This window comes from Elephas maximus, chromosome 24 (genome assembly GCF_024166365.1).
Source record: "Elephas maximus indicus isolate mEleMax1 chromosome 24, mEleMax1 primary haplotype, whole genome shotgun sequence".
NCBI lineage: Eukaryota > Metazoa > Chordata > Mammalia > Proboscidea > Elephantidae > Elephas > Elephas maximus.
Genome location: NC_064842.1, coordinates 56,926,641 through 56,998,729, shown reverse-complemented (window position 1 = coordinate 56,998,729; position 72,089 = coordinate 56,926,641).

The following is a 72,089-nucleotide window of genomic DNA, read 5'->3' as shown; positions in this document are numbered from 1 at the left end:
GGATATCCAGTTATGCTAGCACCATTTGTTAAAAAGACTGCCTTTTCCCCCATTTAACAGTTTTGGAGCGTTGTCAAATATCAACTGCTCATGGATTGTGTCTGGATTCTCAATTCTGTTCCACTGGTCTATGTATCTGTTGTTGTACCAGTCCCAGGCTATTTTGACTACTGTGTCAGTATAATAAGTTCTAAAATCAGGTAAAGTAAGGCCTCCCACCTTGTTCTTCTTTTTGAGTAATGTCTTATTTATCCAGGGCCTCTTTCCCTTCCATATGAAGTTGGTGATTTGTTTATCTCATTATAGAATGTCATTGGGATTTGGGTCAGAATTGCATTAAATATATAGATCGCTTTTGGTAGAATAGACATTTTTATACTGTTAAGTCTTCCTATTCACGAGCAAGGTATGTTTTTCCACTTACGTAAGTCTCTTTTGCTTTCTTGCAGAAGTGTACTTTAGTTTGCTTTGCATAAGTCTTTTACATCTCTGGTAAGATTTATTCCTAAGTATTTTATTTTCTTGGGGGCTACTGTAAATGGCATTGATTTGGTGATTTTCTCTTCGATGTTCTTTTTGTTGGTGTAGAGGAATCCAACTGAATATTGTATGTTTATCTTGTATCCCAATACTCTGCTAAACCCTTGTATTAGATTCAGTAGTTTTCTGGAGGATTCCTTAGGGTTTTCTGTGTATAAGGTCATGTCATCTGCAATTAGAGATACTTTTACTTCTTCCTTGCCATTCTGGATACCCTTTATTTTTTTATCTAGCCTAATTGCTCTGTCTAGGACCTACACCACAATGTTGAATAAGAGCGGTGATAAAGGACATCCTTTCCTGGTGCCCCAAATCAATGGGAATGCTTTCAGACTCTTTCCATTTAGGATGATGTTGGTTGTTTGCTTTGTGTAAATGCCCTTTATTATGCTGAGGAATTTTGCTTCTATTCCTATTTTGTTGAGAGTTTTTATTTATCATGAATCGGTGTTGAACTTTGTCAAATGCCTTTTCTGCATCAGTTGATAAAACACATGATTCTTATCTTTTGTTTTATTTATGTGGTGGATTACATTAATAGTTTTTGTAATCTTGAACCATCCCTGCATAACTGGTGTGAATCCCACTTGGTCATGGTGAATTATTTTTTTGATATGTTGTTGAATTCTATTGGCTAGAATTTTGTTGAGGATTTTTGCATCTATGTTCATGAGGGATATAGGTCTATAATTTTCTTTTCTTGTGGTGTCTTTACCTGGTTTTGGTATCAGGGATATGGTGGCTTCATAGAATGAGTTTGGTAGTATTCCATCCTTTTCTATGCTCTGAAATACCGTTAATAGTAGTGGTGTTAACTTTTCTCTGAAAGTTTAGTACAACTCTGCAGTGAAGACCTCTGGACCAGGGCTTTTTTTTTTTTTGTCGGGAGTTTTTTGATTACCTTTTCAATCTCTTCTTTTGTTATGGGTCTATTTAGTTGTTCTACCTCTGTTTGTGTTAGTTTAGGTAGGTAGTGTGTTTCTAGGAATTCATCCATTTCTTCTTGGTTTTCAAATTTGTTAGAGTACAATTTTTCACAGTAATCTGATATGATTCGTTTAATTTCAGTTGAGTCTGTTGTAATAGAGCCCATCTCATTTCTTATTCAGGTTATTTGCTTCCTCTCCTGTTTTTCTTTTGTCAGTTTGGCCAGTGGTTTATCAATTTTGTTCATTTTTTACAAAAAAACACCTTTTGATCTTGTTAATTCTTTCAACTGTTTTTCTGTTTTCTATTTCATTTAGTTCAGCTCTAATTTTTATTATTTGCTTTCTTCTGGTGCCTGTGTGTTTCTTTTGTTTCTCTCTATTTGTTCAAGTTGTAGGGATAATTCTTTGATTTTGGCCCTTTCTTCTTTTTGGATGTGTGCATTTATTCATATAAATTGGCCTCTGAGCACCACTTTTGCTGTGTCCCAAAGGTTCTGATAGGGAGTGTTTACATTCTCATTGGATTCTCTGAATTTCTTTATTCCATCCTTAATATCTTCTATAATCCAGTCTTTTTTGAGCAGGGTATTGTTCACTTTCCAAGTGTTTGATTTCTTTTCCCTGCTTTTCCTGTTACTGATGTCCACTTTTATGGCCTTATGGTCAGAAAAGATGCTTTGTAATATTTCAATGTTTTGGATTCTGCTCAGGCTTGCTTTATGACCTAATATGTGGTCTATTCTAGAGAATGTTCCACGTGCACTAGAAAAGAAAGCATACTTGGTTGCTGTTGGGTGGAGTGTTCTGTACATGTCTAGAGGTCAAGTTGTTTGATTGTGGCATTTAGATCTTCTGTGTCTTTATTGAGCTTCTTTCTGGATGTCCTGTCTTTCACCAAAAATGGTGAGTTGAAGTCTTCTATTATTGTGGAGCTGCCTATCTCATTTTTCATTGCTTGTAGAGTTTGTTTTATGTATCTTGCAGCCCTGTCATTGGGTGCATAAATCTTTAATATGGTTATATTGTCCCTTTAATCATTATATAGTGCCCTTCCTTATTCTTTCTGAAGGATTTAACTTTAAAGTCTATTTCTTCAGAAATTAATATTGCCACTCCTGCTCTTTTTTGATTGGTGTTTGCTTGATATATTTTTTTCTATCCTTTGAGTTTTAGTTTGTTTGTGTCTCTAAGTCTAAGGTGTGTCTTTTGTAGGCAGCATATAGACGGATCTTATTTTTTAATCCATTCTGCCACTCTCTGTCTCTTTATTGGTGTGTTTAGTCCATTGACATTCTGGGTAATTATGGATAGGTATGAACTCTCATTTTGATGTCTTTTTTTTTTTACGTGTTGTTGACAGTTTCTTTTACCCACTTAATTTTATGTGCTGAGTAGATTATCTTTATATATTGTCTTTTGCTCATATTTGTTGTTGTCGATTTTGTTTCTGCTGAGTTTGTATTTTTCCCTTGTATTTTATTTTGATGAGTAGGATAGTTTGTCTCCTTTGAGGTTACCTTATTATTTACCCTTACTTTTCGAAATTTAAACCTAACTTTTATTTCTTTGTATGGCCGTATCTTCTTCTCCATATGGAAGGTGTATGATTGCATTTCTTAGTCTCTTGTTATTTTTCTAATGCTGTCTTCTTTTATATAATAACATCACTGTTAACCTGTTTTGAGCTTTTTTTTTATAATCTTGCTTTGTTTTTTTGGATATCCTTGTCTGGGTTGACTTCTGGTTGCTCTGCCCAGTATTGTAGTCTAGGGTTGATACCTGATATTATTGATTTTCTAACCAAAAAACTCCCTTTACTATTTCTCGTAGTTTTGGTTTGGTTTTTACGAATTCTCTCAACTTGTGTTTATCTGGAAATGTCTTAATTTCACCTTCATATTTAAGAGACAGTTTTGCTGGATATGTGATTCTTGGCAGGCAATTTTTTTCCTTCTATTTTTTAAATATGTCATCCCATTGCCTTCTTGCCTGCATGGTTTCTGTGGAGTAGTCCCAGCTTAGTCTTATCGGCTCTCCTTTGTAGGTGACTTTTTATTTATCCTTAGCTGCTCTTAAAATTCTCTTTATCTTTGGCTTTGGCAAGTTTGATTATAATATGCCTTGGTGGCTTTCTTTTCAGATCTACCTTATGCAGAGTTCGATGAGCATCTTGGATAGATATCTTTTCATCTTTCACGATATCAGGGAAGTTTTCTGCTAACAAATCTTCAACAATTCTCTCTGTATTTTTTGTTATCCCTCCTTGTTCTGGTACTCCAATCACTCATAGGTTATTTCTCTTGATAGAGTCCCACATGATTCTTAAGATTTCTTCATTTTTTTTAATTCTTTTATCTGATTTTTCTTCAAATACATTAGTGCCAAGTGATTTATCTTCAAGTTCAGAAATTCTAGCTTCTACTTGCTCAGTTCTGCTCTTCTGACTTTCTACTGAGTTGTCTAATTCTGTAATTTTATTGTTAATCTTCTGAATTTCTGATTGCTGTCTGCCTATGGATTTTTCCAGCTATTAAACTTTTCATTCTGTTCCTGAATAATCTTTCTAACTTTTTCAATTGCTTTATCTGTGTGTTCCTTGGCTTGTTGTGCATATTGCTTCATTTCCTTCCTGATGTCTTGAAGGGTTCTGTATATTAAACTTTTGTAGTCTGCCTCTGGTAATTCCAGGATTCTTTGTTTCAAGAGCTTGTTGAGGTGATCATGGTCTGCTTCTTTATGTGACTTGTTACTGACTGCAGTCTCCAAGTCATCTATAAGTTATTGTATTATTTTATGGTTACTTACTCCGTTGTAGCTGCTTCCTTTGTTTTGGTATACGCCTCTGGGTTGCTTGAGTGAGCTAGCTTGATTATTTTTGCCTTTGGAGCTCTGATGTCCTGTCCCCAGCTGGCTAGAGCTGTTATCAGGCATATCAGTCTAGGAGTCCATTCAGTTTTCTTGTACGAATTCAGCTCAGGTTTCCAGGTAGCTGATCATCAAGTGTGTGGTACAAGCTCTGTCCTACAGTCTTAGAGGGGCAGGGGTGATTGCGTATGTACCAGTATCTGATTGCACCAGAGGTTCATGCTCTGAACAAGGCAGGGGGCTGAGAACTGACCCCCAGTGTCTCTGAGGAAAACACATCCCTGCTTCCTAGAGCGTGCAGGTGGGTGGGTTCTGCAGATGGACTATGGGCACCCAAAGTTTTTGGTTGTAAGGACTGGGAGGTACCAGTTATCTTTGGATCCCTGTCACGGGTGTCTGGGTGACCTGAGTGGAGCTACCAGTCCCTGATGTGGGTAGGTGAAGACCTTGTTTAATAGGCAAAGCAATGTCAAACATCAAACACCCAACTCTCCACCACACGGCTGAAATGGTTGGAGTTTGCCAACAATGGCCTATTCTCCCGAAATAGGCCCACACAGGTCCATGCAGAAGGGAAAGGTGCTCAAGGTTCATGGATGGTTTATGCCTGGACAGGAGCCGCTTCTGTCCTGAGCTCCCCCAGTTAATGGACTAGCAAATTATCTTTTCCCCCCAGCTGCAAATTTTTTCCTTCCCCAAGGCTGGGAGGATGGCTCTACGTGCTCAGCAGGGCTATCTCAGGCCCAAGGATTCAGCCACTGAAGAGTGCTTGGGGGTGGGGGGACGCGGTAAAATATACACAAGTACTTAGCTTTTGCCGAGAGCGCTGTTATTCTTAGATTCCGGAGGTGTGAGTAGGCTTTGCTGCTGGCTCCTTCTCCCTGACAAAACTGTGGCCGAACGCTAGTACCAGCCCACCACTGACACTGCTTCGGGAATGGTGCCTGAGGGCTCCCTGTGACTCAGGTCCGGTAACTCCTCTCCACTTCTGAACAGTCTCTTCCTCCCCCTGCCCCTCAGTTCGTTGTCTAAGCTTGCCTTTGATACTCAGGGCTCCCTGCTTGTCACAAATATACTCCTTTCACTTGTTTTTTCAGGTCTTTGTTGTAAAGAGGGCTTGCCAGAAGCGTCTGTCTATTTCGCCATCTTGGCTATGCCTCCTCTGTATTTTCGTTCTTGTAGACTTGTTTTAATTTTCTTCAGCTCAACTTGAACTTGCATATGAGCAATTGATAATCTGTTCAGCATTTGGGCCCTAGCCTTATTCTGACATGATACTGAGCTTTTTCACCGTCTGTTTCCACAAATGTAGTTGATTTGATCCCTGCATTTTCCCTCAGTGAGGTCCACATATATAGTTGCCATTTATGTTGATGAAAAAAGGTATTTGCAATGAAGAAGTCATTGGTATTGCAAAATTCTATTACGTGATCTCTGTCAGTGTTTCTATCACCAAGGCTATATTTTTCAATTACTATTCCTTCTTCTTTGTTTCCAACTTTCACATTCCAATCGCCAGTAATTATCAATGCATCTCGATTGCATGTTTGATAAATTTGGGATTACAGAAGTAGCTGAAAATCTTCAGTTCCCTCATCTTTGGCATTAATGTTTTCTGAGTAAATTTGAATAATACTCATATTAAGTGGTCTTTCTTGTAGGTATATGGATATTATCCTATCACTGAGAGCATTGTACTTCAGGATACATCTTGAAATTTTTTTTTTTTTTTTACAATGTATGCAACACAATTTACTCTTCAACTTTTTCTTTCCCAGCATAGTAGATCATATGATTGTCTGATTCAAAATGGCCAATATCAGTTCATTCCAGCTCACTAATGCCTAGGATATCAATCTTTATGGGTTTCATTTCATTTTTGATGACTTTCAATTTTCCTAGAGTCATACTATGTATATTTCATGTTATGATTATTAGTGGATATTTGCAACTGTTTCTTCTAATTTTGAATTGTGTCACATTTGCAGATGAAGGTCCCAAAAGCTTTACTCCATCCACATCATTGAGGTTGACTTTACTTGGAGGAGGCTGGTCTTCCTCAGTCCTATTTTTTGTGCCTTCCCACCTGAGGGGCTCATCTTCTGGCACCATATCAGAGAGTGCTCTGCTGCTATTAGTAAGGCTTTCACTGGCCAACGTTTTTCAGAAGTGGACCACCAGGTCTTTCTTCCTAGCCTGTCTTTAGTATGGACACTCCACTGAAACTTGTCCACCATAGGTGACCCTGCTGGTGTTTTAAATACTGGTGACATAGCTTCCAGTATCACAGCAACATGCTAGCCACCAGTGTATGACGAACTGACATGTGACGGTCTCTCTGTCTATATGTATATATATACACACGCACTATGGAGAACGTGGTGGCATAATGGTTAAGAGCTATGATTGCTAACCAAAATATCAGCAGTTTGAATTCACCAGGTGCTCCTTGGAAACTCTATGAGGCAGTTTTACTCTGTCCTAGAGGGTCGTTATGAGCCGGGATCAACTTGATGGCAATGTTTTTTCTTTTTTTTTTTTAATATACAAGACTATATATATATATATGTATATATACATGCTTCACTGGTTGTGCTTTTCTAAAGAACCCAGCCTAAGACAATGTCTAATAGGCATTTTAAACTTAATGTGTCTAAAACCCTTGTGATTGCCCAAGAGTCTGCTCCCTTTGACTTATTCTGCATATTACTTAAGCACAATTCTATCGTGTCTTTACTTGAGCCAAAAGCCTTAGCTATAACTTTGACTCTTCTCCTTTTCTCAATACCGTACCTAATCCATCATTTAGTCTGCAAAGGGCTCTTCTTTGAAGGGACAGCCCTTTATCAGGCTGGCCAGGAACCGTCTGCTTTTATTTCTCTTACAACTTGATTCTTGCCTTAGTTGTGAGTTGCAAAGAAGAGGATGACCCTGGAAATAATGGAGGTAGGCTGCTATTGTAGTTATTATTATTTTTTTTAACATATCTTTAGGAATTTGGACTGTGATCTCTAAATGAATTAAATCTATTAAAAGACTTTAAGCAGCAAGATAATTTAGGACATTATAAGATTTTTTCTTCTTTTACTGCTCTACCTTCAAAATATGTCCAGAATCCAACCACTTATCATCTCTACTACTCCTTCCCTGACCAAGATGCTGCTAGCTCTCAAGTGAAGTTTTACAATATTCTTACAATTGCATTCTCTGCTTCTCTCCTTAACACCTTTCCATTCTATTCTAAATATAGCAGTCTGAGTGATCCTTTACAAATACGTCAGTTCCTATCACTTCACTGCTCACAAACCTCCTCATATGACTTCTTACTCAGAATGAAAGTCAACATTCTCCCAAATCCCTGCATGATATACATGGCCTGACCCCCTTTCCTCTCAGACTGCACACACACTAGCCTAGTCCCTGGTCTCCTTGCTTCCTGTAGAATGCTCATATCTCAGGTGGTTTCTTCTTTTACCTCTTTCAAATCTTTGCATGGTTGCCATTTTCTCAGCTTCGTCCTCTATGACCTCCCTATTTGAAATTGCTTCTAGTCCCCACCCCAACACTGCCTAAATATTTTCCTGCTTTCATTTTCTCTGTAACACTTATGACCCTTAGTCTTACCAGGTTGTGAAGTCCATTAAGGCAAGGAGTTTTGCCAGTTTTGCTAACTACTCTATTTTCAATACTAGAATAGTGCTTGCCACAAACTAGATGTTGTGTTTAAATAAGTATTTGTTAAATATATAAGAAAATTAATAAATAAAGTCATAACCAGGTAACATTCTAATAGAAACCAAGAGAGAATTGATTATCCTTCTGATTTGGATACTGCTGTTTCTGAGAGATATTTCTTTTGATTGAAATAGTAGACACTAAGCATTTAATTCATCCACTGCACTGCTCATTGATAGTGTCATTTTTACATTTTGGAGTGTATGTTCCTTTTAAGTAAATGAAATATTGAAATAAGAATGATACCATAAATTGGTAAATGGTTAGAGATTTACAAGGCATAATTTATTAAGGTAGTAGTAGAAATAAATCTAGCCAAACATTTCCTTTCTCTTATCTCTACAAATACTTATTTTAAATCAAATGTTATACTGGGGAATTTACATTGTCTGTGCCCCCAGCTTCCATGTGTTTTATTTAATGTAAACATACATGCCATGATTCATTTCAGTTAAAGCCATCAGATATTGATTTTACTTTACTTCATCAATGATTTTTAAGAATAAACCTGATCACAATACTGTATCTCTGGGAAAGCAAAATAATTATCTCCAAATATAAAAGAGTTAATTTGTCAATTTAATAACCATATAAAAATTTTAATTAACTCATTCTTTCCCAGAACAGAATAATATTTTAATTTGGACAGTTATAATTTCTGGTTCTAAAAGCAAGACAATAGAAAAGAGGAAGCTAGTTAAGTTTAGAAAAATGATTTGAATCATATACATATTTTTAAGCCACAATTTACTTATAATTTTCCTTTAATAATTTTATGTAGTGTATTAACCTTCAGAAAAAGAAAGCAACAAAAATACGACTATGAATGCCTACTGTGTTTCGGCATTTTATATTCGTTGTATCCAACTCTTGAGAAGAACAATATGTTGGCCAAATATTACCTATTTTACCCATGAAGAAATTGGTGCTCAGAAAATTTAAATAATTTCCCTTATACCATACAATTAATAATTGATAGCCTTCAATTATGTTTCAATTCAAGGAAATACAACTCCTCAGGACTACTTTTTTTATTAAGAAACTGTCTCCATGATCTGCCAAAATGAATACCTGTTGACATTTTGTAGCAGAACATATTTCCATTTTCTTAAGAGAACACTGGAAACTCTGGTGGCATAGTGATTAAGTGCTACTGTTGCTAACCAAAGGGTTGGCAGTTTGAATCCACCAGGTGCTTCTTGGAAACTCTGTGGGGCATTTCTCCTCTGTCCTACAGGGTTGCTATGAGTTGGAATCAACTCAATGGCAATAGGTTTGAGTTTTTTTTTTTTTTTAAGAGAACACTGTAAATAAATTGATCCATATGATTGAGGACCTTAAATTTAACTTATGCTTAAAAATTAGCAAAATGTCATTTTTTACATGGAAAAGGTAAATATTTATCCAGGAAAACAAGCTTATGTTTTAATTTGTCTTCAATACTTATAAATACCTAATCAGAAATCAGATCCACCTGTGGTGATTTAGCATTAAAAATTAGAACCATTCATGTTCTGGAAGGACCATTATTATATTCTATTACTCAGTTATTGTAAACATATATCTATTTTCTAATTGCTTATTCAGTATGCAACAGATATTTGAAGATACACTGCCAAATATACTTTGTAATTTTAATTTAACTATTGATGGATTTTGCCTTTCTAATTAAATTTGCCAGCTATTTTTAATGGTTTAGCACCAGTGGAGAACTTGCTTTGTTTGCAAGACACAACAATATTTTCATATGAAATTATCCAGTACAATATGAAAGAGAGAAGGAAGAGAAAGAGTGCTCTAAATATCATGGATAGGCTGAAATATTGAGGGCATTTTATAAAGTTGAGTTCCTGCTGTAAAAATAAATCTTGAAAAGAAGCTATAAATATTTGCTATGTAAGTATGTCAGCTTTATCACATATATTTTCAAGATTATATGTCATGAAATTTAAGGAGTTCAATGTGGTATTGGGTATAAAGTGGATTATATAAGGAACTATATAAGGAAACTATCTGTAAGCAATGTTCATTGTTAAAAGGTAAAGTAGTAATAAAACACACAATATTAAAAACAACTTTAAAGTTCTAATTACTGAAATCGTAAACCTATCCAATTTTCCTTTTCCTTCCCCCTAACCAGCATTTGTCTTCAGCTATTTTTTTCAGTTATCTCCTTTTCTTCATGAAAAAATTCTCCATTTTTCTCAGTATTATTTTCATTATTTATTACGTAACATTTTCTACCTATTATCATCCCAATGATCACTATTCAATCTGGTGTAGGTCTTTTGATGGTTGTTTACCAGCTCAATTACTCTTTTACCTCCTTCAAATGGAGATATTTGGATTTTTCTGTATGTGCCCCTGAGGCATTTAATTGAGTAATTTTTCTGCAATCAAATTTACTTCCTTTTTTGTCCAATCAATTTTTATATGTAGTCTAACAATTTGGGGCTTCAACTCATTTCCAATTTATTTTCTTATCCTAGGTTTACATAAGCCTAGTTTTCATTAGGAAACCCAGGTGCCGTAGTGCTTAAGTGCTCTGGTTGCTAACAAAAAGTTTGGCATTTCAAATCCACTGGGCACTCCTTGGAAACTCTATGGGGCACTTCTGCTTTACCCTATAGGGTCGCTATGAGTCAGAATCAACTTGATGGTAGTGAGTTTGGTTTTGGCTAGGAGTTTTCACTTAATTCTTTCCTTGGCCCTACAAATACTTTGCTACACCAAATAGCAATCGTGGGAAGATTAAATTAATGTATTATTTAAAATTAATGTATTATTCTCTCTTTGTTCTCAAGATAAATGATATTTTCTCATGTTCCACATATTCCCAGTAACTGAAAGGATGCCCAGAAACCATTTTTCAGCAAATTCTATATTTCACCTGCTTTGTGGCTATAATCACACCCCAGACAATATGGAATAAGTTTTTACAGACATCAGATTCCAGGGTCAATGATGTAACACTGCCTCTCTATCCTTCCCCTCTCACACAGGGGTAATATTATGCTGTTTCTTTATCTGTCCAATTCCAACCAGTTGCATCAAAAAAATCTCAAAAAGCAGTTACCGTTGAGTTGATCCAGATTCATGGCGGCCCCGTCTGTATCAGAGAAGAACTTTGTTTCACAGGGTTTTATATGGCTAATTCCCAGAAGTAGGTCACCAGGCCTTTCTTCTGAGGCACCTCTGCTGGACTCAAATCTCCAACTTTTTGGTTAGCAGGTGAATGTGTTCACCATTTGCACCCTAGAGACTCCAAGGAATGATAAATTCATTATTATTTTTTTTTTACCCATCATACACAGTAAATAAGAAAAGAGGAAGAAACCCACTGCCATAGAGTCAATTCCAACTCATAGCAACTCTACAGGACATACAGTAAGTAGAGGATAAATGATAAAGGCCACTGTACCATCTCCATTGCAATCAAGGCAGTTTCGACCCATAGTGATCCCACAGGACAGGGTAGAACTGCCGCGTACGGTATCCAAGGACTTAATCTTTATGGAAGCAGGTTGCCACACCTTTTTACTGTGGAGAACCTGGTGGGTTCAGATCATTGACCTTTTATTTAGCAGCTGAGCACTTCATCACTGCATAATCAGGGCTCCTTATAAAGGCCACAGTGTCTAGTAATTTTTTGCCATTATTTAAGATTGACCTTTTTTTTTTTTTCCTACAATCTAATTTCATGCCTTTGAGTTGTGGTGTTGGAGAAGCATATTGAATATACCATGGACTGCCAAAAGAATGAACGACTCTGTCTTGGAAGAAGTGCAACCAGAATGCTCCTTAGAAGCAAGGATGGCAAGACTGCATCTTACATACTTTGGACATGTTGTCAGGAGGGATGAGTCCCTGGAGAAGGACATCATGCTTGGCAAAGTACAAGGGTCAGCGTGAAAGAGGAAGACCCTCAACGAGGTGTGCTGACACAGTGGCTGCAACAATGAGCTCAAGCATAACAAAGATTGTAAGGATGGCACAGGACCAGGCAGTGTTTTGTTCTGTCGTGCAGTGCATGGGGTCGCTATGAGTCAGAACTGACTCAACGGCACCTAACAACAACAACAACAATTTCACAATGACTGGAATATCCAATAATCCACACTGGGTGAGGGTACAAGCCCACTCCTAGCATGGTTGGTGGGTACTGTTCTCCATTAGTGGCCTTTTTCAGTTCGTCCATTGGTTTAGAGTTGTGTTTATCGCCAGGCCTGTTTCCATTTGCAGCCCTTCTTCTGAAAGATAGCTCCATCTAGTGTCTCTTTTTGGATTAAGCAAGTTTTTTTTTTTTTTTTTAGTGTCTCTTTTTGGATTAAGTAAATTTTATCTCATGATGGCAAGGCTCCAGGAATATTATTTCATCCTGACTCGGAAACCCCGGACAAACTTCTGTCATCCCTGCAGTATGTTTGCCAAAGCAGAACCGATGCAAATCAAGCCACCACATATATTGTTGCCATTGCACATTGATGAAATTTGTATATTTTTGGAAAATAATCTCAACCCCAAAATATTGGGTGCTCTATGAGACTGCCAATTGGTACACTAAGCCCTCAAAACTTCCCACAGACTATCTTTGTGTGCCTCTGGAAGGGAGCTTTAATATCAGGCATCAATCATGAGTGAACCATATAGCCTGCTTTGCCTCAGTTGAGAGAGAATTCTAATGCTTGGAACACTGTGGTGTATATGGAAAGGGTACTATCATTGACATTATGGAGAGAAGAGAAACCTACTCATATACACATGAACTTCCCTTTGTTCGTTGTTGTTGTTGTTGTTAGGTGACGTCAATATGGCTCTGACTCAAAGTGACCGTATCTGCAATAGAATAAAACACTGCCCAGTCCCGCACCATCCTCACAATTGTTGCTATGTTTGAGCCCATTCTTGCAGCCATTGTGTCAATCCATCTCCTTGGGACCTTCCTACTTTTCGCTGACTCACTACTTTACCAAACGTGATGTCTTTCTCCAGAGGCTGATCCCTCCTGATAATATGTCCAAAGTATGTGAGACCAAGTCTCGTCATCCTTGCTTCTAATGAGCACCCTGGCTGTACTTCTTCCAAGACAGATTTGTTTGTTCTTCTGACAGTTCATGGTATACTAAACCTTCTTCACCAACACCATAATTCAAATGCATCAATTCTTCTTCGGTCTTTCTTATTCATCATCCAGGTTTAACACGAACATGAGGTGACCGAAAATACTGTGGCTTGGATCAGGCATGCCTTAGCCCTCAATATGACGTCTTTGCTTTTTAACACTTTAAAGAAGTCTTTTGCAGCAGGTTTGCCCAGTGCAATACATCCTTTGATTTCTTAACTGCTGCTTTCATGGGAGTTTAGATCCAAGTAAAATGAAATCCTTGACAACTTCAAAATTTTCTCCATTTATCATGATGTTGTTTATTGGTCCAGCTGTGAGGATTTTTGTTTTCCTTTTGTTGAGGTGTAACTCATACTGAAGGCTGTAGTCTTTGATCCTTATCAGTAAGTGCTTCAAGTCCTCTTCACTTGCAGTTAGCAAGGTTATGTCATCTGCATAATGGAGGTTGCTAATGAGTCTGCCACCAATCCTGATGACACATTCTTCATATAGTGAGGCTTCTCAGATTATTTGCTCAGAATAGAGATTAAGTATGGCAAAAGGATACAACCCCAATGCACACATTTCCTGATTTGTAAACCACTCAGTATCCCCTTGTTCCATTTGATCAAATTCCTCTTGGTCTATGTACAGTTTTCGCATGAACACAATTAAGCTTTTCTGAAATTCCAATTCTTTGCAATGTTATCCATAATTTATTATGATCCACACAGTTAAATGTCTTTGCATAGTCAATTGAACACAGGCAAATATCTTTTTGATAGTCTCTGTTTTCAGCTAACATCTATCTGACATCAGCAATGGTATCCTTAGTTCCATGTCTTTTTCTGAACCTGGCTTGAATTTCTGACTGTTCCCTGTTGATGTACTGCTGCAACCATTTTTGAATTATCTTCAGCAAAATTTTTCTTATTTGTGGTATTAATGATATTGTCTGCTAATTTCCACATTCGTTGGTTGATGTGTCTCAGGAATGGACACAAATATGGATCTTTTCCAGTCAATTGGCCAGGTAACTGTCTTCCAAATTTCTTGGCATGGACCAGTGAGCACTTCCAATGTATCATCTGTTTGCTGAAATATCTCAGTTGACATTTCATCAATTCCCGGAGCCTTGTTTTTCAACAATGCCTTCAGTGCTGCTTGAACTTCTTCCTTTAATACCATTGGTCCTTAATCATATGCTACCTCCTGAAATGAATGAACATTGACCAATTATTTTTGATACACTGACTCTGTTTATTCCTTCTATCTTCTTTTTATGCTTCCTGTGTCATTCAATGTTTTGTCCATAGAATCATTCAATATTGCAACTCGAGGCTTGGATTTTTTCTTCAGTTCCTTCAGCTTGAGAAATGCCAAGTGCGTTCTTCCCTTTTGGTTTCTTAACTCCAGATCTTTGAACTGTCTTCTTGAGCCTCCCTTTGAAATTTTCTTTTCAGCTCTTTTACTTTATCATTTCTTCCATTCATTTTAGGTACTCTATGTTCAAGAGCAAATTTCAGAGTTTCTTCTCACATCCATTTTGGTCTTTTTTGTTTTTCTTGTCTTTTCGATGATCTTTTACATCCTTCATTTATGATGCCCTTGATGCTACAACTTATCTTTTCTTCAGTCATTAATTATTCAACTTGTCAAATTTATTCTTGAGATGGTCTCTAAATTCAGGTAGGATGTACTCAAAGTTGTACTTTGTTTCATGGACTTGCATTAATTTTCTTCGGCTTCAACTTGAACTTGCATACAAGCAATTGATGGTCTGTTTGGCTGTCGGCCCTTGGCCTTGTTCTGATCAGTGATATTGAGCATCTTTTCACAGACATAGTCGATATGATTCCTGTGTATGCCATCTGGTGAGGTCCATAGTCACCGTTTATGTTGGTGAAAGAAGGTATTTGCAATGAAGAAGTCGTTGGTCTGCAAAATTCTATCATTCAATCTCCAGCATTGTTTCTATCACCAAGGCCATATTTTCCAACTACTGATCCCTCTTCTTTGTTTCCAACTTATGCTTTCCAATTACTATCAATGACCATTGCATCTTGATTGCATGTTTGATCAATTTCAAACTGCAGAATTTGATAAAAGGCATTAATTTCTTCATTTTTGGCCTTAGTGTTTGATGCATAGATTTGAGTATTAGTTGTATTAACTGGTCTCCCTTGTAGATGTATGTATATTATGCTATCACTGAGAGTGATATGTTCTTTGTGACGATGTATGCCACGCCATTCCTCTTCAATTTGCCATTCTCAACATAGTAGGCCATGTGGCTGTCCAAATCAAAATGGCCAATACCAATCCATTACAGCTCACTAATGCCTAGGATATCAATCTTCAATTTCCCATTTCATTTTTGAAAATTTCCAATTTTCTTAGATTCATACTTCATATAGTCCATGATCTGATTAGTAATGAATGTTTGCAGCTGTTTCTTTTATTTTGAGTTCTGCCACATCAGCAAAGGAAGATCACAAAAGCTTAACTCCATCATGTCGTTAAAATCAACACTACTTTGAGGAGGCAATTCTTCCCCAGTCATATTTTGAGTGCCTTCTAATCTGAGAGGTAGCTTATGATCAGGAACCAGTGATACTGAAGGAAGAAGTCCAAGCTGCTCTGAAGGCATCAGGGAAAAACAAGGTTCCAGGAACTGACAGAATATCAACTGAGATGTTTCAACAAATGGTTATAGTGCTGGAAGCAATCACTTGTCTGTGCCAGGAGATTTGGAAGACAGCTAGCTGGCCAACTGACTGGAAGAGATCCATATTTATGCCTATTCCTAAGAAAGGTGATCCAACCAAATGCAGAAATTATCGAACAGTATCATTAATATCACCTGCAAGTAAAATTTTGCAGATCGTTCAAAAGTGGCTGCAGCAGTATATCAACAGGGAACTGCCAGAAATTCAGTCTGGATTCAGAAGAGAAGGTGAAACCAGGGATATCATTGCTGATGTCAGATGAATCCTGGCTGGAAGCAGAGAATACTAGAAAGATGTTTACCTGTGTTTTATTGACTATGCAAAGACATTCAAATGTGTGGATCATAACAAATTATGGATAGCATTGCGAAGGATGGAAATTCCAGAACATTTAATTGTACCCATGAAGAACCTGTACATAGATCAAGAGGCAGTTGTTTGGACAGAACAAGGGGATACTGCATGGATTTAAGTCAGGAAAGGTGTGCGTCTGGGTTGTATCCTTTCACCATACCTGTTCAATCTGTATGCTGAGCAGATAATCCGAGTTCCTGGACTATAAGAAGAAGAATTGGGCATCAAGATTGGAGGAACCTTCATTAACAATCTGCATTATGCACATTACACAACCTTTCTTGCTGAAAGTGAAGAGGACTTGAAACACTTACTGCTGAAGATCAAAGACCACAGCCTTCAGTATGGACTACACCTCAGCAAAACAAAAATCCTCACAACTGGACCATTAAGCAACACCGTGATAGAGAAAAGATTGAAGTTGTCAAGGATTTGATTTAATTGGGTTGACAATCAACACCCATGGAAGCAGCAGTCAAGAAATCAAAAGAAGTATTGTGTTGGGCAAATCTGCTGCAAAAGACCTATTTAAAGTGTTGAAAAGCAAAGATGTCACTTTGAAGACTAAGGTGCACCTGACCCAAGCCATGGTATTTTCAATTGCCTTGTATGCCTGTGAAAGCTGGATAATAAATAAGGAAGACTGAAGAAGAATTGATGCCTTTGAATTGTGGTGTTGATTAAGAATATTGTATATACCATGGACTGCCAAAAGAATGAACAAATCTGTCTTGGAAGAAGTACAACCATAAAGCTCCTTAGATGCAAAGATGATGAGACTGCATCTTACATACTTTGGAAATGTAATCAGGAGGGATCAGTCCCTGGAGAAGAACATAATGCTTGGCAGAGTACAGGGTCAGCGAAGAAGAGGAAGACCTTCAATGAGGTGGATTGACACAGTGGCTTCACCAATGGGCTTAAGCATAAAAACGATTGTGAGCATGGTGAAGGACCAGGCAGTGTTTTGTCCTGTAGCACATATGGTCTCTATGATTCTGAACTGTTTCAAAGACATGTAACAACAATGCAGTGGGGGGGGGGGGGCATAATTCTGTATTTTTCAAAGTTTAAGTAATGTCCCTGGTTGCTCCAGCCCACAAAATTTCCAGGAATTTGAAAGATTTGGATGGATTTGAATTCTAGCTGTATTTATCGGTCCACCTCTACTTGACATATGAGTCATTCCAGTTCTTAACTCCTTTTCAGCTTCTTCCTCAGAGGAGGTATTTTTATGATATCATCAGTGTAGTGCTCTTAATTGCTATTCATTCCAAGCCCTGCCTTACTAGATTATGGCAATATGTCTGCTAATTCAAATATGCCTATGGCGATACAGTGAGTATGTGCTGATTTCATTTCTACAAGAATGCAAATTGTGCCTGCTGACCTCTGAAATTGAAATGGAAAAGAAGATGTTAGCCAGGTCTATAATGGTATACCAATGCCGTAGGCTGGTTGTACTTTATACACACTCTTTGCTACCTCACTGATAGTTGAAGCAACTGGAGGAACCACTTTGTTGAATCATTGATAGCCTAACAATGGTTATCAAAGTGCGGTCTGGAGATCTCATGGGGTCTTTGAGACACTTTCAGGGAGTCTCTGAGGTTGAAAATGTGTTAATAATATTGTCTTTTACTTGCCCTTTTAACTGTGTTGAAATCTGCGCTGATCATGCAAGAGCAATGGTAGCTAAAACTGTTAGTACCTTAGTATGAATTGAGGCAGTGACACCAAACTGAATTAGGAGACACATTTTTTCTACCACACAGTCATAGTAAAAATAAAAATAAAAATGTTCTCACTTAAAAATCTCTGTGCTAGATATAATTATGACGCCCCTTTCCCCAAAAAATAAAACAAAACTAAATAAAAGCCCCATCATAATCCCAGGAACCTGTGAATGTATTATGGTGCACAACAAGGGAAAAAATAAAGTTGCACATGGAGTTAAGGTTGTAAATCAACTCACCTTAACATAAAAACTATTATTCTGGATTATTCAAGTGGGGCCAATGTAATCACAAAGGCCATTACGTGGGGAGGAGAGAAGCAGAAGAGTCGATGTCAGATCGATGAGATGTGAGAATGACACTTCCGGCCCTTAATGGCTTTGAAGATGGAAGGCAACCATGGACCAAGGAATGCAGAAAGCCTCTAGAAACTGGAAAAGGCAAGAAAACAGTTTCTCCCTGAAAGGAATGCAGCCCTGCTGACACCTTAATTTTTAGAGTAGTAGTATCCATTTCAGACATGCAAGATGCAAAATGTGTGTTATTTTAAGTCACTAACTTTGTGGTAAATTGTTGCAGCAGCAATAGTGCACTAATACACCATCCTTGATAAAGGGATAAAAATTATTTGTATTATTAAATCTCAATCCTTTTGTAAATGTCTTTTTTAAAAAAAAAAAATATGTGTGACAAAGTGAGAATTATGCATACGGCACTTCTCTCGGATTCCAAAGAAGAACCCTACCTCGTTAAAAAGCCATTGTGCAATCCTTTGCATTGTGAGATAAAATAGTCACTTATTTATGGAACATTTTTACTTGAAAGAATTCTTGACAAACTTGGTTATTTAGAATTTGGTATTCAGAAAACACTTTCTTCAAAATGACCAAAGTGAGCTTGTCACTTCAAGGCAAGCAATTGATGGTATTCTATGCTTTCAAGTAAAATGTAGAATACTGGAAAATTTGTATTGGCATCATGAGCTTGATGGTTTTCCACTTCTTATAAAACTTTCCTGAAAATGGGATGTTTGGTACTGTGTAATGTGTCAAAATTTGAAAGCTCTGCCTAACTGAGTACCTTACCACACTCGTTGTGGTCAAGTTGATCCCTACTCCTAGCAACTTTGTTGGACAGAGTAGAACTACCCCATAAGGTTTCCAAGGAGAGGCTAGGGGATTCCAGCTGCCAACATTTTGGTTAGCTGTCATGCTCTTAACTATTTTTCCAAAGGGCCCGTATATGATTTTTCCAAATCATTCATGATTAAAGATCTATTAAAAGTATAAGATAGATCAATGGGTTTTAAAGAAAAGGACAATTTCGTGAATGTGGTTTCAGACTTTACATTGCAGCTCATTTTTAAGAAATCCTGCCTTGGTTGTTTTAAGTGTCAGAAAAGAAGGTCCACAATTTTCTGAAAAGCCTATTAAAATACACATACCTGTGTGATACAGAATTTTATTCTATAGCTCAATTGAAACAGTATATTACAATAGACTGCAGACTCAGGTGTGAGAATCAAGTTGCTTTCTATTAAGCCAGACATTAAAGATATTTACAAATATGTAAAATAATGCCACACTTCTATTGTTCCTGGAAATACTTATTTTTCTTTAAAAGTGTTATTTATGTGACTACATATTGGGGATGTTATTATTTTCATTGAATTAATAAATACTTAAAAATTATCAGTTTTAATTTCTATTATAATACTTATCAGTAAATATAACCCATATACACAAAAACTTTGGGGTTCTTCAGTAAGTTTACAAGAAAGAGTAAAATGGTCTGAAACCAATGCATTCAGGAACTCATTGGCCTTCAAGAATGTTCTTCTTCATATACTGACTGTTACGGACTAAATTGCATCCCCCCAAAATATGTTATAAATCCTAACCTTTGTCTATGGTTATAATCCAATTTGTGGATGGGTTGTGTTTTGTTAATGAGGTAGGTTTAGATTATATTAATGAGGACTAGGTTATCTTAATGAGGCAGGATTAGGGTGTATCTTGAGTCGATCTCTTTTGAATATTAAAGAGATTAAAGAAGCAAGGGAGAGAGTAGAGATGGGGGAAGAGAGATGGCAAGCCACATGAAGATCTCCCAGGAGTAGAAGCTCAAAGAAATGAGGACCTTCTTCCAAACTGACAGAGAGAAAAAGCCTTCCCCTTTTTTAGAGCCTGCACCCTGAATTCAGACTTCTAACGCAAACTGTGAGAAAATAAATTTCTGTTTGTTAAAGTCACTCACTTGTACTATTTCTGCTATAGCAGCACTTGATAACGAAGACACTGACCATATCAAATTATTGAAAAGGAAGTTGTCTATTTGTTGTTGGTTGCAGTCTACTTCCAAAGGAAGTTAGTAGTGGGGTGTGATAGATCACTTTTGTGTGGGGCCTTTTTAGCCACGGCCTTATAACTCTCACCAAAGTGATTGGGTGGAACTGTGTGATAGGGCAGTTATTGCATCTGCTATGTGCAAAAGTCTATTTTACTCAGTCTCTGGGTTTACTATGTAGTGTCCCTTATATAATAAGTAACATTTAAAGTTTTATTTTTTTATTCTATTTCATTTGTATGAAAGTTCATTTTGGAAATCATCAAATGCGAATATTTGTCTTTTGTGAATTCTGGATCACATCTCATAGGGTATTACTCTCAAAATTTGAGCAGTAATTAAAGTCAGTATGTTTATATTTAATGGTATTATGGTTTAAATTATATACACTTTAGCAAGGAATTGCCCTCTTCTGTCTGGGTAAATCCCCTCTTTGGACTCAAATTTTAGAGAGTTGCATGGGAAATGGTGAAGAAATAAATGACTGGCAGGGAATTCAGATAGTCTCAGGAAACACAGCTAGGTTCCATTCACACCCAATTTATTATTTTACTTGAAGTGTAAAATAAGAATACTACAATTGATCTGAAAGGCATTACTTTTTATTTGCATAATTATATACCTTTTTTTTACTATATTCTGTTATTTACTAAATATTAAAAATTAAATTTAAAATTGACAAACAATGTAAAACAGTGCTTTTTTGACCAAGCTAATTTTCAAGTTTTAAAAAGCAAAGATGTCACTTTGAAGACTAAGGCGTACCTGATCCAAGCCATGTTAATTTCAATCACCTCATATGCATGCAAAAGCTGGACAATGAATAAGGAAGACTGAAGAAGGATTGATGCATTTGAATTATGGTGTTGGCAAAGAATATTGACTATATCTTGACGTGCAAGAAGAATGAACAAATCTGTCTTGGAAGAAGCACAGCCAGAATGCTCCTTAGAAGCAAGGATGATGAGAGTTCATCTTAAGTACTTTGGACATGTTATCAGGAGGGACCAATTCCTGAAGAAGTACATCATGTTTGCTAAAGTAGGGGGTCAGCAAAAAAGAGAAAGAGGCTCAACAAAATGGATCGGCACAGTGGCTGCAACAATGAGCTCAAACATAGCAATGATTGTGAAGATGGCACAGGACCAGGCCATGTTTCATTCTGTTGTACATAGGGTCACTATGAATCAAAACCAACTTGACAGCATCTAACGACAAAATAGCTTACCTTTTGTGATACTTACAGTCAAGATTATTAGTCCTACTATGGAGGATAAATAGGTAGGTGATAAAAACAGGGTAAAACTATATTCCTTAAAGCCCATTTTTTAAATTTATTTTTGGATCTGAGCTATAACGTGTTATAAAAACTGTGCAATGTATTTGATGTGTTTTTTTTAATTATGCACACAAAACTTATTTTTAAAGTAAAATATGATACATTAAATTTTTCAAAATATGGCAAAGACAGCACTGTAACAGAAAGGTAGAGTGGATGAAGTCTATTGATTTTTACTCACCCACAGACAGACCTCTGTCCTTGAGTTTTCATTTATGTGCAAAGTAGAGGCATGCAACATTCGAGTTAAAAGTGATGCAACAACATGCAGAAGATGGGGAGACTGAAAAGGGCACTGTGCTTTTCACAGCAACACCGTGAGAAGGTGCACCTCACCTTGAGTAGGGAAATGACCGTTTGAGAAAATGAACTTAGGAAAATAAACTCCAATGGTTTTACTGTACAAATAATTTATAGAATTTTATCCTCATCAACATAAAAGATAATTTATTTTAAAATAAATTATCATGATTTAAAGTGCATGAGTGCAAAATGATTGATAATGCACCTTTCCTAATAGAGTGTCTAATTTTGCATCCAGCAGGTGAAATCATATTCTATAACCCTATAGAAAAAAAAATAGAGACGTGACTTATTGGATACTTCTGTTATTCCACTATCATAAAAAAAAAAAATAGATATAGTAAAACATGACATGAAGGATACTTTTATCTTCTCCTAGCAATACCAGCAATTCTTCTCATTTATCATTTTGATGATGAAGATTATTGAATAGCAACTGCCAAAAGTATCTGCCACCACCAATATCCCCTGATGCCAGAAATGCTTACTTTATTTATTCCCATCTTTTTCACAGTGCCGCTTTGGGCTATGTGCATCACAATCGTTTGGAGACTTGTTACAATGTATTTCCCTGAGCCACAGCCTGGACCTATGGATTAAATTATCTGGTGAAAGTGTTCTGGGGTCTATACTTAAAAACATTTCCTGGATGATTCTTTCATACAATCAAGTTTGATTAACCTTAATTTTTTGCTTAGGATTGATGTATTTGATTCCCATTCAAAATTCCAATACTCTTCAGAAGAAATAGGCATTCAACTATTTAGTTTTCAATTATTAATGCAATTACTTCTCAGATCTACATGAATTCATTTATTTAACTTTCTAACTGTTGTTTTTTTTAAAGGTATGGATGTCTGGATTAAGAAAATTTTGAGAAAGTAGTTACAAAAGTGAAGAAGATAACAAATGGAACTTAAGCTTTACCTAATTTGTATTTTTTTGATCTAAACTACATTCAAAAGAGTCAGGAATGAGTAATTTAAAACATCTCTCTATGTCAAAACCTCAGACTAGACACGTTAAAACATGTCAAAAAAAAAAGGAAAACAAAAAAAAAAAGAAGAAATAAACATTTTTATGAAATATTTTCTTTTTTATTCAGTTCAGTAATACAGCTTTTCCATTAATGCAGGGAGTGCTCTGCTGACTGCTAGTTTAGCCTGGAAATATGTATAATAGCTGACAATATTAAGTGATAAATATTTCACTTTTCAGAAACTGCATTAGGGTACTTGGCAATGTACATCATAAAATAGTGTTGCTTAAACTCATTTATGTTACATCCATCGTGCAGTTTGAGTTGCATTTACAGAGGAGCATTAGACTGTGTTGTGACTCTTATGTGCAAAGTCAATCACAGTTTTATTTGGTACTCATCTTGGGAATACTGGTTTGTAAGGATATGTTAGCATACTGAACAGACTTCATGGTTTCATTGGTATATCTGAACGTTTTCCCAGGGAGACTGGCTTTTACATTTCCTTCAAATATTGTTTTATTATTTTAATTTGGTTTGTTCATTGGCAAGTTCTTGGATATTTTTTCCTTTAGAATTTAAAGCTGACTTTTTATCCTATAAATATTTCCTGGATAAATTGAATTTTTAAATGTTCACTACTAAATACAAACAGGGACAAAATTTCGATTTCATGTTTCAAATATAAGAAAATATATTTTCTATAGCGGCATATCATAAGGATAGTTTGAGTAAATGCAAAGTTATTTCTCTTTACTGATAATTCAAAAATGCTTCACAGGCATAATCATTCAGAAATTATTTTCTAAAAGACCGAGATGGTGGAGTTCACCACTCAGGACACCTGGGACTTAGTGTTTATTTTACAATGGGATAATTTGATGACCTTGGCAAGCCTTATCACCTCCTCAGGGTTCATTTTTCTTACCTATAGAAAGATCAAAGTACATCATAAAAAATATCCATGTTTCTGGCTTTTAACTTCTAAGATCATGATCTCTAATTTATCAAAATATTATTGAAGAAGGATCATAATATTTTTAGTTTTCTCATAATGCTAGATCCCATGATATAAAAGTAAACACCTTTTATTTCCAGATCATAACAGGCAGCCTAATACGGTGGTTGACAGTGCAAACTCTGGAGCCAGAAGCCCTATGCTCAGATCTTGATTCTGCCATTACTGGTTGGGATGCCATATTGACCTCTATGTTCTTCACTTCAGATTTGCCATGTGTAAAATGAGGATACATGCCCCTTTAGTTATATCCACTAGTATCTATCTTGCAGAGTTGTTATGAGCCAACATCTTCACCAAATAATCGGAATAGTGCCTGGTGCATGGTAATTGCTATATTTGTGAAATAAATCAAAACATTAGTCACCAAAAAAATGGAATTTAATGTACAAAATAAACTCCATATTTAAAGGGGCATTTCATAAACAGAAAACCTTGGTGGTGTAGTGGTTCAGAGCTATGACTGCTAACCACAAAGTCAGCAGTTCAAATCCACCAGGCGCTCCTTGGAAACCCTATGGGGCAGTTCTACTCTGACCAATAGGGTCACTATGAGTCTGAATCGACTTGACAGCAGTTTTTTTTTTTTTTTTTTTTCTTAAACAATACCATGTGTCTTAGGCTGGGCTCTGTAGAGAAGCAAAACCAGTAAAGTGTATAAGTATATATATATATAGAGAGAGAGATTTATATCAAGGAAACAGCTCACATGATTGTAGAGGCTGGAACATTCCAAGTCCATGGATCAGGATAGAGATTTCTCCTGATTCACGTAGCCATAGGAGCTGGCAAACCCAGATCTGCCAGTTGGAGAACAGGGCTCTTGCTCAATGGCTGTGAAGATAGATGAATCCCAAGATCGACAGGCAAGACTGCAAGGTTTCTCCTGATTCACACAGCCACAGGGGCTGGAGAATCCAAGATAGGCAGATCAGAGAGCATGGCTCTTGCTCACAGGCTGTGAAGATCAACAGATCCCAAGACTGGCAGGTAAGCTGCTAGCTCAAGTCCCAAGAACCAGAGGTCAGATGAACAAGAGGTAGCTCCAGTAACCAGAATAAGCCAAAAACCTTGGCAAGGCAAGCAGGAAGGAAATAGGTGACAGAGGGTGGAAAGACGAATGCTGAGGGGGCGGTGAGCCACCACAGGTCTCACCCCAGCTGGCACCATTCAACAGATTCCATCATGGGGGTAATCACATGTCAAATTTCAACACGGAAGTGATCATAACATTATACAACTGCCGAACACTGAGAATCACAACTCAGCCAAGATGACACACAATCTTAACCATCATACTATGCCTCCACACCTTAGCACTGGGATTTAAATAATTTTTCTTTGATTAATGTTGGTTACTTGATAAGAAGGCAGACAGAATTTAAATTTATGTGAAATTAGGCATAGTAGCTCTACAAAAGGTGGGAGGCAATGGTAGGAAAGCTTTTCTGTAAGAAGTAATAGTTGTGCTGAACCATAAAGAAATAAGTAGAAGTTAGCCAGGTAAAAAACAACAAAGGGACCATCATGTGCAAAACTTAACTCACATGTATATTTGTGCATCTATTTTTATTAGTTCTTATAGTGTTCACTTTGAGCCAAACACAATGGGGCAACTTCACTGTAAGATGGATTCCAGCATCTGTGGAAGAAAATCAACCAGACTCCCACTGTAACCTAGTACGGTCAGACCTTGTCTACAACCACAAGGAGGGATGAGAACCAGTATCAGCACAAAGCTGGTTCCAATATGAAGAGGTTAGACATATCTTCACTCTCCAAATTTTCCACCTTTTCTGACACCAGCTGTCCCCCCTACAGCACTCTGCTAGGTTTGAAAATTCATTGCAAGGGCCACACAGAAGTCACAGACCATACTCACAATTATATGATTTATTAGGGAAGCAACAGGCTACACTTTGGAATCAGGTTCCAGTTGGAAGTAGAAAGATATAACTCAGGAGACAAGATATTTCTTCAGTCAGGATAGCTTCCAACCAAGACAGCTCTTAGCTTCTTCACAGCCATGCCTGCAGGCAGGAGGCTCTTCTCTTGGCTGTGCCCTGCTTGTGCAAGTGTTACAGCTTTTTAGCTCCACTGACAAGTGCTGGCAAGCACATCACTTTGCCAGCAAGCCTCCTGCCCAAAGCTGTTCAGGTCTTTCTCGCTCTGAGTGTGAGCAAGCCTACTGAATCTGCCTCAGGCCAGTCTCCTTGTTCCCACCATTCATAATTCTGCCACTGGGTTCTGCTGCAGTTGCCACCGTTTTTCACCTTCTCATGCTGTCTTCAGTGTTACAGCTCTCTCTCTCTCCCATGTTAGGGGGGTTCTCAGTTTAGGAACTCTGGGTCCTTGGTTCAAAGGATGTGCTCAACTCCAGGCTCTTCTTGATGGTACTGAGGTCCACCTAAACTTCTGTGCAACTGGTCCTATGCAAGCCTACTTCCTGTCAATTTCAAGTCATGGCCCTCCCACCATGCCATAAACTGATGAACCCCCTTGAAAGGTCACAGTTACTTAATTTGCATATTGATCAACCAATTCCCACAAGGTCACTTGATCCTATTGGCTGGTTTTACACACTGTATTTGGATAGAAGATTGATCAATCCCTGAAAGGTGAGCAAAATTGGCCAATCACAGGGTAGGCTCCAGTCCAACCAATTATTTTTGGCAGAATTATAAACACAGAGATAGAAAGTCCATATATAAGGAAAAACTCATTGCACCACACCTGTCATTAAGCATAAAAAAGCCATTACTATATCAGGTATGAAAGATCACCGAAGGAGTATTTTAAGTTGGGAGAGAAAGGGGCAAGGAAATTCAGATAGTTTTGGGGATTCTAGGAAAAGGGAGAAATTCTTCTTAAGTATTAGGGCCTGTCAGTTGGAAATTTTAGGTTTTCTCAGGAGGAATGAGAAGGCAGAGTTAGGGCCTACAGTCATCCGCAAGAGAGGATGAGGAGAAACAACTATGGGAGCCAGGGACTTGGGAAGTCCACTGTAGCATATTTTCCACCCTGCAGCACCTCTTACACATCTAATTGAAAGATGGGCTACGTAAAATAATCTATTGTTTCTATAATATATTATTTCAACCTTTTCATTAAATTAGACTATATGTTTACAGTTTGAAGACAGATGAACAGATTATTTTTTAACTCCTTCAGGAAAGACACATTGATGACTTTTTGGGAGAGGAAGCTTTTTATGCTACTTCCCACATTTCCATGGGGAGAATAAGACTTTGATTTTAGTCTCAAAAAAAGAATAGCTCCTTTTACCTTTTCACTTGTTCATTTCTGTTACCAAAAGAGTGATTCATCTAATTAGTGATATTGAAAAGAGTACAGAACAAGCATAGCTAAATCCTTCATTGGCGCTGGCTCTCTCACAGAAAGGAATTGACCAAATACATCGTTATGGCCATTCAAGTCTCCTACACTCAGTTGGTGTTCTGCTGTGGTAAAGGAATAGGCCTGAAATTGTCCAACTGCTGAGAGTTAAAAATGCAGGAGGCATAATTTTAACTTTGGATCTAAGCTGTGTTCTGCAGTCCTGTTATGTGAATTATAAGGCAGATATGTTGGTCCCTATTTAATATCTATGTCTACTTCTCAACAGTTGCAGAACCTACAGGGGAAGGGATTTTATGAGTGGGCTAACCACTCATTTATCATTTTTTTTTTTTTTAAGAAATATGGGTTTTTAAATGAAGGATCTTGAAGACTAGTGTTCCATGGAAAACACATTGAGAAAGAATGATGTAGTAGTCTGTGGATAAATTGTGTACAGATCATTGGCTTTCAAAACATGTGTCATAGAAGCCTGGTTGTCAATAGAAGGTTGGAAGCTTATTGGACTAGGTGATAAGATTCTGAATCAAAAGTCCATGATTAGTGGGAGGCAATTCAGGATAAGGAGATAAGCATGTATTTAGAGAATGCAGACAGGGTGTAAATTCCGTCTCCTGTCTTATTAGTTGAGAAGCTGTACCTTTCAAGTAAGTCATGTATAAAATGCAATAACAATGCATGTTTTGTAGAGTTGCTACAACAGTGCACACAGCAGCCACTCAATATTTGTTGCTGAATACATAAATGAATAAAATATAGGTGAACACAATGCCTGACAGAGTAAAAGCTGAATAAATGGTAGCTGTCATCATGCTATTTTTTAATTGATACCATCAATTAATTAATAAATGTCTGGTGGATTGCCATTGGATCATTTCTTGAATACATTATAGGCAAAACTTTACTGGTGACTTTTTAGAAAACATTGCTGGCAAAACCATTGCAGTCAACAGGAAGCTGGCAGAAGTTAGGAGGAGATGAATATATTAATGACAGAATTAAGGTTTAAAATGCAATCAGAGTCTGGGATGAAGAAATCAGAAATAACTGGATGAAATATATAGAAATTTGTAAAAAGCACTTGGTCCCCATAATGTAGTAATAGTAAATATAAAATTATTGAATTGTCTGGTTAAATATAAATATGAGTAAATGTAGCTATATAACTACTCTATATTACATTAAAAAAATGGAGTTTATTAACTGAACTAATCTTCAAAAATAGCTTAATGAATTTCCTAAAGTTTTCTGTGTTACCCAGACTGTATCTGTGTATAACATTAAAGAGGAATACTAAAAACTGGGAGGACATTCAAAGGAGACAGCCCAGGTAAAAGAATACAGAATCACTACGTGAAGACTGATTAAAATACATGGGTCTGTTTATTACGGAGGAAGGATGATTAGTGATTGTGATAAGTATCTTCTAAATTCTTCAAGAATTGTTAAATGGAAGAAGGGAAAACTCACTTTGTGTAAAAGCAGAAGTTAAAATAAGCACTATCAGGTGAATCTCAAGAGAAAATCAGATTCAGGTCAGCATTTTAAAGCTTATTAGCTTTTTAAAAATTGAACAGGTTCCCTCCTCCTGTAAGGTACGAAAGGCTGTAGTCTGGGAATCATGCACTGAATGGAATGGAGTCAAAGGTGTCTGCTCAGTCATCTTTAAATCCCTAAGAGCATTTCTATGACTTTATTTCTATTGTCTTAACGTTGGAGAATACCAATAAAATTTTTAAAATTCATAAACATACATTCAGTGTTAATATTTGCAAAAATTAAGTGAACATGTTTCAGAGAAATAATCTAATGAGTCTTCTCAGATGTTGGAAACATCTCTATAATTACAGTTTACGTGAGACATTTGGATATAATAAATTTAATTTAACATTTTGGGCATTGAATTGTATATTTTAAAAAGTGCTTGCTAGAAATGCTAGGTTGGAAAATGCCTACTAAAAATTGTTATTCCTTTTGCCATTCTAATAATCAAATTCAGTATCTCTGATAAACACTGGTCTGATGACTGACTGTTGGTAAAACTTACTCTACTATTTCTTGGCCACTACTTTTGCCATTTAAGTTCTCATCCTATGTCATAGGTAAGAGAGTGCACTAGGTGAGATGGGATAGGAAATATGGAAGGAACTGTCGATACATACCCAAGTCTTGACTATGACAATAAAACCATAAAATTCGACTAGAGTAACATTAATTAATTTTACTTATTCTGATCTGGCTATTATAGAAAGCTAATATAGGACCCGCTTTCTGACCAATAACAACTCTGAAAGCTGGACAAATATAGGAAACAGCTGTTTGCAACACTGGGCAAAAACCAGTTAACGTATAGGACTAACTATGAGGAAGGAGGTACAGAACAGAAATTCCAAAAATTTAAGCAGAGGTTGCAGAGGTCACCCAGTGCTAAAAGCAGCTGAAGTTTATGCCCAGCCAGAGTGAAGAGACTATAATGGATATGCTAGTTCAGTTGAAATCCCAGAAATCTCAAGACCTAGGATTAGGAATCATGTCATAGTATTAAAGGCTATGCTCTAATAAGAAGAAGAAAACTGGAAATGGCCAGCTTTAGCAATACCTAGTGTCAAGTATTGACAGGACTGATGTAATTTCCAATAATTTAACTGTCAGAACAAAGTTAACAGTCATAAACCAATTGCCATCTAGTCGACTCTGACTCATGACCAACTCCCTGTATGTCAGAGTACAGCTATGCTCCATAAGGTTTTCAATGGCTGATTTCCTCATAAGAAGATCACCAGGCCTTTCTTCTAAGCACCTCTGGGTAAACTTGAAGTGCCAACATTTAGATTAGCAGCTGAACATGTTAATCATTTGCACCATTCAAGGATTCCATTAAGAATATTAGAAGATACAACTAAAAAGCTAATACAGACAGAATAAAGAATAAAGTTACAAATAATCAGTTAATCTCAAAGATAGTAGGAAAGGAAGAATAAATAAACAATAAACAGAAGAGATAAATAGAAAACAAATAGCAAGATAATAGCCCAAGTCTTTCAGTAATTACATTAAATGTAAATCAACTAAATGCTTCACTTAAAAGACAAAACTCTTCAGAGTAGAAAAGAAGTAATCAAAATCAAAGTCAACATATGCTATTTAGGCATACAGCATCCTGTTTATATGTACCTTAAAAATAACCCTTCAATTCCACTTATGGGTATACAAAAACAAGAGCACCAAAGGCTCTTATATCCAAACAAAGACTTGTACAAGAACTTTCTTAGCTTTCTTCTCAAGAGCTTAGAAGCCATAACAACTCAAATGCCTATTAACAGTAGGGGGTGTATACAAACCAACAAGGTGAAATAAGAAAACAAAACAAACAAAAATTTTGTGTTATTCCTGTCAAAGGCACAGCATCCACGTCTAATCATAAGAAAGATTGAACACATTCAAATTGAGTGGCACTGAGCAAAATAAACCATTACCCATTGCCATTGAGTGGATTCCAATTCATGGCAACCCTATAGGACAGAGTAGAACTGCCCCATATGGTTTCCAAGGAGCCCCTGATGGATTTGAACTGCTGATCTTTTGGTTAGCAGCTGAACTCTTAACCACTATGCCACCAGGGTTTCCCTGGGCAAAATAGCTGGGCTATAATCATTGCAAGTGTCAGTATCATGAGTCAAGAAAAGGCTGGAGAAATTATCTGTTTGAAGAAGGCTAGCCACACAAAAACAATGCAATGTGAGATTCTAGATTGGATTATTTTGAGAAGATAAAAAATACTGGGATTAGAAAAACTTCAGTACTCTAAGCATTAGATACAACCCCCCCCCAAAAAAAACGTCAGTACTTTAAGCATTATATAAAATAGTGTATTAATATTAATTTCCTTATTTAATGGTTATATTAGAAAAATATCTGTGAAGGAATTATACAGGAAAGCATTTATGGTTGATAGGGCATCATTTTCAAATGGTTTAGTAAAGAAAAAGTTATTTGAGCTGTAGTTTTCTATAAGTTTGAGATTGCTTCAAAGTGAGAGATGCAGAAACAGATCGATAAACTCACCAAGAAGGACGAAAATTTTCAGATTCCAGCTAGTCACTTCTTTAAAAAAAAAAAATCATAAATACTTTTAACGTTCTGTTCTGCGTTCCTTGTTTTCTCCTTCTCCAGAGATAACTACTGTATTATGTATCATTCCCACACAAACATATATAATATGTGCTATTTTCTGTTTTAAACTACATAAGTGGTATCGTACATACATATTCTTTTGTAACTTATTTTTTTGTTAGTCAATGTTTTGAGATTTTTATACTTTGTTACATTTTGCTAAATTTTATCTTAACTGCAATGTTATATAAGCCACACTTTATTCATTTCTGTACTTAGAAACAGGTTTCTTTAATGTTTCCCGCTATTATAAACAGTGTTGCAGCATTGTATAAACTTTAAAAATATCTTCTCCCTGAGTGGGGCTTATCTTTTCTCATGTTAATTAACTCTTGCCGTACAGGAGTTCTAATTTCAACATTAGCACATTCGTGGATCTATTTTTTATGGTTTTTCCTGCCTTTTAAAAAAGAAATTATCTTCTGTGGTCATGCATTATAGGGAGTTTTTCTGTACATACTTCAGAAACAAAAGTGCAAAGGATTTTGTGAGAAAGTTATCATGGAAGATATAGTAGAATCTAAGTGAACTCACTAAAATGTTAGAACTAAAATTAATTACATATATATGTAATATATATGCATATATGTGTGTATGGAACCTTGGTGACACAGTGGTTAAGCATTCATTTGGCTGCTAACTGAAAGGTGGGTGGCTAGAACCTACTAGCCACTCCACAGAAAAAGATTGGCAGTCTGCTTCCATAAAGATTACAGCCTTAGAAACCCTATGAGGCAGTTCTACTCTGTCCTATAGGGTCACTATAAGCTGGAATGGACCTGATGGCTATGGGTTTCGGTTTGGGTTTCTGTATGTGCATGTATATGTGTGGGTGTGTATCAATACACATGGATCAATGGGTGGTACAAAATGTCTTGCCTACTAACCCAAAGATTGATGGTTAAAATCCATCCAGAGATTCCTTGAAAGAAAAGCCTGGCAACCTACTTCTAAAAGATCACAGCCATTGAGAATACTATGGAGCACAGTTTTACTCTGACACACATGGATTGTCATGAGTCAGAGCTGACTCAGTGAAAACTGGTTTGGTTTTTTGTTTTGGATTCTTTTAGGTTGATAGATTCAACAAATTTCTGAAATAAATATCAGCATTAAATATTATATAAAGAGAACTTTAAAACTGTTTTTTTTTTCTGTTTGTGTATGATACCACACCTAAGCAATGTAGTAGAACTTAGAACTACTTCTAAAAATTAGTTATTTATTCATTCATCCACGCATTCATGCAAGCATTCATTCATTTATTCAACAAATATTTGACTTGTTAATATTTATTTTCCAGTGCCTAGATTTGCATTCAAGTATAAGAGAGAAAACCAAAGTTTCTGGCCTCAGAGAATCTGCATTTTAGCCAGGTGAGAGAGTTAAAAAAAAATAAACAAATCCATAACTATACAATGGTCAGATAATGATAAGGGCTATGGAGACAATAAATAGCAGGAGCGAAGGTGAGGAAGTGGCTAATCTTTTAGATAAGATAATCTAATAAAGAGACTAATGACAGTGGCATTTTTAACAAGGTAAAGTAGGAGATAAAAAACTATGTTGAGCATTTGATGGAAGGCAAAAAATGCAAACAAGTAAGCTTACTCAATACATATTCATTCTACCAGATTGACCTAGAATATTATGCAAACTCTCTTGTCAAATTATTCATGAAATATGGACATCCATGCATTTGGAATGGAAATTCAATCTTGGAAGATACCCTCAAAATAGCTGAGTTTATTAAAGAGACAGAAAAGCTAGGATGTAGAAAAATAAAACATTAAAACTACAACTATTTAATATTTCATGATCATAAAAGGTCTTGTCAGAGCACTATCTATTTTTGATAGATTTCATTTAAGTTTTCCTAGATTTTAATTTGAGACGTGATTAAAAATAAAAATCCAAATAGTCATCCTGGATCATACTACTAATTTAATTACCTACTGGCCCAAATTCTTCTCGAAGTCATAGAGATGAAAATGAATTTTTCTTTCCTGGAGGGTAAAGTTTTCAACATGAAAGGAAATGCCAAATTGGAAAATATTATATCTAAAAATTATTGCTGTAACTTTGAATCCATTTAATGAAAGATATAGAAACTGTACATGTCATTAAGAAAGAAATAGAAACTGACTCTCAAATGAAGTCAATTTTCAAGGCAAATTAATAACTAAGCAATATAAACATTTAAGAAGATCAAAGCTTTATGGTAAAACTACTTGTAAGAGATTAAGAAGTAAATTCTGTTAAAGTAGGATAAGTACATAGGTGGAGATGGATAATAATAACTCAGGCTTATACTTACTGTACACATGTCACTGTTTTATGTGTGTTACATTTAAAAGTTAAACAATAGTATGAGTAGCTGTAAGTATTTACATTTCCATTATATAGATAATACAGTGAAGGCGCAGAGGCTAGGTAACTCAACTTTGATGTCACAGCTGCTAAGTGGCCAAGACATGACATGAGCCTAGGTGTCTGTCTCCAGAGTCCATGTTTATCATCACTATGACATACTGCTTCTCATGACTAGCATGGAACTGAACAATGTCATCAATGGTAGCATAGTTGTCCCTTGATGCCTTCAGGGGCTTGGTTCCAGGACCCCTGTGGATATCAAAATCCACAGATGCTCAATCCCTAATATAAAATGGCATAATATTTGCATATAAACTATGCACATCCTCCCATATACTTTAAATTATCTCTAGATTTACTTATAATACCTAATACAATGTAAATGCTATGTATTGCTTAAGGAATAATGACAAGAAAAAAAGTTTGTACACATTCAAAGGTTCACACAACATAAGTAGCAAACGAACGAAAGGCAAGGGGAACAATGCTCAAACAGCAAGTGCTGGACAGAAACTGAGGATCTGAGATATGATGGGAGGCTACAGCAGGGTATGCCAACACATTATTTTGTTAGCATGGATTTAGCATAGTGCTTGACACAGAGCAAATTCAAATTTTGCTTTTTAGAACTTTTTTTTGGAATATTTTTGATCTGCAATTGTTTTAATCTATGGATGCCGTACCTGCATATAGAGAAGGCTAATAGTAATGCTTATTTGTGGTTATTAATTCATTGGATGAGTAAACTAAGGCAAACTAGTTTAGTTCTATAGTGCAAGTGCTTAGAGCCTTTGACTTATTTAATGCATTGCATGCTAATATAGACTGTTGCCAACTGGTTTTCTTGAACTAAGTCAGACAAGAATTGAGTTCTTAGCTTAAGATAAAGTTATATCTGTGTACTCTGCAGTACTTTTATTTTTAACTATAAAAAAAATGAACTGTCTACTAAATCTGCTTTAGACACAAATCAAACAGAAGCAGAAACTGTGATAGGAAGAGGAAAGGAAGAAGAAAAATAAATGCATTCTAAACATCTACTACATGTCAAATCGAGCTTTGAAGATATAGACTTTTATTATCTTTAATGGAAATGGAAGCCAGAGGGGGGAAAGAAAGCCAAAAAGAAGAATTAAAGTCACCATGATATGTATTCATTCTGCAGACATTTAGTGAGGATCCTTATGTGGTAAGTGCTCTGCTAGGTCCCTGACATCATGGCACTTATATTTTAATTGTGAAATTACATATCACATTATTAAAAATGTGAATTTAAAAATAGAGAATCTCTACAAATGGTAGATATAGCACCCAGTTCTCTGACAGCATAAAATTGGGAGGTTTCACCTGATCAGGGCAACTGCAGAAGGTGTCTTTCCCTGAAAAAGTGACCTCCACTAAAGATTTGCAGGTCTTAACTAGGAAAAGTGTGAGGAAAGTGTGTGGAGAGGTAAGAATATCTCAAAAGCCCTAGACTTAATTAAAGATGTTGTGGATTTGAAAGGCAGTTTCTCAGACCAAACCTCTGAAAGGGAGGGATGTCATAGATGAGGTATGAGATGAATATGGTAAGGCCTAGATCCTGCTGGAGAAAATTGATGTTCGTATATGTCTTGGCAGCAATAGGAAGTCATTGGAATCATTCAAAGAAAGTATGGGTGGAGGAGTGTGTTTTGATTTTGGATTTTGGATAGATGACTCTGGCTTTACTATGGTGAACAAAGAAAAGGGATGAAAGTATAGATGCAGGTAGAAGTTAGAGGGCTAATTCAGCTGTTTGTGTTGAGGGAATGGAGAAAGAGAGAGAGACAGAGGGAGAAAGAGGGAAACTGGTATGAGGTTAAAATGTAAACTTGATGGTGGATTGTGTTTGGAATTAAGAGAAGAAGAAATGATAAGAAAAACCCCTAGATTCTCACATGTGTGACAGAATTGTGTGATTACTGCCACACACCGAGATAGAAAACAGTGGAATAAGATGGGATTGGCTTTGAGAGAAGAATGTGGGTTTATTTTAAACACGTTGAATTTGGGCGGAAATGTTGAATCATCTGTAAGGAGGTGAGTAAGCAGTTGGATAGAGATGAGTAAGCAGTTGGATATAGAAGTCTGAAAATATAAATTTGGGTGTCATCTGCTTATGGCTGAGAATTTGAAGTTGTGTGCACAGATGGCATTACTAGAAGGTGGCCCTAGAGGGAAAAGAAGGACATTAATGTATCCCTTGAGGCAAATATTTAATATTTGGTTAAGATAAACCAGCAAATGGTACTGAAAATTCATGATCAGGTATATTGAAAGGAAACTAAGGGAAAACTATTTCACAGACCTAAGAAGAGAAGGTTTCAAACAGAAAATATTACTAAACATTATAGAATGCACACAACACTATATAAAGCTGAGAATTAAGAAAGATAAGAATTACTGTATATCTATTGGATATAACATCAGGGGAAACTGATAAACATAGTAATAATTATTTGGGATGATACATTGTGAATGACATCTAATTTGAAAAGGCCAAAGCCTTGGAAATGAAGACATGGAGATAACTTTCATGAGTTTGCTTATGATAAAGAGAAGAATAGGCTAATAGTTAAAAGGTGATATAAGGTTGAGAGATGGTTTCTTTGAGAATTGAGAATCTAGTGAATTCATTTTGGACACTCTGGCAAAATACAATGCATCCCCGCAAACAGTATACCTAATGTCCTTTCTATATCGATATGCAACAAATGTATTATATCTTAATTGCTTTCAACACACTGTTAGCTTATAATAAAAGATGGAAACCCTCGGAGGGAAAAGCAGGGCTATCCAGAGCAGCACCAACAGAAAAAAATGTTAAGACTTTACAATGAAGTGGAACAATGGGAAATATTTTACCCTTCTGGTGCAGTGTGAATCATTATAAAGATTTTGCAAAAAAAAGTGACTTATCAATTGGCAAAATGATTCTATTATGAAAACATTCTGCATCTCACTTTGAAGTGTGGTGTCTGGGGTCTTAAATGCTAACAAGCGGCCATCTAAGATTCATCAATTGGTCTCAACCCACCTGGATCAAAGGAGAATGAAGAACACCAAGGTCACACGATAACTATGAGCCCAAGAGACAGAAAGGGCCACATGAACAAGAGACTTATATCATCCTGAGACCAGAAGAACTAGATGGTGCCCAGCCACAACTGATGACTGCCCTGACAGGGAGCACAACAGAGAACCCCTGAGGGAGCAGGAAATCAGTGGGATGTAGACCCCAAATTCTCATAAAAAGACCAGGCTTAATGGTCTAACTGAGACTAGAAGAATCCCAGTGGTCATGGTCCCCAAACCTTCTATTGGCCCAGGACAGGAACCATTCCCGAAGACAACTCATCAGACATGGAAGGGACAGGACAATGGGTTGGAGAGAGATGCTGATGAAGAGTGAGCTACTTGTATCAGGTGGACACTTGAGACCATGTTGGCGTCTCCTGTCTGGAGGGGAGATGGGAGGGTAGAGAGGGTTAGAAACTGGGAAAATGGTCACAAAAGGAGAGACTGGGAGGAGGGAGCAGGCTGACTCATTAGGGGGAGAGTAAGTGGGAGTATGGAGTAAGGTGTGTATAAGCTTATATGTGACAGACTGACTTGACTTGTAAACTTTCACTTAAAGCACAATAAAAATTGTTTAAAAAAAAGTGACTTATTTAGAAAAGTTGATTACTTACAGATCCTGTAATCTATTATACTCCTAGCAATATATGCTAGGAGATATATATAAGAATGGTCCCAGTAGCATCGTTTATAATAACAAACAAAATATCTGGAATCAACTTGTATAGATAAATAAATTTTGGTTTATGTATACCAAAAAACCAAACCCTTTGAGTCTGTTCCAGCTTATAGCGAGCCTATAGGACCACAGTAGAACTGCCCCATAGGGTTTCTTTCCAAGGTTGCAATCTTTATGGAAGCAGACTGCCACATCTTCCTCCTGAGAAGTGGCTGGTGGATTCAAACTGCTGACCTTTCAGTTAGCAGCCAAGTGCTTAACCATTGCACCACTAGGACCCTTATTGTTTATATATATACACATATATTTATATATGAATATATAATATAAATGCATATACAATACAATATTATAGTATAAGGCAATGAAAATGAATGAATGAACCACAAGTACTTAAATAAACAATGTTGAATCTCATTAACTTAATGTTAAGCAAAAAAAAGCAAACTTCAGAGAAATACATTGCAGTATGATACATTTTTGATAAATGATAAAAATATGTAAAGCTAATTTATAAACCAGTGTTTATCTTTTCTGAAGACCAGGATTAATCTGATCAGGAAGAGACCCTCAGGGATTCAAAGATAGAATTAATACTCTATTTCTTAGAGTACTTAAGGCATATACGGGTGTTGGTATTATATATGTCTATATGAGATTTTTTCCTGGGAAAAAGAGTGAAGTTTCCCTTCATGAAAGTGTTAAATCATGCTCATTGATTATATCCCCCATGTGTCTGTCAGTTTGTCGTACTCTGGGGGCTTGTGTGTTGCTGTGATGCTGGAAGCTATGCCACCAGTATTCAGATACCAGCAGGGTCACCCATGGAGGACAGGTTTCAGCTGAGCTTCCAGACTAAGACAGACTAGGGAGAAAGACCTGGCAGTCTACTTCTGAAAAGCATTAGCCAGTGAAAACCTTATGAATAGCAGCAGAACATTGTTTGATGTAGTGCTGGAATATGAGCCCCCCAGGTTGGAAGGCAATCAAAAGATGACTGGGGAAGAGCTGCCTCCTCAAAGTAGAGTGGATGGAGTAAAGCTTTCAGGACCTTCATTTGCTGATGTGGCATGACTCAAAATGAGAAGAAACAGCTGCAAACATCCATTAATAATCAGAACCCAGAATGTATGAAGTATGAATCTAGGAAAATAGGAAATCATGAAAAATGAAATGGAATGCATAAACATCAATATCTTAGGCATTAGTGAGCTGAAATGGACTGGTATTGGCCATTTCGAAATGGACAATCATATAGTCTACTATGCTGGGAATGACAACTCAAAGAGGAATGGTGTTGCATTCATTGTCAAAAAGAACATTTCAAGATCTATCCTGAAGTACAACGCTGTCAGTGATAGGATAATATCCATACACCTACAAGGAAGACCAGTTAATGCGACTATTATTCAAATTTATCCACCAACTACTTGGGCCAAAGATGAAGGAGCAGAAGATTTTTATTAGCTGCTGCAGTCTGAAATTGATCGAACATGCAATCAATATGCATTGATAATTACTGGTGATTGGAATGCAAAAGTTGGAAACAAAGAAGAAGGATCAGTAGTTGGAAAATATGGCCTTGGTGAAAGAAACAATGCCAGAGATCAAATGACAGAATTTTGTAAGACCAACGACTTCTTCATTGCAAATGCCTTCTTTCACCAACATAAACGGCAACTATACACATGGACCTTGCCAGATGGAACACACAGAAATCAAATTGATTACATCTGTGGAAAGAGATGATGGAAAAGCTCAATATCATCAGTCACAACAAGGCCAGGGGCTGACTGTGGGACAGGCCATCAATTGCGCATATGCAAGTTCAAGCTGAAACTGAAGAAAATCAGAGCAAGTCCACAAGAGCCAAAATATGACCTTGAGTATATCCCACCTGAATTTAGAGACTATATCAAGAATAGATTTGACTCATTGAACACTAGTGACCGAAGACCAGACGAGTTATGGAATGACATCGAGGACATCATCCATGAAGAAAGCAAGAGGTCACTGAACAGACAGGAAAGAAAGAAAAGACCAAGATGGATGTCAGAGGAGACTCTGAAACTTGCTCTTGAGCGTCGAACAGCTAAAGCAAAAGGAAGAATTGATGAAGTAAAGAACTGAACAGAAGATTCCAAAGGGCCTCTCGAGAAGACAAAGTATTATAATGACTTGTGCAAAGAGCTGAAGATGGAAAATCAAAAGAGAAGAGCACGCTCAGGTTTCTCAAGCTGAAAGAACTGAAGAAAAAATTCAAGCCTCGAGTTGCAATGGTGAAGGATTCCATGGGAAAAATAATAAACGATGCAGGAAGCATCAAAAGAAGATGGAAGGAAATTACAGAGTCAGTATACCAAAAAGAATTAGTTGATATTCAACTATTTCAAGAGGTGGCATATGATCAGGACCTGATGGTACCGAAGGAAGAAGTCTAAGCTGCTTTGAAGGCATTGGCAAAAAAACAAGGCTCCAGGAATTATGGAATATCAATTGAGATGTTTCAACAAACAGATGCAGCGCTGGAGGTGCTCACTTGTCTGTGCCGAGAAATATTGAAGACAGCTTCCTGGCCAACTGACTGGAAGAGATCCATATTTATGCCTATTCCCAAGAAAGGTGATCCTACCGAATATGGAAATTATAGAACAGTAACATTAATATCACACGCAAGCAAAATTTTGCTGAAGATCATTCAGAAACGGCTGCAGCAGTATATCGACAGGGAACTGCCAGAAATACAGGCTGGTTTCAGAAGAGGACGTGGAACCAGGGATATCATTGCTGATGTCAGATGGATCCTGGCTGAAAGCAGAGAATACCAGAAGGATGTTTACCTGTGTTTTATTGACTATGCAAAGGCATTCGACTGTGTGGATTATAACAAACTATGGATAACATTGTGAAGAATTGGAATTCCAGAACACTTAATTGTGCTCATGAGGAACCTTTACACAGGTCAAGAGGCAGTTGTTCGGACAGAACGAGGGGATACTGATTGGTTTAAAGTAAGGAAAGGTGTGTGGCAGGGTTGTATTCTTTCACCATACCTATTTAATCTGTATGCTGAACAAATAATACAAGAAGCTGGACTATATGAAGAAGAACAGGTCATCAGGATTGGAGGATGACCAATTAACAACCTGCGTGATGCAGATGACACAAACTTGCTTGCTGAAAGTGAAGAGGACTTGAAGCACTTACTAATGCAGATCAAAGACCACAGCCTTCAGTATGTATCACACCTCAACATAAAGAAAACAAAAATCTTCACAACTGGACCAATGAGCAACATCATGATAAACGGAGAAAAGATTGAAGTTGTCAAGGATTTCATTTTACTTGGATCCACAATCAATAGCCATGGAAGCAGCAATCAAGAAATCAAAAGACACATTGCATTGGGCAAATCTGCTGCAAAGGACCTCTTCAAAGTGTTGAAGAGCAAAGATGTCACCCTGAAGACTAAGGTGCGCCTTACACAAGCCATGGTATTTTCAATCGCATCATATGCATGTGAAAGCTGGACAATGAATAAGGAAGACTGAAGAAGAGTTGATGCCTTTGAATTGGGGTGTTGGTGAAGAATATTGAATATACCATGGACTGCCAAAAGAACCAACAAATCTCTCTTGGAAGAAGTACAGCCAGAATGCTCCTTAGAGGCAAGGATGGCGAGACTGCGTCTTACACACTTTGGGCATGTTGTCAGGAGGGGTCAGTCCCTGGAGAAGGACATCATGCTTGGCAGAGTACAGGGTCAGTGGAAAAGAGGAAGACCCTCAACAAGGTGGATTGACACAGCACCTGCAACAATGAGCTCAAGCATAACAACGATTGTAAGGATGTCGCAGGACGGGGCAGCATTTCATTCTGTTGTGCATGGGGTCGCTATGAGTCAGAAACGACTCGACGGCACCTAACAACAACAACAACAACATTGATTATATAACATAAGACAGTATTGGAGTAATTCCTATACTAAAAAAAAGTTATGTTTCAAGAACTCTAATATGACTTTGATTTCTACAGAATTATGCACATATATGAATGATTACAATTGAGTTTTCCCTACTTTGCAACTTGAAAGAATTGATATTTTGTTTTGTGGGAATACATTCAAATTACTTGACATTTGCTTTGTATATTTCACTTGTCAAAAATGGAAAACATGTATTTTGACCGGAGATTACCTACACACATACACACACAAATAATACACATATACACTGAACTATAGGGAGGTGTTAGACTACAGACTGAAATTTATTTTATTTGAACAAACTATCTTCTGGCTTCTTTCCTGATATTTGAACCATGGAATCGTCTTGAAAATTAAAGATCCTTATACTCCAACTTCTTGGATAAGATTCAAGCTTATGCTTCTGTTTGTAAGCAGAAAGCAATAAATAATTATTTAAAATCAAATACTTTAAAATAAATGAAGTCATTATCAACCTGCTGAATAAGGAAGCAATTCATACTATCCTGGACCACAAAAGTCTTTAGAAACAATGAAGAATAAGCCTAATTGCTACCGAAGTCGTTAGAAACAACATTAAAATGTTTGCTCAGGCTTACTTAACTACAAAATACAATAACAGGTAGATTTATTTTTAATGAGGTATTCCAGTTTATATACAGTATGGCTTTCAGTCCCAAATTCTTCCTAACATCCACGTGCTTACTAATGCTTTTCTTGGACTAACTCATTTCAACCTTTCTCAATAAATAATAAGCTTTGTCTTTGCAAATTGAGGCATGAATCCAGTTCTCTTATTTTCAGCATCCACATTCTTAATCACCATGTTCTTTCTTGTCAGTCAGATCTCTCCTTCAGTGTCTCCTTCTCAGCGATGCCTTCTCTGACCACTCAACCTCAGAGTAGCTGTTCTGAGTCACTCCCAACAACATAGCCTCATTGCACATTCTTCACATTAGGAGCCCTGGTGGCGCTATGATTAAAAGCCATTGGCTGCTAGTCAAAAGGTTAGGTTTGAACCCATTAGCAGTTCCCAGGAGAAAAGACCTGGTGATCTGCTCCTGTTGAGATTATAGCCTAGGAAATCATATGGGACTGCTCTACTCTGTCATATAGGGTCGCTATGAGCGTGAAACAACTGAAAAAAAAAAACAACTAGACAGCACAAAAAGACAACAATCTGTAATTAACTTGCTCACTTGTTTGGTTGTTCATTGTCCATTTTCTCAGTGTCAGCTAAGACCTTGTTTTTCCTTGAAGTTCAGCACCCTTCTTACATTGCCAGGATAATAGCCCCAGTAGATAGAAAGTGCTCTATAAACCCTGATAAACAAACGAGTGAACTATTTGATTCCTATTCACCCAGATAGTATTTATTAGCTCCAGATCTACATATTGAACCGCCTATGTATTTTACGTCTAATAATTTTACAGATATCTTCAATGTAACATGCCTAAAGGTGATCTCATTTCTATCATCTCAGGAAATAGAATAATTATTCCTTTACTTCTCAAGTTTTAAACCTAAGTCATCCTTGATTTTTTCTTTTTACCACACTATATCTCCAAAATAATTTATGTAGATTCAGCTTTCTGAATAGTTCTTGGTTCCTCCAATATCTACTGTTTGGGCTGCTATCATCTCTTACTTAACTTATTCGACAGGTTTTTTCATATGCCTGCCTTCAGGTATAACCTTACTACTATCTGTTCTTCACCCTGAAAACAGAAATGTATTTACATAGCATAATAATGATGGAATTTCTGAATTTACATAAGTTTGTTGGGCCTGCATTTTCCTTGGAATGGAATGGAAATTATTTTAACATAGTTTATGAAATTTTTCAATATGTGAATTCTCTCATTCCATCCTTCCTAGCCATTTTTTTGTACTTCTTATCTTACAGAATGCTCCTTAGACACAAGGATGGCAAGACTGCATCTTATATACTTCGGACATGTTGTCAGGAAGGATCACTCCCTGGAGAAGGACATCATGCTTGGTAAAGTCGAGGGTCAGCAAAAGAGAGGAAGATGCTCAATGAGATGGATTGATGCAGTGGCTGTAACAATGGGCTCAAGCATAAAACAATGATTGTGAGCATGGCATAGGACAGGGCAGTGTTGCATTCTGTGGCATATATGGTCGCTGTGAGTCACAAACAACTTGATGGCACCTAACAACAACAAACATCTTACACTCAGTATTAAAAAGCAGTGGATGAGAGCCCAGCTTTCTTATTCAACTTCTCTAGGTTCAAAATGAAGGCTTGTTCATTTCTGTATGATACTGGGCAAATTGCTTCATCTTTTTGAGCCCCAACTTCCTTTACTGTAAAAGGTGGGGATGAAAGTGATAATAATTGTATCTACCCTACTTTTTTTTTTTACCCTACTAGGTTGATGTATTAAATAAGTAAACGATGAAAAGCTTGGGGGCAAGTTTTGTGCTTTGTAAGCATCAGTTCTTTGTATCCAGCTCTAGAGCCCTATTTTTAGTTCTCTGAATATATCGTATTATTTTATATCTATGTGGTTCTGCAATATTAACCTTGCAGCCCTAGAATTCTGTCTACAACTCTACTCGCTCAGATTATCTCCTTATTTTTCAGGTTTCAGTATAGAAATTACCACTTTCGGGAGCCTTTGTTTATCTCTCAATAGAGGATTGGGTGTTTTATCTAAGGGATCTCTTTTAACACCTATAAGCTACCCTATCTGAAAGCACCTATCACAGTGTTTTATCTTTTCTTGTTTCTTTCTTTTTTTGCCTTCCAGCATATAAGCTTCATGAACCTGGAGACTATGCCTTGTTCATGGGTGTATGTAGTTCAAACATAAGCCCTTGTATGAAGAATACACTCAATCAAATGTCTGTTAAGCCCAACCCAAAAGAGAGCTCCCGAAAAGGTCAATTGTTGTAAGAAATAATTCTAAATAGAAGCTTTATTGGTGTGGAAGTGAGGCAAAATAGATGATGTCAATCTTATTCCTTCACCTTTATTCCAGGATTTAATTCCAACAAAAGCAATATTGAATGCCAGTTCTATGGAAACAGAAAATGACATCGGGGATGCCCAATTTGGATTTTCCCTAAGAGAACATGTATAACTGTGACACTGAGTCTGGTTCAGAAACTAGGAGATCCTGGTGTTGGTAATACTAACTCAAGTGGAAATATTGTTTGTACAAGTTCTTCCAGAGTCTTGATAAGGTTAAAGGAAGCTGCGTTGAAATATGATACTTCTGCTTCTGCAATCTGTGACCAACTTATTCGTGCTGATTTTTGTAAAAGTAAATTGAGAACTTAATACATTCTTACTCTGTAATACTGTGTTTGTTTCTGTGTATTTTCTACGAAGGAGATAGAAAGAGAAGAAGGAGAAGGAAGGGACAGAGGATACGGAAGAGGAGGAGGAAAAGAAGAAGAAGGAGGGATAGGAAGGGGAGGGGAGAGAAGAAGAGAACCATATACTTACCATATATTTCCATGATCCGTAGTGTCTGTAGTGCATCTGAAATGATGCAAGGAACGAACCGCTACTGTGTACCATGAAACTCTTCACCAAGACACTGTGTTGTGCCATGTAAAATAATTAATCAAGGAGAATGGCAATTTTGTGCTAATAAAAGTAATCTGCTAGTTTTGTTGAATGACTAAGAAGTGCAACGAGCCCTTTATATTATAAAATCAGCAAATATCCCACAGGTTTCAAAGTAATAAACCTTCATTTTTTGCTTGGTAAATATTAAGCTTATATGCTACATGTTTGGTCATGATTAATTTAGCCTTCATAAAAATCCATTGATATAAATACTACTCTATACATTTTGGAACTCCTGATGGCAGAGTGGTTAAGAGCTGTGACTGCTAACCAAAACGTCGCAGTTCAAATCCACCAGGCACTCCTTGGAAACTCAATGGGGCAGTTCTACTCTGTCCTATAGGATCTCCGTGAGTCAGAATCGACCTGAAGGCTAAGGGTTTTGCTTTTTTTTTTTTTTTTTTAATACACATTTTATAAGATGAACGGACCAGTATGATCTCTCTCTTTCCTTTAAGGAAAAGTTTTGCCCATCATTGGCAGAAAACTACATCCTCTAGTCCAAAATTTAATATTAGTCTTGGACCCTTTTTCTCTCCTTTAATTTTTATTATCACTTCAAATGTCACATGCACCTATCCGCCAAAAATTTACTGAGTTCAACTAAACATGGTATTAAATACTAGATTAGAACTGTGGAGAAAATACGCGTATTCCAAATCCTCAGGTATAATATAGCCTGAATAGGAAAATGAAGGTTAATTAAATTTTTAAGCATAAGAACACAAAATGAAAAACTGAAATATGTTACATAAGGAAAAATAAAACAAATTACACATAATTCAATATTTTTCACCAACACTGTAATTCAAAGGAGTCAATTATTTTTCAGTCTTCCTAATTCATTGTCCAGATTTCACATGCATACGAGCCAATTGTGAACATCATTTCTTAGGCCAGGCATACCTTAGTCCTCAAAGTGACATCTTTGCTTTTTAACACTTTAAGGAGCACTTAGCAGTAGACTTGCCCAATGCAATATATGTCCTTTGATTTCTTGACTCCACGTAAAATGAAGTCCTTAACAACTTCAGTATTTTCTCCATTTATCATGATGCTATTTATTGGTCCCATTGTGAGGATTTTTGTTTTCTTTACTTTGATGTACAATTCATACTGAAAGATATAGCCTTTGATCTTCATCCGTAAGTGCTTCAAGTCCTCTTCCCTTTCAGCAACCAAGGTTGTGTCATCTGCACATTGCAGGTTGTTAATGAATCATCCTCCAATCCTGCTGCCACATTATTTTTCGTAGAGTCGAGGTTCTCAAATTATTTACTCAGCATACAGATTGAATAAATATGGTGAAAGGATACCAGCCTGATGCACACCTTCCCTGACTTTAACCCATGCAGTATCCCTTGTTCTGTTCGAACAACTGCCTCTTGATCTATGTTCAGGTTCCTCATGAGCACAATTAAGTGTTCTGGAATTCCCATTCTTTGCAATCTTATCCATAATTGGTTATGATCCACACAGTCGAATGTCTTTGCATAGTCAAGAAAATACAGGTAAACATCTCTGATATTCTCTGCTTTCAGCCATGATCCATCTGACATCGGCAATGATGTCAGAGTATGAGTACAATTTATTATAATTAGAGAATTCAGAGGCAAAAAAATCCACAGGAATAATGAACGGTGAGCTCTGCCTACTTATTCTCATTTTAATTTTCCTCAATTTTTATAATAACATGACTTCTCTTTCCAATGATGAACAAATAACAATAATACTGTTTAGATAGAATAGCACTAAAAGGCAAATATGATCTATGGATTTGCAAAATACCCCCTTCATTCAGTGCCTCTTTTAATTCAATATTTCTGCTTTCCAGGGCGTTCTGAATATTGTGCAAACCTAGTCCGGCTTTTGGCAACACAGTTAATTTAGATATAGAATGCTTCTTGAACCCATAAACAATTTTCATTAATGACTTCTAAATAACTGTTAGATTAACAGGCAAACACTTAATTACTGTCTTTTTTTTTTTTTTTTGATCAGGCAAGAAATTCTGATACAAACTAACATGGTGTTTATTTAGGAAGCTACTTACTTTAAAAAGTCACTGACAGTTTCAAAGATTTAAGCCTATGAAATATACATTACAGATGAAAAGGAAACCATACATTTGAATAACAATTGAAAGCCCGTGGTTTTCACTACTTTCCATTTCCAAATTTTAAAATATTTATTGTAGATAGTAGATGTCTGAGGAAATAGTATGAGTCATGGCAGAAGGATCTACCTAAGGAGAGCCAGCTTTCCACTAAGTTTCAAAAAGTGAGAGTTACTTCCAAAGCTGGCCACAAATCAAGGTCTGTCTTCAACCTTTTCTCCCAAAATCTGTACTACTAGTGTGTTGATATATCAGCTCAATCTCTCAGTGCAGGATTCAGAGTATCCAAGCCCACAGAGAAGGTTGCAAAAACTTAGAATGGCAATTATTAATTTATAGTACTTATTTATATTATAAACCTGTCATTTGGACATGATACTAGAGTCCTTTGAACAGTGATTTTTATTCCTGTAAGCAAGCTGCATGGAATGTGAAACTATAATTCGAATAAGATTGATCAGTTATATAATTTGAATTTTTATTAGCCTCAGGCTAAGTGTCAGGCAATGATTTTATTTACAGAGACAATAGGACTTGACGGACCATATATGATATATGGTTAAAGCTTCAACAGATACAAAAGATTTTACTGACCAAAAATAATCTGTATTTTTTGAGTATTTAATATATTATAGCTATGGTGTTAGGAGGCTTCCAGCTGTTATTTTACTTTATCAAACAATGAAATCAATGCAAAATATTAACAAGTAAGATATTATCAAGTGAAATTAATGTAAGATATTATCAAGTAAAATCAATGTATATAAAAATGAAATAGTTAAATTAAGTATAGTAGGTATTGGCCAAGTTTGTGGTGCCCATCATCTTTTGAGCATCACTCCAGCTTTTGAACAAATTCTACTATTATGAGATCTGTCTTCCAAGTAGAAATGAGAATTCTTTAGCTCAGACACTCTTGCCACTAGGACTAAACTGTATCCTATGCTTCCCCAAGGAAATACAACAGCAAGAGATTTCACTTAGAGGCACTATGTGAGGAAGCTGATGAGCATGTGGTCTTTCTTTGGGAACATATGTGTTGGAGGCTCTTAAAGAGCAGCAGCGGGGAAGCTCCTGGAGTCTAGTCCCATGACTCATTACTGCCAGTGATAGTTTCTCTTGATGACATAAATCTCAGAGTGCAGTTGCTTGTTCCAAAATACATACCTTTTAGCTTGGTTTTCTCATTTTTCTGAAGATTTTGCAAGCAACCTAATATTTTTCAATAAATTATGTTCTGCCTGTACTATTCAGAGTGGATTGTGTTATTTGCCACTAAGAATCCTGTCTAACCCATCAAATTACACAGATTTTAAAGCTATTTATTTTTCATCCGCACCTCCAAGATGTAAACCTAGGTTTGTCTGATTTTGATATATATTTTTTATAGTATATATATGTCATATATGTACAGATATATATTCCAGAACATACACGTAGTCTATATATATATATGTAAACCCATTGCCTTTAAAAGCCAAAAACCAAACCCAGTGCTGTTGAGTCGATTCCGACTCATAGCGACCCCAGAGGACAGAGTAGAACTTCCCCATAGGGTTTCCAAGGAGTGCCTGGCAGATTGGAACTGTCAACCCTTTGGTTAGCAGCCGTAGCACTTAACCACTACACCACCAGGGTGCCCCCATTGCCTTTAGTGGATTCCAACTCTCCAACTCATAGTGACCCTATAGGACAGAGTAGAACTGCCCCACAGGGTTTCTAAGGATTGGCGATTTGCTGGTGGATTTGAACTGCCGACTTTTTAGTTAGCAGCCAAACTTGTTTTAACCACTATGCCACCAAGGCTTTCTCTCTCTCTCTCTCACTCTCTCTCTATATATACACCCACATTTTTATGCATTTATAATATTATAACTATATACACATATACTTATTTTAGAATATATATTTAATGTATACACATACCCACACATATATAGCCTTTAACTTTCTATAGAAATGAACCAATCGCCCACTACCTTTAACAATCTGATATGTTTAACAAGCCTTCTTTGGGAAATGATCAAGTAATCCTTGATAAACTTGAGTAGTAGTAAAGTTTATTAGATTTGATAGTTTTTCTACAGAAAATATTTTTATTGATCTTAGGTTTCTCACACTGATCTTCCATATACATTGCTGGAGATAGTATAGGTGTGTGTGTGTGTGTGTGTGTGTGTGTGTGAATGTTTGTATGTATATATGGTGTGTGTGCATGTATCCACATGTACATATATATGCATATACACACACAGCAAACCAGTTGCTGTTGAGTTGATTTGGACTCATGACAACCCCATGTGTCTCAGAGTAAATATGTGCTCCATAGGGTTTTTCCTTTCTACAGAAGCATCTCCGAGTGGATTCAAATAGCCACGCCTTTGGTTAGCAGTTGAGCGCTTAACCATTGACACCACCCAGGACCTCCATGTACACACACACACACAGACATTTCTATTTTGAAATCTGTCTTCTTATCTTAGATATAATAAGATATCTTAGATAGGATAAAATGGCAGAGCTGTAAGGCTTTCAGTTTCTAGAAACATTAAAACCACAAGAAACTCCTTCATAATTTCTCTGACTTTCATCTATTTTTCTCTCTCTTAATAAAATCTCTTTTAGTCTAGAGTACATCTATTTACAAAAATAATTGAAAAAACTCCAAGGCTCAGGTAATAAATATTGAACAGCACTATTATAAAATAGGTTTTTTACACATATACAATATTTCAACCACATTATAGATTTAATCATTTCTACGATTTCATCAGTAATTTTGAATACCATGTAAAGGTGCTTCTGTGAAAGAAGCAAAGAAAAAAGTGTTTTTCAACCAACTCACAAAGGATTTTGTGTAAGAGATTTTTTGTAAGCTAGGTATATCTCTATTTTTAGATAAAATATTATTTAGTTGTTTTTACTTTGTTCCTTAAATTAATTTACAGTTATTAAGGACACAAATCTGTTTCTATGTGTAGTTTAGTAATTAGCAAGCATGCATAGTGATCAGGTAGATTTTTTTTCTTTTACTGTGGTAAAAAATATGTAACTTAAAATTTGTTGTTCTAACTATTTTTAAGTTTACACTTCAGTGGCATTAAATACGTTCACAATGTTGTGCAGCCAACACCAGTTTCCATTTTTATCACCCCGAATGACACTGTGACAATCTGTCTTTTGTGTATTTGATGATTCACACTTAAATATTGATATACCCAAAAATATTGATATGCTTGGTTTAATATCTACTATACTTTTAACTATTTTGCATTAGTTGTACTTGTTGTTTGTTTTTGCTCCCCCCTTCTCTGATTGTTGCTGAAGATTTTACATACTTCCATTTTATCCCCTTTCATTTATTTATTTATTTATTTATTGTATTTTAGGTGAAATTTACAAATCAAGTCAGTCTTTCATAAAAAAAGTTGTACACACTTTGCTATGTACTCCTAGCTGCTCTCCCCTAATGAGACAGCACATTCCCCCTCTCCACCCTGTATTCCCCATGTCCATTCAACCAGCTCCTGTCCCGTCTTTCTTCTCATCTTGTCACCAAACAGGAGTTGCCCACATAGTCTCATGTGTCTACTTGAGCCAAGAAACTAACTCCTCACCAGTATCATTATCTATCTTATAGTCCAGTCCAATCTCTGTCTGGACAGTTGGCTTCAGGAATGGTTCCAGTCTTGGGCTATCAAAGAGTCCAGGCACCGTGACCGTTAGGGTCCCTCCAGTCTCAGTCAGACCATTAATCTAAAAAAAAAAAAAAAAATCATGCTCATTGATTATATCCCCCACGTGTCTGTCAGTTTGTCGTACTCTGGGGGCTTGTGTGTTGCCGTGATGCTGGAAGCTGGTCTTTTTATAAGAATTTGAGATCTGCATCCCACTGATCTCCTGCTCCATCAGGGATTCTCTGTCATGTTCTCTGTCAGGGCAGTGATCAGTTGTAGCCTGGTACCACCTAGTTCTTTCTGTCTCACGCTGATGGAGGCTCTGGTTTATGTGGCCCTTTCTGTACCCTGGGCTCATCTTTACCATATGTCTTTGGTGTTCATTCTCCTTTGCTCCAGGTTATCTCCTTTCTTAATATTAATTGTGGTTCCTTTAAAATACCTTGTAGTTTTGCCCTGTAAAAATCCAATATATTGTTTTATTACTATTTTAAACTGTCACCTTTCAAATGCATTAAAAACAAATAAAACAAAAATTCTTATTTTTACCTTTATTTACTCTGTCTGTGATGTTCTTTTCTTTATATTGATTCCAGCTTCTGACCAATACAGTTTTTTTCCTTTTCCTCGAAGAACTTGTTTTAGCATGTATTGCAGGGCAGGTCTGCTGGCAGTGAATTCTTTCACATTTTTTTTGTTTGTTTTAGTTTTTGAAAGTCTATGTCTCCTTATTTTGGAAGGATACGTTTGCTGAATATAAATTCAATGCAGTTTTCGTTTTCTATTGTATTTTTTATTTCAATATTTTAAGTATTTCAGTCCATTTTATTCATGCTTGCATGGTTTCCGGAAAGAATTTTGATGAAATGCTTACTTTGTTCCTCCATAAGTAAGATATTTCTTTCCTCTGGTTTCTTTGAAAATTTTCTCTTTGTCTTTGGTTTTCTGCCATTTGCATATAATATATCTAGGTGTAGATTTATTTCTTATTTATTCTGCTTAGTGTTCTCTGAGTTTCCTGAATCTGTGGTTTGACGTCTGTTATTAATTTTGGAAAATACTCAGCTATTATTACTTTAAAAACTTTTTCTGCTTTATTCTCTCTTTTTTCTCCTTGTGTTATTTTAATTACATTTTGCCACAGTTCCTGAATAATGTTTTGTTTTTTGTTTGTTCATTTTTCTTTTTTGTTTTTGGTGCTGTTTATTCTTTTTTTTTTTTTTTTTTGCATTACAGCTTAGAAAGTTCCAATTGGCCTGGCTTCAAATTTGGTGAGTCTTTCCTTGGAAGCTATCAAAGATATTAATAATTGTCTTTACAGTGTTTCTGATTTCTAGCATTTCCTGTTAATTATTTATTAGAGTTTCCAGCTCTCTGCTTACATTATACATTTTGTTTCTTGTATGATTTCTACTTTTCCCATTAGGGACTTTGACATGTTAATCATAGGTATTTTTGATTCTCTATATGATAATTCCAAAATCTACATCATATTTGAGTACTTGCTTTGTCTGTTTACACTGTTTTCTTTGCCTTTGAATGACTAAACATACAAATGGACAATAGCCAGACCATATAAAAAGTAGAATTCTGACCCACAACCTGCATCAAGCAACCATGGAAGCCAAACCACTTACTGCAGCAACCAGTGCAGGAAGTCAAATCACTGTCTGCAACAAGAGGGGCTAATTTGAAGTGGAACATCCTATGTTATTGGTTAGAGGAACATATTTAGCTTTCTCTTGTTGGAACTAAGTCAGAAGCAGGGACAAAAATTGAGGAAGCTGTCAGTTACTGATTAGTTACTCACTATTCTGGGCTTATCGTTAATGTCTGACTCCCCAGGGTCTCTGCAACTGTTCTTGTAATACAGAGGTGAACAAATATCTATATATCCATAGATTTCTCTATATAATACACAGAAATATAGCCACATTTTTCAATTCTCACTTCTCATTTCACTAAAAAAACAAAAACAAAAAAATCCCACTGTGGTCAAGTTGATTCCAACTCATAGAGGCTCCACAGGGTTTCCGAGGCTTTGCATCTCTAAGGAAGCAGACTACACATCTTTCTTTTGCAGAGCCGCTGTGGTTTGGAAACAACAACATTTAGGTTTGTGGTTGATTGCTTTAATCACTGCGTCATTGGAGCTCCTTTACTAAGACTTTACAAAAGCACTTGACATAATTTTAGGGAAACTACATGTTTTTTCAGATTCTACTACAAAATGAAAATGTGGGGTCCTTTGTTCAAAAAAGCAGGAAAGACTCTCCTTCAAATGCACTAAAGTATAAAGCTTTGTCTTTTCTTCTGCAGTCTCTCTCTCAACTTGTCATGGTGTTTTTGTTTACTATTCAATGCCTTTAAAAGTACCATACTTTTATGCAAATAGCATGCATGTTATACATTTTTTGCCAACCACGCTACCTCCCCTCACTATTTTCATAATCAAGTTATTCTGGGCATTATATACTTGGACAAATTATTTATGTGAGTGCATTATTTGAGAAAACATGATATAGAAAAATTAAAATTTTAAATTATTTGCGTAAATTTTGCCGTTTGTCTTCATATTGTACAATATCAGTTTTAAATGCAAATATAAGACCACTAAACTTCCACAATTAATATTTCATTGCTTATACACACACATATATTTTATCATTATTAAAAACGTAACACAGCAAAAAGAAAAAACTAACGTAACTGTTGATACATGTACATTCTCTACCTTTGATTTAACGATGAGTAAGTTTTTTTTTTTTTAAGGAAGGACCGGAAACCCTAGTGATGTAGTGGTTAAGAGCTATGGCTGCTAACCAAAAGGTCAGCACTTCAAATTCACCAGGTGCTACTTGGAAACTCCTTCTGTCCTATAAGGTCACTATAAGTCAGAATCGACTCCATGGCAACAGGATTTTTTTTTTTTAAGAAAGGCCTGAAAAGAAAAGCAATTATGGCTTTCCTTATCTTTTCATTTTTTTCTGTCATCAATTTTAGCGTTAGTGAACAGCTAATACAGGGAGTAGCACAAGAAAGGCTAAGACAGGATTACTTGATCATATGTTTTCTTAGAATATCATTTCCTTTTTCTGCCTTGAGGCAAGTTATCATTTGAGCCGGATCTCCTGAGGTTATCACTGACTCCATTTACTCTGCCATAGATGTAACATGTTGTTAGGTGCCATCAAGTCAGTTCCTACTCATGCTAACCTACTACACAATAGAATGAAACTGTGCCCAGTCTTACTCCATCCTTACAACTATTCCTATGTTTGAGCCCTTTGTTGCAGCCTCTGTGTCAATATATCTCATTCACAGTCTTTCTCTTTTTTGCTGACCATTTACTTTAACAAGCATGATGTCCTTCTCCAGGGATTGGTCCCTGCTGATAATACATCCAGAGTAAATGAGATGAAGTCTTGTCATTCTCCCTTCTAAGAAGAATTCTGGCTGTACTTCTTCCAAGAGAGATTCCTTCATTCTTCTGGAAGTCCGTGGTATATTCAGTGTTTTTTACCAAAACCATAATTCAAAGGTACGAAGCATTTATTTATTGTTCAGTTCTCATGTGCATATGAGGCAATTGAAAATACCAGGGCTTGGATCAGGCACCCCTTTTCCTCAAAGTGACATCTTTGCTTTTGAACACTTTAAAGAGGTCTTTTGCAGCAGATTTGCCCAGTGCAATATGTCCTTTAATGTCTTGACTGTTACTTCCATGAGCATTGATTGTGGATCTGAGTAAAAAGAAATCCTTGACAATTTCAAAATTTTTTTCCATTTATCATGGAGTTGCTTATTGGTCCAGCTGTGAGGATTTTTGTTTTCTTTGTGCTGAGGTATAATCCATACTGAAGGCTGAAGTCTTCGATCTTCATCAGTAAGAATTTTAAGTCTTCTTGGCTTTCAGCAAGCAAGGTTGTGTCAACTGCATATCACAGATCGTTAGCCTTCCTCTAATCATAATGCCGAATTCTTCTTCAGATAGTCCAGCTTTGTGGAATATTTGCTCAAGATATAAATTGAGTAAATATGGTGAAAGGATACAACCCTGAAGCACAACTTTTCTGATTTTAAACCAAGCAGAATCCCCTTGTTCTGTTTGAACAACTACTTCCTGGTCTACGTACAGGTTCCACATGAACACAGCTAAGTATTCTGGAATTCCCATTCTTCACAATGTTAGCCATAATTTGTTATGAACCATAGAGTCAAATGTCTTTGTGTAGTCAATAAAACACAGGTAAACATCTTTCTCATATTCTCTGCTTTCAGCCAAGGTCCATCTGACATCAGCAGTGATATCCCTCTTTCCATGTACCCTACTGAACCTGACTAGAATTTCTGACAGTTCTTTGTCCATGTTCACCTGCAGTTATTTCTGAAATATCTTCAGCAAAATTTTCCTTGCAGGTGATACTAATGATATTGTCTGATACTTTTCGCATTTTGTTGGATCATCTTTCTTTGGAATTGGCTCGAATATAGATCTCCTCCAGTGGGTTGGCCAGGTAGCTGTCTTCCTAATTTCTTGGCATGACAAGTGAACACTTCCAGCCCTGCATTCATTTTTCCAAGCATCTCAACTGGTGCTGTGACAATTCTTAGAGTCTTTTTTTTCACCAATGACTTTGATATAGCTTCGACTTCTTTCTTCAGTACTATTTGTTCTTGATTATATGTTACTTCCTGAAATGGCTGAACACTGACCAATTCTTTTTGTCACAGTTCCTGTGTATTCCTTCCATCCTCTTTTGATGCTTGCTATTTCGTTCAGTTTTTTGCCTCTAGAATCATTCAACATTGAAACTTGAGGTTTACTTTTTTTCTTCTGTTTCTTCAGTTTGAAAAATGCTGAACATGTTCTTAGCTTTCAGTTTTCTAACTCAAGGTCTTTGCACATTTCATTATAATACTTCTCTTTGTCTTCTCAAGCTGCCTTTTGAAATCTTCTGTTCAGCTCTTATTTTTCTTCAGCTTCAACTTGAACTTGCATATGAGCAATTGATGGTCTATTCCACAGTCAGCTCCTGGCCTTCTTCTGACTGATGATATTGAGCTTTTCCATCATCTCTTTCTACAGACGTGGTCTATTTGATTCCTGTGCATTCCATCTGTTAGGGTCCACAATTATGGTCTCTATTTACGTTGTTGAAAAAAAGATATTTACGATGAAGAAGTTATTGGTCCTGCAAAATTCTATCATGTGATCTCCAGCATTGTTTCTATTACCAAGGCCATATATTCCAACTACTGACCCTTCTTCTTTGTTTCCAAATTTCTCATTCTAGTCACCAGTGATTATCAATGCATCTTGACTGCATGTTCTATCAATTTCGGACTGCAGAAGTTGGTAAAAAATCTTCAATTTCTTCTTCTTTGGCCTTAGCGGATGGTGCATAAACTCAAACAATAGTCGTATTAACTGCTCTTCCTTGTTGTTGTTGTTAGGTATATCCAGTCAGTTCCAACTCGTAGAGACCCTATGTACAATAAAACGAAACTGGTCTTTCTTGTAGGCATATGGATATTATCCTATCACTGACAGTGTTGTGCTTCAGGATATATCTTGAAATGTTCTTTTTGACAATGAATGTGATGCCATTCCTCTTCAATTTTTCATTCCTGGCATAGTAGTCCACATGATTGTCTTATTCAAAATGGTAAATAGCAGTTCATTTCAGCTCACTAATGCCTAGGATATTGATCTTCAAATGTTCTATTTCATTTTTAACAACTCCTAATTTACCTTTATTCATACTTCATACAGTCTACATTCGGATTACTAATGGATGTTTGTGGCCATTTCTGCTCATTTTGAGTCATGCCACATCAGCAAAAGGAGGTCCCAAAAACTTTACTTCATCCACATCATTAAGGTCAACTCTACTTTCAGGAGTTTGTCTTAATCTGGAAGCTCCATTGGAACATGTCCTCCATGGGTGACCCTCCTTGTATTTGAAATACCAGTGGCATAGATTCCAGCATCATAGCAACGTTCAAGCCACCACAGTAAGACAAGCTGACAGACAAGTGGTGTCTCAAAGTAGAAGTTATATGTTTACCTTGAATTTACTTTGAATTTTGCTGCACTGCCATGCGCTGTGGGGCCACTGGAACTTTGTGCCAAATGCACCTCAAATGCTATAAGAAACTAGAGCCTTAAGGAATGACGAATATGTGTATTTAACATATATCCTCTACTTATGTGCATACTCCATTGTCCAATAGGATTTCATTTACTCACCTGTTCAAATAGGAAATGATTAAGAATTTCAACATTATGATAGCATGTGTCAGATCAAGCATAGGACCCTTCTGTGTACGCGGCTCTGTGTGAATGCAGAGATCATACATCATGATGCCGGACTTACATAGTTGACCACACTCTCTTGAAATATTTTCTTCTCTTGGCTTCTGGACACCCTGCTCTCCTTGTTTTTCCCCAACTTCCTGATTTCTGCTTTTCGATAGGTTTGAGATTAGTCCTCAAGTATCTTTTCATCGCCGTAGGTACCCATTCTTTAGCCATCACTTTTAAAAGCTTTGACGAAGCTGATGATATTAATATCTATCTAGATCTGAATTCAGAAACCCTGGTGGCGTAGTGGTTAATTGCTACGGCTGCTAACCAATAGGTTGGCAGTTCAAATCCGCCAGGTGCTCCTTGGAAACCCTATGGGGCAGTTCTACTCTGTCTTATAGGGTCTCTATGAGTTGGAATTGACTTGACGGCAGTGGGGTTTTTTTTGTGTTGTTTTGTTTAGATCTGAATTCTTCAGCAAACTGCAGGTTTATGTATCCAACCATCTACTCAAACTCTTTTCACTGTGCGTTCAATAAGCTTCGCCAAAAGCAAAGTGTTAACCTGCCCTTCCCCAATTTTAGCAGTCTTGGAAATGGCACCTTTATTCACCCAAATTGAAACTGTTGGTATCTGTCTTGTTTCTTTTTTCAATACCACTCATTAAATTAATCAATAAATCCTTTCTGCTGTACCTTAAAAATATTTCCACAATCTAACCACTTTTTCTTACTACCAATGTTATTGGAAATGCTTTCGTTTAATCCACCACCATCCTCCACCTGAACTTTTGCAACAGCTTCATAACTAGTTTCTATGATTCCTCTCTTACTATCAATAGTTTATGTTCCGTCAACAGCCAAAGTGATCCTGTTAATACATTAATCAGATAAGGTTACTTTCCTTCTTTGAACCTGCCAATGACTAACTTATCAAACCCAAAATCCTTAGGAAAGTCTACAAGTTTCAATGACAACTAATAATAACAACAGCAATACATACATATAACTTCTTGAAGTAATACTTAATTGGGTCTGGCCCAGCACCCTGAGGTCAGGTACATAAATATTTCTACAATGAAATTCTGTACATAAATGCGTCGGTTAGAATTCTCTGGAGAAACAGAACCATACATATATAAATATGTATATATGCATGCATATGTATATATATATATACACACATGTGAAATTTCTGTGGGTTCTATTCTGGGAAAAGAGACCATGAGAGTGTGAGAGTGAGGGAAAGAGACAGAGAGGGGTTTTAAAGAAATGGCTCCTTTTTCTCTGGGAAACCTCAGTTTTGTTCTTAAGGCCTTCAACTCAGTGGATGAGGCACACCCACATTATTGAAGATAATTTCCTTTACTAAAAGTCAAATTCTTATAAATGTCAATCACATCTATAAAATACTTTCACAGCAAAATCTAGACTAGTGTTTCACCACATAGCTGGGCTCCGTAACTTAGCCAAGTTGACACATAAAGTTAACCATCATAATAACTTGTGCAAATATTTGTGGGAAGAGCTATCAAGGTAGAGGGAACAGCAAGCGCAAATACACTGAGTTGGGAACATTTCCTGGTCAAGAAAAACATGGAAGCAAGGTGTGCCTCTTGTCAACGTGAGAAGGTAAGAGAAGGAGAGAAAGGTTAGTTATGGAGGAGGCAGAGGCCTGATCTCTTTGGTCATGTGGGGCACTGCAGGGATTCTGACTATAACACAGACTGAGATGGAGAATCATAATCATTGAGAACTTTGAGCATGGGAGTGACATGACTTGTTTTACATTTTAAAAGAACAACTTTGACATCCATATTGAGAATACACTGACATGCGGGTGGAAATAAGGATGTTGTTGTTGTTAGGTGCCATCGAGTCAGTTCCGACTCATAGCGACCCTATGCCCAACAGGACGAAACACTGCTCAGTACTGAGCCCTCCTTACAATCGTTGTTACGCTTGAGCTCATTGTTGCAGCCACTATGTCAATCCATCTCGTTGAAGGTCTTCCTCTTTTCCACTGACCCTGTACTCTGCCAAGCATGATGTCCTTCTCCAGGGACTGATCCCTCTTGACAACATGTCCAAAGTACATAAGACGCAGTCTGGCCATCCTTGCCTTAAGGAGCATTCCAATCCTGCTGCCTCATTCTTCTTCATATAGTCCAGCTTCTCATTTATTTGCTCAGCATACAGATTGAATAAGCATGGTGAAAGAATACAACCCTGATGCAGAAGCAGGGAAATCAGTTAGGAAAAAAAAAAAAAAAATTTTTTTGGAGGTCCTCACAATAACTTAAAAAAAAAAAACCAAACCCAGGGCTGTCCAGTCGATTCCGACTCATAGCGACCCCATAGAACAGAGTAGAACTGCCCCATAGAGTTTCCAAGGAGCGCCTGGTGGATTTGAACGGCCAGACCTTTGGTTAGCAGCTGTAGCACTTAACCACTACGCCACCAGCGTCAGTAGTTCAAATCCACCAGGCGCTCCTTGGAAACTCTATGGGGCAGTTCTACTCTGTCCTATAGGGTCGCTATGAGTTGGAATTGACTCGATGGCACTGGGTTTTTCACAATAACTTAGGCAAGAAATTATTGTGGCTTGGCTAGAGTTTTGAGGACAAAAAATTTAGGTACAACTGATAGAGTTTGCTGATGGGTTGAATGTGGGCTGTAAAAAAAAAAGATAAGAGTTTCACAAAGGATTTTTTAGCTTAATCAGTGTGAAGGATAAGAGTGCTGTTTCCTGAGAGGGAGAATACTGCAAGAGCCACCAATTCTGATAGAAAAAAAAAATTAGGACTGAGTTTTTCACTATATTTAGTTTCATGTGTCTACTAGATATCTAAATGGAGATATCAAATAAGCTGCTGAATCTGGTGATCAAAATTGGAGACGTAGACTTGGGAGAGTTCAGTACAGTTGTGTATATAAAATCATGACATCGGATAACATTATAGAGAGAACAGGTGATGACATTATAGATAGAACAAAGAAGAATCATTAGGCCTGAACACAGGGGTATCCAACATTTAGATATCTATGACAATACCGGAATCAAGCAATAAAGACTGAGAAAGAATAAGAGAGAAACTGAGCTAAACTAGTATCCCAGGACGTAGTGAAGAATATGTTTCAAGGACAAAGGAGTAAAAAGTTGTGGGAGATATCAAGTATGATGAGGACTGAAAATTGATCATTGTATATAGCAACATGGAATTGACCAGTGTTAGTCATAAAAGTTGTTACATTTGGTGGGTGGTGAATGGCAAAGATTAATTGAATGAATTCAAGAAAATTACGAGGATAGGAGAATTGAAAAATACAAGTATAAAAAATGTATTTGAGGTGATTTGTTTTTAAATGGGTAGATAAATGGGATGGTAAAAAACCCAAATTGTAGGCAAACATGAGTTCAAGGAAGAATTTTTACCCAGATTAAAGCTAAAACAACATGTTAGCAAGCATGTATGTTGGTAGGTATGACTGACCAAAGAGACAAATGATGATACAGGAAAGGTATGGGAGAATTATTGGTGTGATTTCCCTTAGACAGGTGGGAAGGGGTAGAATCTAGTGCACAAGTATATGGACTGACCTGGATAGGACTATAGACATCTCATCTATGGTTAACAGAGGGAATGCAAATATAGATGCAAGTAGTAGAGAAATGTTAAGATGGGAATTTACGGAATGTGATTGCAACATTTTTCTTAGTTAAATAGGAAGGAATGTGGTCAGCTCAGAAGGAAGATTGGGGAGGGATTTTAAAGGTTGGTAGAGAGAAGAGGAGTTTCAAAAGAGTACCTATTGGAGCAGAAGGGTGAATAAAATAAGAACAGGTAGTGAAGTTTATATTATTAGTCCTTAATGTGGCTAATGTGCTTCTCTGTCAAGTTCAGGTACCCAAGAGGATGTGTAGAGTAGGTGGAGAGTTCAATTTAATCATAATTTGGTTTTAACAAAGAAATACAAAACAGAGAGAAAAGATGTTGAGTGTATTCGCAAACTATTCACTGTAGTGATGGACCTTTGAAGCAAACCTGGATAATGAAGGAAGTTTTAAAAGGAGAAGGGCTCACTTAAAAAAAAAAAAGGTACGTTCAATGGATTGTGTGAATTGAAGTGGACAGAAGATTAACGGAGTAAGTGTACTAGCAGGGATGATTAGGTGAGATAAGAGGTGCTACTGGGTTCTGGATGCTAGCCAGGAAATGCTTGAAATTGCAATTATAGAGGATAGCTATTGTTAGAAACAAAATGTCCAGGGTATCACTTGGAAGCAGACTGTGAAGTAGGATGGTGAAAGAAATCATATAACAGGAGGATGTTAAGAACAGAGATTCTCTATGGAACAGAGGCCCCAGAGAAGATGATTTGTTGATAGTCCCTTCCTTTATAGAATAAAATTATTTTAAGTAATAAACATGAAATAAGAACCTAGAAGTAATGATAAAAAAAAACACAGTTGCTTAAAATTTTCCTTTACTGAATTTTCCTGTGCAATCTCTGACTGTTTAAACACAGGGATGTACAATGCCAAGGGGAGCACAAACGATTCTCAAGGATCCCAAACCATAAGAACACACTCTCTCTTGACGTGAATACATGTAACAGATTCTGAACTCGAGGGGACCATCTATAGAAGTGAGAGTATTCTCACTTCGCATGGATTAAAATAATTATTGAAGTAATAATTTGATAATTTGAAACTAAATATTTTTTAGCTAGTATTTTAAAATCTTAATTTAAAACTAATGGTAACCACAACCATTGATTCAGAGGTAGCCCAAGAAAAGATTTTTTATTGGGGGGGGAGGGAGTAATATTTTATCACTGATATTGTACAGAAATGCTTCCATGTAGTGGTAACAAAAAGTAGATCAGGTGTACTGAGTTTTATTATTGTTTTTAAACCTTCCACATTCAATTCATTCCCTTCTTACCATTACCTGGAATAGAATGCTGTCATCACTCTGCTCTTAATATATCAAGGCAGTTGGAGTCTTATCTTGAAGGTATTAAAGTAATTCAGAAACAAGATTAGTGTTTAAGAGAATGATAGTAAATAAAGCTTAAAATCTAGGATGGAAGGGGAGTTACTTAAGTGTCCACAAAACTACTTGCAACAAAGAAAATAAGTGAATGGTATTATGTCATGGCATGAGGTTTTATGCTGTCTATACTAAGAGAGAAACAGATACCATGTCTGAACATGACAATGGGAAGTAAGGCAGACGCTTGCTCCATCCCATGATCAGTGGAAGAGTGTTACAGAACAGAAACCCATTGCTACCTGGGAAGGCAATGTCGTCAGAATTAAGCCTGAGTATGGCCTCCCAGATGCATGGGATGGTGCTAACACCCAGAAAAGGTATAATATAACATAACATAGGAGATGGGTTTCTGACTTCATGCTGTCAAAGATATCTTACCCTACATGCAATTTTTTAATCCCCAGCACAAATAGGATATGAGTGTATGTGGGAAATTGTGAATGTCTAAGATTTAAAGGGGAGCCATAATGTACTAAATACTTTTTATTCTCCATCAAGTAACACGTGCCTATCCCATTTAATTCAGGAGATAAAATTCATAACTCGAACTGTATGGTTTGTTTCCCAAGTATCACACTGCCCCTGATATAAAAACCCAGTGCCGTCGAGTTAATTACAACTCATAGCGACCCGGTAGGACAGAGTAGAACTGCCCCATAGAGTTTTCAAGGAGCACCTGGCGGATTCGAACTGCCAACCCTTTGGTTAGCAGCCGTAGCACTTAACCACTATGCCACCGATATATACCCAGATAAACTGCCTCACTTAGAAAATATGACGTCCAAAATTCAGAAAAAGTGTTGCCTTCTTTGTTGGCATTCTTGCTTCTACCTCTTCTCAGGGGAGGAAAAAAATTTTTAAAAATCATACCTCCTTATTCAGATATAAGGACAGGTGACAAATGAGACCCTTTGAACATAATGTAGAATTTTACTAGATGATGTCTCAATAGTTTGAAAGTTTACAGTATTCCAGGCTTTTGCTAAGTGCTTCAAATTGATGATCTCCTGTCTTCTTTACAACAATCCTTTGAGGGAGTTATAATTATTAAGCTCACTTTATAGATGAGGAAAATAAAGCTTAGGGAAGTCATCAAACTGCCTGTTATGAATTCAATTGTATCCACTGAAAAGTTATGCTGAAATTCTAATCCCTGCGCCTACGGATGAGAGACTGTTTGGAAACAAGGTCTTTGAAGATGTTATCAGTTAGGTTAACATGAGGTCACACTCAAGTAGAGTAGGTCTTAATCCTGTATGACTGGTGTTTTTATGAAAGAGAAGAAGATAAATTGAGGCAGACAGAGAGAAGAGATATGTTATGTGATGTTGCCACTTCAAGCAAAGAAATTTCTAAAGCTACAGAAGCTGGGAGTGAAGCGTGGAACAGCCTCAGAAGAAATCCGCAAAGCTGACATCCTGACTGTGGACTCCTAGCCTACAGAACTAAGAGACAATACTTGTCTGATCTTATAAGGTGCCCAGTTTGTGGTATTTTGTTACAGCAGCCCAGAAAACTAATATAGCGCCTAAGTTCATAGAACTGGCCAAGCGACTAAATTGGCGCTTAAATGGGTTTGCTGATTCTAGAGCCTGTGTTCTTGCCTGCTATATTATTTTGCCTTAATAAACAAAATAAAAATAAAACTACATACTAGCTTTCATTATTACTAAACATTAGATACTGAGTTTCACAACAAGAACCTTAAGAATATCTGCACGTTAGCCATTTCTGCAGAAGAAATTCCATCCCACCTCCTCGCTTCCCCCAAAGAAAGCAGATGGAGAGCAGATCCTCCATCTACCTACATCAATAAACCAACAGCACTGATTATAACAAAATTATCAATAAAGACATTTTTGGAGTTTACATATTCCAAAATATTAGAAAAAGTTATTTTCCTTTATATTATGTAACTCAAGATACAGCACTTAAAATCTTGGGGAGAAAAAATATACATTCACCCAACTGATGTTTAAAATGCTGTTGCCCTTACAAATTGTTTTCCCAGAAACCTTAGGTTTTAGGAAGTGCTAACTATGACAAAACTCCCCCTTCTCCCCATTTCTCTTCAGCCAGGAACTGGTGGCTACAAGAGAGCTACATTTAGATAAAATTAAATTTTATTTTAAAAATCCTAAATGGAAGAAATTTCAAACCACATTTGTGCATTAAAGTGATTCAAGCAGCTGCAATCAAGTTCTTTTCTTTTACCAAGATATTACAATGATTCATTGTGCTCTTTATTAATTTTAGTGCAATACACAGTCAATTAATTTAGTTTTGTATGCTGGGTGTGGGTACCTTTGTCTTGCCTAAAACTTTTAGGGTACAGACTATTTAAAACCTTGCATTTTCTTCACAATTGAACTGAGGCCTGATGCAGTGCTTCATGAGGAATAGTCGTTTAATACTTAGTTGCTTAATGATATTCTAAAATGTTTATCAAGGACTAGTTCCCTATACTGTAATTCTACTCTGAACCCATTCATACAGAGTGGTAAAGGGTAAATATGTATGTATACATACATATATACATATACATGTAGCTAATGTATTAATTGTTAGATTAATACATTAGTCTTTTCTCTATACACATACATATATGATGTATTTAAAAGAGATATAATATGTAATCTCTTATGTTCCAGATATATTTATTCTAATGGTTCCTAATCCAGGTACCATTCTAAGATCTGGGGATACAGCTGTCATTAAAACAGACAATGAACCTCCCTCATCACCTTTCTGTTCTAATTCAGAGTGTTAAGTAATAGGTAAAAATGTACAACTAAGGAAAATGGATAGAGGATGATTGAAAGGTGGGAGTAGAAGAGTACTCATTTTGATTTAGTCTTCATGGAAGACCATCTTGATGAGGTGTAGAGGCCTTCAAGCTAAGGAAACTGCAAGAGAAGTTTATAGAAAACAGAATCCAGGTTTTGTGAGGCTTGAAATTTGAACCTTCTTTTTAAAAAGTACAAAATTTCAAATATAATCTGTAACTACAAAAATGAGTATCCTTTTCAAATGAGAAAACACTGCACAACGAAATAGAACTTTTAAAATAGCTGACAAATGCAGCAAATACTACAAAATATAGGAAAAAAAAAACCCTAAAATTTATTAACTAACAAACTTCTGTATTATTTTTTTAAGATTTTTGGCTGCATACTCTCAAACACCTCCCTCGTGGCATTTGTTTTCTGAAGAGAAAATAGAAGGCTAATTCATTCTTTTGCTAGCATATTTGATCAAAATTTTTTAACAGATGGTTTAGAAAATTTCTCTCACTTTCAAAATAGGTTATTGTAAATGGCATGCAAAATTTTAGGATTATTGTCAAACTCGTAACATCTATAAAGTTCTTTTCACCTATAAGGTATAATATCTCAAGGCATTTTAATTTTTCTAGTAGAGAAAAATTTTTAAGTACTCCTTGAACTGACAACAATAATTAGTTTGTCGTACTCACTGTAGTTTTATATTATCAGTTTCAGCTTGTTGTATTATAGGGTTCATGTCATCTTTGTTAAAGTCAGTATTTTATGTCAAATCAACAGGAAATTAATTTTTTCCACATTCTGTACAAACTACTCTCTCCTTTTTATTAACTGCACTAACAAATAACTCAAGGTTCTATTCATTATATCTTTTAAAATTATATCTCTTTTCACAAAGAACAACTTTGGTGGGATATGAGTTTCCTTTTTTTTTTGATATCAAAATCGTTTTGATTGATTTCATTACTCATCTCTATCACTTTCTTTTTAGTGACTTAACTAGTGTCTTAATTTCTCTTTCAGTTCTTTAATAATGAATTTGAAAGCCTACGAAAGAGAGTATATATATATATATATATATATATATATATATATATATATATATACATACATTGTTAGGTGCCCTCAACTCGATTCCAACTCGTGGTGACCCTATGTATAACAGAATGAAACACTGTCAGGTCCTGTGTCATCTTCACAATCATTGCTACGTTTGTGTCCATTGTTGTAGCCACTGTGTCAATTCATCTTGTAGAGTGCCTTCCTCTTTTTTGCTGACCCTCTACCTTACCAAGCATGATGTCCTTCTCCAGGGACTGATCCCTCCTGATAACATGTCCAAAGTATGTGAGACTAAGTCTCACCACCCTTGCTTCCAAGGAGCACTCTGGCTGTACTTATTCCAAGACAAACTTGTTTGTTCTTCTGACAGTCCATGGTATAGTCAATATTCTTCACCAGCACCGTAATTCAAATGCATCACATCTTCTTCAGTCTTCCTTATTCATTGTCCAGCTTTCATATGCATATGAAGTGATTGAATATGTTACGGCTTGGATCAGGCCCACCTTAGTCCTCAAAGTGATGTCTTTGCTTTTGAACACTTTAAAGAGGTCTTTTGCAGAAGATTTGCCAAATGCAATAAGTCCTTTGACTTGGTAACTGCTGCTTCCATGGACATTGTGGATGCAATTAAAATGAAATCCTTGACAGCTTCAGCATTTTCTCTGTTTATCATGATGTTACTTATTGCTACAGTTGTGAGGATTTTTGTTTTCTTTATGGCGAGGTATAATCTATACTGAAGGTGGCAGTATTTTATCTTCCTCAGTAAGTGCTTCAACTCCTCTTCACTTTCAGCAAGTAAGGTTGTGTCATCTGCATGTCACAGGTAGTTAATGAGTTTTCCGCCTTTCCTTCATGTAGTCCAGCTTCTCAGATTATTTGCTCAGCATACAGATCAAATAAGTATGTGAAAGGATACAATCCTGATGCATACCTTTTCTGATTTTCAATCAGGTAGTATCCCCTTGCTCTGTTCAAATGACTGCTTCGATCTGTGTACAGGTTCCTTATGAGCACAATTAAGTGTTCTGGAATTCCCATTCTTCATGACGTTATCCACAATTTGTTATGATTCACAGAGTTGAATGCCTTTTAAAGGCAATAAAACACAGGGAAACATCTTACTGATATTCTCTGTTTTCAGCCAAGATCCGCCTGACATCAGCAATGCTAACCCTAGTTCCACATCCTCTTCTGAATCCAGCTCAAATTTCTGGCAGGTTCTTGTCTCTGAGTTATCGTCATTTTTAATTACCTTCAGCAATATTTTACTTGTGTGCGACATTAATGGTATTGTTCAATAATTTCTGCATTCTGTTGAATCATTTTTCTTTGGAATGGGGAGAAACATGCATCTCTTCCAGTCAGTTGGCCAGGAAGGTATCTTTCAAATTTTTTTGACATAGTCAATTGAGTATCTCCTGTGCTGCATGTATTTGTTGAAACGTCTCAATTGGTATTCTGTCAATTCCTGTAGCCTTGTTTTTCACTGATGCCTTCAGTGCACCTGGGGCTTCTTCCTTCAATACCATCAGATCTTGATCATATGTTACCTCCTGAAATGGTTGAACTTCAACCAATTATTTTGGTACAGCGACTGTGTATTTCTCCCATCTTCTTTTGATAATTCTAGCATGGTTCGATATTTTGCACATAAAACCCAAAAACCAAACCCTTTGCCATCAAGATGACTCCAACTCATAGTGACCTTATAGGACAGAGGAGAACTGCCCCATAGAGTTTCCAAAGAGTGCCTGGTGGATTCAAACTGCTGACCTCTTGGTTACCAGCCATAGTACTTAACCATTAAGTCAGCAGGGTTTCATTTTGTCTGTAGAATCCTTTAAAATTGCCGCTCAAGTCTTGAATTTTTTCTTCACTTCTTTCACCTTGAGAAATGCCAAGTGCATTCGTCTCTTTTGGGTTTCTAACTTCAGATCTTTGCATATTTCTTTGTAATGCTTTAGTGTGTCTTCTTGAGATACCCTTTGAAATCTTCTGTTAAACTCTTTTCTTTCACCATTTCTTCCATTTGCTTTAGGTATTCTATGTTCAAGAGCAAGTTTCAGAGTTTCTTCTGACATCCATTTTGGTCTTTTCTGTTTTTAATGACCTTTTGCTTTCTGCATGTATAATGTCCTTGCTGTCATCCTACAACTTGTGTTGTCTTCGGTCATTAGTATTCAGTGAGTCATATCTATTCTCTAGGTGATCTTCAAATTCAAGTGGAATATCTTAAGGTCTTATTTTGGCTCTCATAGCCTTATTTTAATTTTCTTCAACTTCAACTTGAACTTCCCTATGAACAATTAATGCTCTGTTCTGCAATCGGCCCCTGGCCTTTTTCTGACTGATAATATTGAGCTTTTCCATGGTCCCTTTCCACAGATGTAGTTGATTTGATTCCCATGTTTCTATCTAGTGAGATCCACGTGTATAGTTGCTGTTTATGTTGTTGAAAAACGGTAATTGCAATGGATAAGTTGGTTTTGCAGAATTCTGTCATGCAATATCTGGCATCATTTCTATCACCAAAGCCATGTTTTCCAACTACTGTTCCTTATTCTGTCTCCAACTTTCACATTCCAATCACCAGTAGTTATCAATGCATCTTGATTGCATGTCTGATCAATTTAAGATGCAGAAGCTGGTAAAAATCTTCAATTTCCTCATCTTTGGCATTAGTGGTTGGTGCATAAATTTGAATAGTAGTTGTATTAACTGGCCTTTCTTGTATGTGTATGAATGTCATACTATCACTGATGTTGTACTTCGTTATAGATATTGAAATGTTCTTTTTGAAGATGAACATGATGCCATTTCTCTTCAATTTGTTGTTTCTGGCATAGTAAACCATATGATTGCCTTATTCAAAATGGCCAATACCAGTTCATTTCAGCTTATTAATGCCCAGGATACCAATCTTTATGCGTTCCATTTCATTTTTGATGACTTCCAGTTTCCTTAGATTCCTACTTTATGCATTCCACATTCTGATTATTAACAGTTCTTTGCAGCTGTTTCTTCTCATTTTGAGTTATGGCACATCAGCAAATGAAAGTCTCATAAACTTTATTCCATCCATGTAATTAAGGTTGACTCTAAGAAGGCAGCTCTTCCCCAGTTGGATTTTGAGAGTCTTCCAACTTGAGGGGCTAATCTTCAGGCACTGCATCATACAATGTTCTGCTGCTATTCATAAGATTTTTACTGGCTAATTTTTTCAGAAATAAACCTTCAGGTCCTTCTTCCTAGTCTTTCTTAGTCTGAAAGTTCTGGTGAAACCTGTCCACCATGGGGGACCCAGCTACTATTTGAAATTCTGTTGGCATAGCTTCTAGCGTTCTGGCAACAAGCACGTGACCACAGAATACCAAACCGATAGACTGTATAGACGTACCCATTAGCTTTCTAAAATACAAAACATTCTGGATTCTGAGACACATTTTGCCTTTAAAGATTGCAAGTGTGTAACATTGAACTGTGTAAGAGTTATATACCTAACTCTATGTATTTTTTTTATGTATATTCTCTTTAATAAGAAATTGAAGGTATATTTTCAAGTATAAGTTTTACTAAAAACTTTTTTTCTAGGACTGACATAAAACCTAGCCTCTATAAAAGATGCACTTTCGGAGGCGGAGCCAAGATGGCGGACTAGGCAGACGCTACCTCGGATCCCTCTTACAACAAAGACACGGAGAAACAAGTGAATCGATCACATACATAACAATCTACGAACCCTGAACAACAAACACAGATTTAGAGACGGAGAACGAACTAATACGGGGAAGCAGTGATTGTTTCCAGAGCCTGGAGCCAGCGTACCAGTCAGGTACGGCACAAGCACAGAGACCTGCTCCACCCCCCTGAACTAACCCCGGGAGGGGGACTAGCCGGTTCCACGGGCGGCGTGGGACGCAGCCGTTAGGAGAAGTCCCCGGGAGGCAGTGACTGATCTTGGAGCAGAAAGAGCAGCATCCGAGCCGGGGAACCGTCCCACAGGGATTTGGACTGCACGCAGCGGATTTTCTGGAAAAACTAGTTTCCCAGTGATGGCTCGGAGACAACAATCCATATCAAACCACTTAAAGAAGCAGACCGTGACAGCTTCTCCAACTCCCCAAACAAAAGAATCAAAATCTTTCCCAAATGAAGATACAATTTTGGAATTATCAGATACAGAATATAAAAAACTAATTTACAGAATGCTTAATGATATCAAAAATGAAATTAGGATATCTGCAGAAAAAGCCAAGGAACACACTGATAAAACTGTTGAAGAACTCAAAAAGATTATTCAAGAACATACTGGAAAAATTAATAAGTTGCAAGAATCCATAGAGAGACAACATGTAGAAATCCAAAAGATTAACAATAAAATTACAGAATTAGACAACACACTAGGAAGTCAGAGGAGCAGACTCGAGCAATTAGAATGCAGACTGGGACATCTGGAGGACCAGGGAATCAACACCAACATAGCTGAAAAAAAATCAGATAAAAGAATTAAAAAAAATGAAGAAACCCTAAGAATTATGTGGGACTCTATCAAGAAGGATAACCTGCGGGTGATTGGAGTCCCAGAACAGGGAGGGGGGACAGAAAACACAGAGAAAATAGTTGAAGAACTTCTGACAGAAAACTTCCCTGACATCATGAAAGACGAAAGGATATCTATCCAAGATGCTCATCGAACCCCATTTAAGATTGATCCAAAAAGAAAAACACCAAGACATATTATCATCAAACTCACCAAAACCAAAGATAAACAGAAAATTTTAAAAGCAGCCAGGGAGAAAAGAAAGGTTTCTTTCAAGGGAGAATCAATAAGAATATGTTCTGACTACTCAGCAGAAACCATGCAGGCAAGAAGGGAATGGGACGACATATACAGAACACTGAAGGAGAAAAACTGCCAACCAAGGATCATATATCCAGCAAAACTCTCTCTGAAATATGAAGGCGAAATTAAGATATTTACAGACAAACACAAGTTTAGAGAATTTGCAAAAACCAAACCAAAGCTACAAGAAATACTAAAGGATATTGTTTGGTCAGAGAACCAATAATATCAGATATCAGCACAACACAAGGTCACAAAACAGAACGTCCTGATATCAACTCAAATAGGGAAATCACAAAAACAAACAAATTAAGATTAATTAAAAAAAAAAAAATACACATAACAGGGAATCATGGAAGTCAATAGGTAAAAGATCACAATAATCAAAAAGAGGGACTAAATACAGGAGGCATTGAACTGCCATATGGAGAGTGATACAAGGCGATATAGAACAATACAAGTTAGGTTTTTACTTAGAAAAATAGGGGTATATAATGAGGTAACCACAAAAAGGTATAACAACTCTATAACTCAAGACAAAAACCAAGAAAAACGTAACGACTCAACTAACATAAAGTCAAACACTATGAAAGTGAGGATCTCACAATTTACTAAGAAAAACGCCTCAGCACAAAAAAGTATGTGGAAAAATGAAATTGTCAACAACACACATAAAAAGGCATCAAAATGACAGCACTAAAAACTTATTTATCTATAATTACCCTGAATGTAAATGGACTAAATGCACCAATAAAGAGACAGAGAGTCACAGACTGGATAAAGAAACACGATCCATCTATATGCTGCCTACAAGAGACACACCTTAGACTTAGAGACACAAACAAACTAAAACTCAAAGGATGGAAAAAAGTATATCAAGCAAACAATAAGCAAAAAAGAAGAGGAGTAGCAATATTAATTTCTGACAAAATAGACTTTAGACTTAAATCCACCACAAAGGATAAAGAAGGACACTATATAATGA